Source organism: Camelus bactrianus, chromosome 2, assembly GCF_048773025.1.
Source record: "Camelus bactrianus isolate YW-2024 breed Bactrian camel chromosome 2, ASM4877302v1, whole genome shotgun sequence".
In the NCBI taxonomy this organism is placed as follows: Eukaryota; Metazoa; Chordata; class Mammalia; order Artiodactyla; family Camelidae; genus Camelus; species Camelus bactrianus.
The window spans coordinates 24,806,643-24,878,731 of NC_133540.1; the positions used below are offsets into that span (position 1 = coordinate 24,806,643).

Below are 72,089 nucleotides of genomic sequence, written 5' to 3' on the forward strand. Positions count from 1 at the left end.
GACGATAGTAAGGCTTCAGCAGCAGGAGGTAATTACACTTTTCATTGCTGTGAATCACCGTAGAATTCATTTTTAAGATGAAGAATACGGAAGCAGTCAGATATATTTCTGGTTGAGAAAAACAGACCATATTGGATAATAAAACACCTATTTACCACTTACTATGGTTTTACCTGGACTTTTAATTAGAGAGATTGTAAAAGAATGACAGATATTAATTGAGCACTTACAAGTAAAGCACTGCACATCTATTATCTTCTTTTTTTTTTATCTTTACCATCTTGTATGGGAGGTGGAATTTATCCTATTTTGTAGATCAGGAAATTGAGGCTTAGAGTCTTAACTAAGGGCACAAACCTAGTGAGAGGCAGATCCATGATTTGAAAGAAGTTGTCATCTTTCAAGTTCTTCAAATCACTGTTCCAGCTTTCTGCTACTACACATCCTGTTTGCTTCAGCAGATCACATCTGAAGCACACCGCTCATAACTGACAGCTCTACCATAGCAAGTCCCCTTTGAGGAGCAGGAAGAAGAAAACCTCATGAGATCATACTTGTAATTTCAAATGATAGTACAGACAAATGCACTACCCTCCCTCCTTTTTTTTTTTCTGCAGAAAACAAGGTAATTATGTTTTCAAATTTGCTTCTGTAAAAATTTCAAAACCTTTAAAACCTTTCAAAATCAATGAGTAATTCTTCCATATCCACCTAGATTTCTAAATTAAAAAATTTCTTTAATTTTTTTTGGGGGGGTAATTAGGTTTATTTGTTTGTTTATTTTTTACTTTAGGTACTGGGGATTCAATCCAGGACCTCATGCATGCTAGGCACGCACTCTGCCACTGAGCTCTACCCTCCCTGCTCCAACTAGGTTTCTAAACACAGTGAGGCCTTGAAGACATCGTTAGCCTGATGGTGCTGGAGATGCTGAGCCAGGCCCTTCCTTCTCCATCTCAAATACACAGACGATCCAGGTATTTAAAAAGCACATAGCACTGAAAAACGGCAGTGGGACCCTTCACTGACTTTGTGTTCCAGAAAGATTGGCTTGTCACCCAATCCATATAGATCTATTACACTTTTATGTTATTATTTTCTTTAGCCTTTAGCTCCCTTCTGAAACTAGCCAAAAGCCACAACTCTAAGTCCTCCTAGGCATGGTTTAAAGTGGGCTCTGCTAATGTCACTAAATATGAGAGTGAAGTGTTGTCTGTACACTATTTAACTGTTTTTCTTTGCTTCAGAAGCACTGTCAATGCTTAAAGCTTACAGAACTTACTGAGGCACTAATATTTGGTAGAGCATCTTGTTCTCTATACAGGTTCTCATGTAAAATATCAAATTGCTTATTGCCTGTGAGATGAGAAATTATAGGTAGATACATATTGGTTAACTCTGTGTGTTCTCCAGGCTGGTTTCCAAGAAACAGCTCTAGGGCCAAGGGGAGTATTACTCTGCTCACATTTTCCTCTAGAATTACGTAGTGTGGGGTCCAAAAAGGCCACACTTTTGAGTATATCCAAGTCACTATGCGCATGTTCCCTTTTTGACCAAAATTGCTCCAACACATATCAAACTTAGAAGCTTTCTATAGTTCCAGGTGGTCAGAATCTGAGCACATCTGATTGCCATTTCCCACTGGAATTCATGCCAACTAGGCCTGATCTTCTGCCCAAATGACATCTACTTTCCCCCTAGGAAGTTCTGATTCCTGCACCGTGTCTATTGCCAATTAATAAAATGAAATAAAAATATTTGGCTTGTTTATGGAGTTCCTGTCTTCATTTAATTTGTAGTATTCAAAGGGAGGAGCAGAAAATGTTCTTTTTAAATCACAACACAGTTGATTCATAATACTGTGTTAGTTTTAGGTGTATAGCAAAGTGATTCATTATATATATATATATATTCACATTATTTTTCATTGTAAGTTATTATAGGATATTAAATGTAGTTCCTTGTGTTATACAGTAAACCCTTGCTGCTTGTCTATTTTACGTATAGTAGTTTGTATTTGTTGATCTTGTGCTCCTAATTTATCCCTCCTCTCCCCTCCTTCCCCCTTTGGTAACCATAAGTTTGTTTTCTATGTCTGTGAGTCTGTTTCTGTTTTGTATATAGATTCATTTGTATCATTTTTAAGATGATACACTGACCCCACATATAAGTGATATCATATAATATTTGTCTTTCTCTGTCTGACTTATTTCATTTAGTATGATTTTCTCTAGGTCCATCCATGTTGCTGCAAATGGCAATATTTCATTCTTTTTTTATGGCTGAGTAATATTTTATACTGTGCCTTCTTAAACCAATCACCTGTTGATGGGCACTTTGGTTGTTTCTATGTCTTGGCTATTGTAAATAGAGCTACTAATATCATTGAGGTGTGTGTATCTTTACAGATTATATTTTTCATCTTTTCTGGATATATGCTCAGGAGTGGGCATGCTGGATCATAAGGTAAATCTATTTTTTAGGCTTTTAAGGAAACTATACTGTTTTCCATGGTGGCTGAACCAATATACATTTCCACCAACAGTGTAGGAGAGTTCTATTTTCTCCACAGACTCTTATAATAAATAAGCAATTCATAGACTTTTTGATGATAGGTGTGAGGTGATTCGTTATTGTGGTTTTGAGTTGCATTTCTCTGATAAGTAGCTATGTTGAGCATCTTTTCACATGTCTGTTGGCCATCTGTATGTCTTCATTGGAGAAATGTCTGTTTAGGTGTTCTGACCATTTTTTGATTATTATTATTATTTTTGATATTGAACTGTATGAGCTGTTTGTATATTTTGGATATTAACCTCTTGTTGGTTGCATCATTTGCAGATATTTTCTCCTATTCTGTAGGTTGTCTTATTGTTTTGTTAATGATTTTCTTTGCTGTGAAAAGGCTTTTAAGTTTGATTAGGTCCCACTTATTTTTGTATGTATGTATGTATGTATGTATGTATGTATGTATGTATGTATTTAATGCCTTGGGAGACTGATATAAGAAAATATTGCTATGATTTATGTCTGAGAATGTTTTGTCTATCTCCTCTTCTAGGAGTTTATGATGACATATCTTATATTAAAGCCTTTAAATCATTTTGAGTTTATTTTTGTATATGGAGTGAGGGAGTGTTCTAGTTTTCTTGATTTACTTGTAGCTGTCCAGTTTTCCCAGCCTCACATGCTGAAGATACTGTCTTCTCTCCATTGTATATTCTTGCTTCCTTTGTTGTAAAGATGGTTCAACATACACAAATCAACCAATGTGATACATCACATTAACAAAAGAAAAGGCAAAGACTATATAATCATATTAATAGAAACAGAAGAAACATTTGATAAAATTCAACATCCATTCATGATAAAAGCTCTCACCAAAGCGGATATAGAGAGAATGTATCTCAATATAATAAAAGTCATTTACGACAAACCTACAGCCAACGTAATACTCGTGGTGAAAAGCTGAAAAACTTTCCACTAAATTCAAGACAAGGATGCCCACTCTCACCACTTCTATTCAACACAGTATTGGAAGTCTTAGCCACAGCAATCAGATAAGAAAAAGAAATAAGAGGTATCCAAAATGGAAGGGAAGAAGTAAAATTGTCATTACTTACAGATGAGATGATACTGTATATGGAAAACCCCTAAAGACTCCACACAAAAGCTATTAGAACTAATAAATGAATTCAGCAAGGTAGCAGGATACAAGAGAAATACACTGAAATCTGTTGCATTTATTTACATTAACAATGAAATGTCAGAAGAGAAAGTAAAGATGCAATCCTATTTAAAATTGGGTTAAAAATACAATACATAGGAATAAACTTGTTCAAAAATATGGAAGATATATCTATATTAAGAACTACAAAACATTGATTAAGGAAATGGAAGGTGATTCAAAGAAATGGGAAGATATCCCATGCTCTTGGATTGGAAGAATTAAAATTGTTAAAATGGCCATACTGCCCAAAATAATCTACAGATTTGATGTGATCCTTATCAAAATACATTTTGATATTTTTCACATAACTAGAACAAATAATCCTAAAATTTATATAGAACCACAAAACACCTAGAAGTGGCAAAGCAATCCTGAGGAAACTTTTTAGTTTGATGTAGTCCTATTTGTTTATTTTTGCTTTTGTTGCACTTGTCTGAGGAGACAGATCAAAAAAAAAAAAAATGGCTAAGACCGATGTCAAAAGTGTACTATCTATGTTTTCATTTAGGAGTTTTAATAGTTTCATATATTACAGTTAAGTATTCAATCAATTTTGAATTTGTTTTTGTACATGGTGTGAGAAAGTAGTCCAGTTGGATTCTATCGCGTGCAGCTGCCCAGTCTTCTGAACACCATTACTGAAGAGGATGTCCTTTCCCCATTGTGTATACTTGCTTCCTTTGTTGCAGATTAACTGACCATATAAATGTGGGTTTCTTTTTAGGCTTTCTATTCTATTCTATTGACTTATGTTCCCATTTTTGTTGAATTTTTTTCTAAAATGTTTTCTTTATCTATTGAGATTATCATGTGATTTTTATTTTTTAACTTGTTAATGTGGCGTGTCACATTGATTGATTTGTAAATGTTGAACCATCCTTGCATCCCTGGGATAAATTCCACTTGATCATGGTGTATGATCCTTTAAATATGTTGTTGAATTCAGTTTACTAATATTTTGTTGAGGAATTTTGCATCTTTGTTCAGCAGTAATATTGGCCTGTAGTTTTCTTTTCTTTTTTTTTTTTTTGTGGTGTTTTAGTCTGGTTTTGGTATCAGGGTGATGTTGGCCTCATAGAATGAGTTCAGATGCATTGCATCCTCTTCAATTTTTTGTAACAATTTGAGAAGATAGGTGTCAACTCTGAATGTTGGGAGAATTCACCTCTGAAGCTGTCTTGTCCTGGACTTTGGTTTGTTAGGGGTTTTTAAAATTCATGATTCGATTGTTTTTCTGGTGATTGTTCTGTCCAAATTTTGTATCTTCCTGATTCAGGCACAGGAGAGTATACATTTCTAGATATTTATCTGTTCTAGGTTGTGTATTTTATTGACATATAAATTGTTCCTCTTATTAATAGTAACCTCTTTGTATTTCTGTGGTGTTGGTTGTAACTTCTCTTCTTTCATTTATGATTTTATTTATTTGTGACCACTCTCTTTTTTTTCTTGGTAAATCTAGCTGAAGTTCTACCAATTTTGTTTATCTTTTCAAAGAACCCATTTTTAGTTAATCTTTTCTGTTTACTTCTTTTTAGTCTATATTGCAATTATTTCTGTTCTCATATTTGTTATTTCTTTTCTCATACTAACTTTGGGTTTTGTTTTTTCTTCTTGTTCTAGTTCCTTTAGGTATAAGATTAGATTGTTTATTTGGGATTTTTATTATTTCCTGAGATAGGCTTTTATTGCTATAAATTTCCCTTCCCTGTTTTTGCTGCATTCCATAAATTTTCAATTGTTGTGTTTCCATTTTAATTTTCCTCCAGGTATTTTTTGATTTCTTCAGCGACCCTTTAGTTGTTTCATAGCATATTGTTTGGCCTCCATGTGCTTGTGCTTTTGCAATGTTTTTTTCTTGCAGTTGATTTCTAGTCTCATACCTTATAGTTGGAAAAATTAGTGATATGATTTCAATCTTCTTAAATTTAGTGAGACGTTTTTGTGGCCTAGCATGTGACCTATCTTGGAGAATATTCCATGTGCACTTGAAAAGAACATGTATTCTACTGCTTTTGGCTGGAGTGTTCTGTGAATAGCTATTAAAGTTATCTGGCATAATGTGTTGTTTAAGGCCAGTGCTTCCTTATTAACTTTCTGTGAAAGATCTATATATTTATGTAAGTGAGGTGTCAAGGTTTCCTGCTGTTATTGTGTTACTGTTAATTCCTCCCTTTATGGTTGCTAATATTTGTTTTGTGTATTTAGGTGCTCCTATGCTGGATACGTATATATTTACAATTGCTATTATCTTCTTGTTGGATTGAATCTTTTATCATTATGTAATATCCTTTGTCTTCTGTTAAGCCTTTCTTTTAAAGTCTTTTTGTCTAAGTATTGTTACTCTAGCTTTTTTTAAACTTTCTTTTGCATTTGAATACCCTTTTTCACTCCCTCACTCTCAGTCTGTGGGTCTTTAGATCTGAAGAGAGTTTCTTGTGGGCAGCCTACAGAAAGGTCTTTTTTTTTTTTTTAATCCATCTAACCATTCTATGTCTTTCGAATGAAGAATTAGCCCAATTGCATTTAAATTAATTATTGATAGCACATAGTTATTGTCATTTTATTAATTATTTTTTTTTTTAGTTTTTTTTTCTCTTTTCTTCTCTTTTCTTTCCTTGTGATTTGATGACCATCTTTAGTGTGATGTTAGGCTTCTTTTTACTTTGTTCTGTGTGTATTTATGATAGATTTTAATTTGTGGTTACCTTGAGGTTCATATATAACTATATATATATATATACACACACACATTTATATATATATAAATGTGATCATTTTAAGTTGATAATTTAAGTTCAAACAACCTTGTATTTTTACTCCTTCCCATGTTTAGTGTTTTTTATGCCATGTTTTATATCTTTTTGTTTTGCATAGACTTTAACTTCTTATGGTGGATATAGATGATTTTACTATTTTTGCCCTTTAACCTTCCTATTAGCTTTATAAGTGGTTGGTCTGTTACCTTTACTCTATGATTAGCTTTACCAATGAGATTTTTTTCCTTTTGTAAATTTTATGTTTCTAGTTGTGCTCTTTTCTGTTTGGAGAAGTTCCTTTAATATTTGTTGTAAAGTTGGTTTTGTGGTGCTGAACTCTTTTAGCTTTTGCTTGTCTGTAAATTCTTTATTTCTCCTTCAATTCTGAATGGTAGCCTTGTTGGATAGAGTACTTTTGTTGTAGAAATTTTTTTTCTCTTTCATCACATTGAATATTTTGTGCCACTCCCCCAGCTTGCAAAGTTTCTTCTGAAGTGAGCTGACATTCTTATGGGAGTTCCTTTGCAGGTAATTAGTTGTTTCTTCTTGCTGCTTTTAAGATTCTCCATTATTAATTTTTTCCATTTTAAATATAATGTGTCTTGATGTGTACCTCTTTGGGATTATCTGTTTGGAACTCTCTGTGCTTCCTGGAACTGAATGTACATTTCCTTTCCCAGATTTTAGGGAAGTTTTCAGCTATTATTTCTTCAACTAAATTCTCTGCCCCCTTTTCTCTATCTTTCCTCCTTCTAGGACTCCTATAATGTGAATGCTAGTATGCTCAGTGTTGTTCCATAAGTCTCTTAAGCTATTCTCATTTTAAAATCTTTTTTTGCTTATTCTGTTCAGCTTGTGTGATTTTCACTACTCTATCTTCCAGTTTGCTGATACATTCCTCTGTAACATCTAATCTACTTTTGATTTCTCCCAGTGTTATTTCTTTTATTTCAGTTATTGTATTCTTCAACTCTGTTTGATACTTCATTATATTTTCTAACTCTTTTCTGAAATTTTCTCTATGTTCATTCTTTCTTCTCCCGAGTGCACTGAGCATCTTTGAGAGCATTACCTTTATTTAGTAGATTACTCATCTCCACTTTGTTTAGTTCTTCCTGTAAGGTTTTGTTTCATGCCATCATTTAAACATATTTCTTTGTCTCTCCATTTTGCCTAATCTTCTGTGTCTATTTTGGTAAGTTAGGTAAATTTCCTGATCTTGGAGAGTTGATCTTACGTAGAAGGTGTCCTACAGAGCCCAGCAGCACTCTCCCCTTTTGCCACCAGAGCTATATGCTGGAGGGGCTCCCCTCTGTGGGCTGTGTGGGCCCTGCTGTTGTGGTGGTGCTACTGTGATAATGGTGGTAGTGGGGGTTGGCCTTTGGCTTGGTTGGCCTGGTTGGCTGCTGGTCCCCTGATGGGTGGGGCTGAAACCTGAGGCAGCTAGTTGTTGGGGGTAGGGGAGCCTGGGGCTGGTGCCAGCTTATTGGTATGAAGGGCTGGTTCCCTGGGCTGGTGCTGACCTGCTTGTGCAAGAGGAAGCCTCTGGCACTAAGAAGTCAGAAGAAGGACACTAAATTGGTGCTTGCCAGCACCAGTGACCTCATGGTAGAACAAGCTCTCTAAAATGGCTGCCACCAGTGTCTATGTCAACAGAGAGGAGTCCCAGTTTCCACCTGCTCTTCCTGAAGGCTCTCCAAGATCAGCAAGTGAATCTGACCCAGGTTCCTTCCTAATTACTGCCTCTGCACTGGGACTTGGTGTATGTGAGATTTTGAGTGTGTCTTTTAAGAGCAGAGTCTCTGATTCCTACAGCCCTTGATCTCTCCCATATGCAAGCCCCACAGACCTTCAAAGCCAGATGTTCTGGGGACTTGTCTCTCTGGTGCACAATGCTGGGCTGTGATCCTGATGTGGGGCTTGGATCCGTCACTCCCTAGGAAGAACTTCTGCGGTTGTGATTATCTTCCTGTTCGTGGGTCATGGACCGGGGATGGGAGTCTTGACTAGACTGAGTCTCTGTCTTTCCTACCCATCTAGCTGTGGTTCCTTCCTTATATCTTTTGCTGTGGAAAATCTATTCTACTAATCTCAGGTCATTCTCATTGATACTTGCTCTGTAAATAGTTGGAACTTTGGTGTTCCTGCAGAAGGATGTGAGATCAGGGTCTTCGTACCTTGCCATTTTGGCAACTTCTCCAAAATAGCTATTATTTTTGAAATTACTTTTTCTTTTCTTTTTTCCCTATTCTGAATCAAAGTTGTTGTGAGCACTGATTTTTTATAGGTAATAACTCTCCATGTATTCATGTAGTGTATACCATGTTTATTGAACTCTATTAACTATTATGAGAGAAATAAAATTGACGAGATTCAATTCTACCGTCTAGGAATGTACAGTTTTCTATGGAAGAAGATACGCTCAGTTTATAATACAATACTACCAGTTTGTGTCTCAAGGAATTAATAAATACTTTTAGGGGACAGGTTAAGATAAGTGGTGGAGAAGGATTTTCCTCTGTATCTTGAATGTGCTTTCCTCCTTACATAGTTATAAATAATCCCATTAAATTATTTCAGAAAACTAAAACTAAAACTCCATAACATATGACAAAATTTCGTTTATTTTTATGGCATTTTATAGTCTTTTAAATAAAATACTTAGCAAGGATAAGGATAGAAAATTAACTTTACCTGGGAGCTTCTGGATAGTCTTTGAAAAGACATCACCACCTGAGCTGGTTTTGATGGGTGGAGATGGGAGGAAAATCTCTGCAGACAGAGAGCGACGCACTTATGGGGGAAATTAAGGGCACATTGGGAGGTAGCAGGGGTTGAAGTTTGGCTGAAGAGTAGAGTAAGTGAAAGCAGAGACTGAGAGTCTGACAGGTGGGTAGAGTCTTATCATGGACATCCTTCAAAATCAAGTGAAGGAAGGAATTTAGATTTTATTTTCTGTTTCAGCAGTTCCCGAAGTCAGATCTGCAACGTGCTGGCCTCATAAGATGAACTGAGTGTAAGATTTACATATCTGAAGATTCATTGCAGGCCTTACAGTATTTAATATTGTAATGAGAATTCCTATAGTAAAGACCTTTGCTTTACTTAATTTAAACTGGCATTTCCTAAAGGCTTTTAACTCCATAATCTTTTAAAAATAATAATGTGAAAGGAAGTACTTGGACCTACAGAGAGCTACCGCTGATGTAGCACAACTATGTGTTACTATTTTGTGTGTGTTATGTGTATTTGCCCATTTAACCCTTATGACAATTTGAGGTAAGTACCATTATTATTATCCTCGATCCCATGTGTGAAAGCTGAGGCACAGGGAGGTTAAGAAACATGTCCAGGATCACAAGATAATAAGTAGTAACTCTGGGACTTGAGCCCGTTGGTCTGACTGCAGGGTCCATGTTTTTCATCAGTGTAATTAACACCTTCAATGCCATGAGGTGAGGTGGGGAGCTCCTGAAGGTTTCTGAGCAGGACAGTGACATGCTTGTCACTGATGTAAAGAAGATAATGCTGGTTGCTTTGCAGAGAGGATGAATAGGTTGAATCCATTAGGGAGTTTTTTTTCCCCCCCTTATTTTACTGTAAAAAAATTTCAAACACACAGAAAAGTTGAAAGAACAGTACAATGAAAACTTGTATGCCCAGGCTCTAGATTCAATTGTTGACATTTTGCCACATTTGGTTAATGCATTTCTCCCTCCTGAACCATTTGAAGGAAGGTTGTAGCCATCATGCCTCATCACTGCCAAATACTTCAACATGTGAATCCTAAAAATAAGGACATTCTAGGAGGCTGTGTTAAAGTCCAAGTGAGAGGTAGTAAGCACCCAAACCAGGGCAGTAGCAAGACAAAAAAGAGCTGAAGCAAGAGAGTGTGAATCACCCATTTGAAAATTGGCCAGAAAATAAGAAAATGCTCAAAGGATGATGGAAACATGTCAAAAACAAAACAAAACAAACAAACAAAAAAAAAACAACAACAAAAAAACAAACCTCATGAACTGACTAGAAAGGGATCCAATGAACCAAATTCAGGACAATTTGAGCTTCAATGATAAAGAAGCACAGCCAATATAAAAATTCCTTGATTTCATGATAATACTAGAAAGAAAGAGAGAAAACAATGGATAAAGAGAGAAAATAAAAGCTCTTTTTAAAATCAGAATGCCAGCTAATAAATGCAGAAGAAATGACAGAATTAAAAATTTTCTGTTTTATAAACTTCCCAGTGTAATAATTTAAGCGTGGAACATTTCTGAATGCCAAAACTATTGGATGCCAGGTTATTGAAAGACAGAGTATCAACATGGCTTCAAAGCATTCCACCACATATGACCTGTTAATCCCAATGGGACAAAATACGCCTTTACAGTGGAGTCATCTGGCAGCAAACACTGAACAAAATGGTCGAGTCTGGTACTGCTGCTAGCAATGGCCTAGTCTGACATTAGGTTCTTTCTGATGTGATACAGTGGGGAAGTATAAAGCATTACCTTCGGGGGGTTCTTGCCAGAAATATTTCATCTAAACCTGCTGTAGAAACCTTCAAACAAATTCAGAAGGTAGAACATTTTGTAGAACAATTGGCCTGGATTCATCAAAAGATTCAGTGTCATATAGATCAGTGGGAGATGATAGAAGATTAAAGAGATGTGACATCCAAGTGTAATGTGAATTTGGTTAGATCTTGAATTTAAAAAAAAGCTATTAAGGACATTTTAGGACAAGTGGCACAGTTTGAGTATGGCTTAGAGGTTGAATGTTGTTATTAACTCATTTTTAAGGCCAGGTAATAGTGTTGGGACAATGTCCTTGTTTGTGGGGATGTGTGCTGAAGTATTTAGGGGTGAGGTGTCTTGTTCACAACCTACTTTTGGACGGCTTGGCAGAAGGAAGTATTTGTAGGTCCCTAAATAGAGATAAAGTAGGTGCAACGAGATGATTAACAGTTGGTGTATAGAGAGAAGGGATATAACAATGTACATTGTACTGTTCTTTCATTTTTGTGTGGATTTGAATTTTTTCAAAAGAAAAAAGATACTATCTATGGGAATCATTGGGAGAAAATATTTTTTCCATCCTCTTTTCATGCCTCTTAACTTCCTACCCTTAGTCATTGTTCTAGGAAGTGAAAGTTCTGCTTTGACTTGTTAGTTTTGACCCTTGTATGGAGTTTAGGTCTGAGGATTTAGACTGACTCCATTTCTCAGTAGTGACAAGGATGTTGCAGGGACAGCAGGTTTGGACTTCTAGGATACAGTTTTTTTTCCAGACTCATCTTTGATTAATATGGGAAGTGATAGGAAGGGACTTTGAGAAGACCTTGATTCTTGTTATCTTCTGCAGCTGCAATAGTGGGTTCCAGAAGGCCAGTGATGAAATCTGATAAAATACATAGCATATTCCTTATGGTTCAGGGGAGGGCTGGAAAGATTCCTGGAGTAAGCAGAGGGGAAAGACCTTGAGACTTTTTACATGTACATCTGTTAGAGCCATCATATCAGAGCATTTTATAGCATTTTGTTTGCTTCTTTTCATTAATAGATTTTGGCAATCCTGACAAGGTAGTCATGCCTTTTGAACTACTTGCAAGAGATGTTCTTGAGTGCCTTCTTCACAGGAAAAGATGGTAGAAAGAAAAGGGGGGTTATTTTCTCACAAATTTATTTTCCAAGGGTAAGATAAAACTCAAGTCACAACGCTATAGTTGTCATAGGTCTTTTGAAAAAGCAGCTGGTAAGTAACAAAATTTCATTAAAACAATTGTTGGATGAAGGAGAAGATGTGTCATGATGAGATTCTTTGCTAAGTGGTGTTTTTGTACTAAGACGACAGATGTAAATAATGGGTGACCTCAACTGAATACCTTCTATGTACTTCCTTTTAATACAATACTTTGGCATTACTTTACTATTTTTTCTTCAGAACTCAAGAATACTTTAATGACTCTATCTTAACATTCTTCATGTTTCTATAAAGGGAGAATGTCTGACTTTTATGTTTTTATTGAGTTTAAGAAGTATTTGGGAGATTGCAATTCTGGTAAGGCATTGGCTTTTAGTTTCCTTCTCTCTAAGAGCAATTGAGTTTAAGAAGTATTTGGGAGATTGCAATTCTGGTAAGGCATTGGCTTTTAGTTTCCTTCTCTCTAAGAGCAATGACACAGCAGATTGAAGATTAATGATGGTTTGGAGAGTACTGGTATGTACAGATTTTATTTGATGTCATTGAGTGAATATGCACTGACTGTCCACCATATACCAGGTACTGTGTCAGTGCAGGTAAAAACACAATAAATGGCATTGCACAGGGTCTATTTGGTGACTGTCAGTGACACAAGATCACATTTGGAGGTGCTTGGCTGATTCCTGCTCTGATGGTTTTCTTGGACTGACATTACTATCCTCTTTTTTATAGTATATTAAATCCATAAACAAGAGTACTCTAGCCAGTCCCTTCTTGGACTATTCTAATTTTGTCTCTCACAATTTATTGGGGGAAATGAATTCCATATGTTTAGTAAAGTTGTTCCAGAATGACCTCCTTTCTGACTCATTTTTAGTATTTTGGGATTTGGTGGTTTGTGTTTATGGTCAACAAATGTGTGCTCTTCATGACTTTAATGTCCTTTTTAACACATACACTTTTGCAACCACTTTGTCTTGCAGATGTGAAAATTTTTGCCTTCTTAGCCCATTCTAATTTTTTCTTTACACATGTGTGAGATGACTTGACAGTCTTGAGTACCATTAGCTTTCCATCCCAATCCTGTTTTCTATCAAAAAAGAATGTGTAAATGTCCTTTAGGGAGTAGATGAGAGCAATTTTTCTTTCCTTTGAATAAAAATACATAAATATTTAGAATTACTCTTGCGAAGTTCTAGATCAATCACCCAGGGCTAATGCATCACTTAGGGAGTTTGGCTAGTGGCGTTCTTGTGAATGGTCACCTGTGTTTACAGAGCTCTCACCATCCCAGGATTCTGCTCTCCTTGGGGGATCCAACATCATTGGTCAATTTAACTTCTTTACCTCAGCCATGCTCAGAAAGTCTTGATGGGACAATATTCAAACTGCATTCTCATTAAAATTTTCTCTTTCCCTTATCAATAAGCAAAGATCATTTAAAAATTCTTTATTAGTTCTTTCTCAATAGTATGTACTTTATAGGAATGTAGTTTATCATTTATTTCAGAAAAGGAGCTAGGCTTTATTTTGAGCCGTTCAACCAGCATTGGACTTGGCAGTTGGCGAGACTTCCACTCATCTTTGCCAGCCATGTTTCATATCTGTTTTCCTTCTCACTTCCTTCCTCCAAACCTTTAAGTCAACTCGCTGACAGTAGAGTTGCATGTATGGATTTTAAAAAGTATTTTCCATTTAACATATTTCAATTTTTGATTTTGTTTTCTACTCTCCAGTATCACTTAAAATAGTACTATTCCATTCAATACATATGCCACCATTTAATCTCCTGTATTTGGACATTTTCTCATTGTTCATTACTTTAATAGCATGGAAATAGTTATTCCTGTAGCTAAAATTTTGAAAATATCCATGACAATTTCTTAGGTCAAAATTTTGGATATGGAGTTACTGTGTCAAAAGTAAGCACATCTTAAGGCTTCTTATACATATTTCCAAACATAATTGTGTGAGAATGCACATTTCCTTTCACCCTTGACAAAACTGGGTGTTATAAAAAAAGCCTCTGCTTGAGTAAGATATATTAAAATGAAATCTCATGGGTGTTTATGTTTGTCTTTCTTTTATTATTAGAAGTTTGAAAATTTTCATAGATTTTGGTTCTTATTATTTTACCTTGGGAAAACATCCAATACAATGATGAATTAGGGCCTGAACTATCATAATTGTGAAGAGGCAGTCAGTAATACCAGGAGCCTGAGTAAATGCTCTTACAGAAAGATAAGAATAAAAAAACCCCAGAAAAATTGGCCTCAAAGAAAAGAGAGATAATTAAAGAATGGAACTAAAACTGCGAAAAATAAAACAAAACAAAAAACATACTTTAAGAAGGATGAAAGAATTTACATTCATGATTGTGCACAGAACAATGAATAGATAGTTTGGAAGCAAAACTTAAATCATCTACTTTATATATGTGATACAACTCAGCTGCTGGAAACCATGCAAAATGTTTTGAATTGCCCTTAAAATATTGAAAATGTTTTCTGAATGATTTATATTCTTTCCACTGTAAATTAAAAATGAAGAAAATTTAAAAAGTTTTCCCAGCACCAGATATATATCACATCTTCCTTGTCCATTCATCTGTTGATGGACATTTAGCTTGCTTCCATATCTTGGTTACTGTAAATAAATAAATTCGTGCTTCTATAAACACAGGGGTGCATATATCTGTTTGAATTAGTGTTTTTGTTTGCTTTGGATATATACCCAGCAGTGAAATTGCTGGTTCATATGGTAGTTCTACTTTTAGTTTTTTGAGGACCCTCCATACTGTTTTCCATAGTGGCTACAATGACTTACATTCCCACCAGTGTACTAGGATTGCCTTTTCCCCACATCCTCACCAACATTGGTTATTTGTGGTCTGTTTGATGATAGCCATTCTGACCAGCATGAGATAATATCTCATTGCTGTTTTGACTTGCATTTCCCTGGCGATTAGCAATGTTGAGCATCTTTTTTCTTTGCAAAAATGTCTATTCAGGCCTTCTGCCCATTTTTCAATCAGTTGTTTTTTTCTTTTTCTTTTTCTTTTTCTTTTTTTGGGACTGTGTTGTAAGAGTTGTTTATATACTTTGCATATTAACCCTTATCATTTATATCATTCACAAATATTTTCTTCTCTTCAGCATGCTGTCTTTTTGTTTTGTTGATGTTTTCCTTTGCTATGTGAAAGCTTTTAAGTTTAATTAGGTCCTATTTGTTTATTTTTTATTTTGTTTCCTTTGCCCGAGGAGATAGATCCAAAAAGTATTGCTACAACTTATGTCAAAATGTGTCCTGCCTATGTTTTCTCCTAAGAGTTTCATGGTTTCAGGCCTTAGATTTAGGCCTTTAATCCATTTTGAGTTTATTTATGTGTATGGTGTTACAGATGGATGAGAATTGCTAAATCCTGTTTGACTTCTTTATTGCTCCACTGTTTTTTTCTTTTAGTAGCATGTTGTTTACTCTCCACCCCATAAAAAGACCCGCAGGACCCCTAGGCAGGGCCGCTTCTCTCCTATAGCACCGTCCGGTTCCCTGGCCCAGAGGCTCTATCTCACTTTTTGCCTCTAAAGCGGCTAACTTACACCTAGAATTCTATTGGTTCCCTGAGCTCACTTCTGATTGGTTATTTCCTTCACTCCTGATTGGTTATTACTCTCACTTCTGATTGGTTATTACTCTCACTTCTGATTGGTCCACTTTCCTAACTTCTGATTGGTCCATTTGTAGTACTTCATTTGCATGGAGCTCACTCCTGATTGGTCTATTTCTACATAGCTTGTTCCTGGTTGGTCAACTTCTGTTGTACTTTATTTGCATATGATGTTGCAAAGTGTAAAACTGGCAGCTTATAAAAGGCCTGTGTAAACCTAGAGATGGGGTCCAGAGCTTGAAGTGTTAACATCTCTGGGCCTGCTGGCGTAATAAACCTGAGTTCTCCAACTTTTGGAGTGCTGTTTGGTCTCTCACCTGGATCCAGGTCGCTGTCACAACTGAGCTGTAACACTGAGCTGTAGCACATTTTTACCCAACAGTTAGAAAAGATGCTTTGTGTGATTTCCATCCTTTTATACTTGTTGAGATGTGTTTTGTGGCCTAGCATGTGATCTATCTTGGAGAATGTTCCATGTACACTTGAAAAGAATGTGTATTCTGCTATTTTTGGAAATAATGTTCTGTAGATATCTATTAAATCCAACTAGTTTAATGTGTCCTTTAAGGCCAGTGTTTACTTATTGATTTTCTGTCTGGATAATCTGTCCCTTAATGTAAGTAGGGTGTTAAAGTCCCATACTATTATTGTAGTATTGTCAATTTCTTTCTTTAAGTATGTTAATATTTGCTTTATATATTTAGGTTCTCCTATATTAAGTGCATGTATGTTAACAAATGTTACACCCTCTTTTTGTATGATCCCTTTATCATTATATAATGCCTTTCTTTGTCTTTTAAAAAAGATTTTGCTTTAAATTCTACTTTATATGAGTATTTCTGTCCCAGTTTCTTTTTCATTTCCATTTTTGTAAAATACATTTTTCCATTCTGTCACTTTCAGTTTGTGTTTTCATTAACTCTGAAGTGAATCTCTTCTTGGCAGCATATAGATGTGTTTTGTTTTTTATCTAATTAGCCACCCAATGTCTTTTGATTGAAAGTTTTAGTGTATTGTCATTTAAAGTGATTATTGATAAGTATGTACTTATTGCCATTTTGTTCCTTGTTTTCTGGTTGTTTTTGTAGTTGTTTTTTCCTTCTTCGTTTGGTCTCTTTCCTTGCGATTTAATGATTTTCTTTAGACATGCTTGTTTTCCTTTTTCTCTCATTTTTGTGTATCTATTGTAGATTTTTGATTTGTGGTTACCATGGAGTTCATATATGTTGACCTAAAGTTGTATCTACTTGTTTTTAAACTTTTAGTCATTTAATTTTAAACACATGCTAAACAGTCTACATTTTTACATCAACATAAAGATGTAAAATATGACATCAAAAACAGATATTTTACATCTTTATATCTATCCCTTAACTGTTTATTGTAGTTGTTAATTTTATAATTTTATCTTTTTATTTTTGTACTAGTTTATTTAAGTAGTTGAACCATAACCTTTGTATATATTTGCCTTTTCTAGTGAGTTTTTCCTTTCTTATAAATTCTTTCTTCTTGTTGTAGACTTTTCTTTTCCAGTTAAAGAATACCCTTTATCACTTCTTATAAGGTCAGTTTAGTATTGACAAACTTTTTCAGTTTTTGTCTGAGAAGTTCTTTATGCAGCTTGGGTTGTGTGTTGGGAGGGTCCCAGCAAGCCAGTCAAAGCCTCTGGTAGTTAGTTTTCAATCTGTTTCCTCTGCATTTCCTGGATGTAAGCAAGCATGTATGTACACTCTTCCCAAAATGGAATCTTGGTTTCTTACACCCCTCAGTTAAGACCCACTGGTTTTCAAACCAGCTTGGGGACGCTTCTTCCTGGTGTCAGACCCCCATGGTGGGGATGCCCAATATGTGGCTCAAACCCCTTACTCCTCAGGGAGGGTCACCACCCATATAATCCCCCTCCTCTTCTGATTCCCCTCCCAGCAGCACAGGTCCTGACCTGATCGCCTCTACTCCCTCTTTACCTGATTGAGTGAATGTTTACAACCTTGGTTCTAAAAGACTCTTTCTACAAGTCTCCAGGTTGTTTTTAGTTAGCATTGCTCCGCATGTATTTTTAATGTCTTCATGGGGGGAGGTGAGCTCAGGGTCCTCTTATTCTGCCATCCAGTTGTGTTTTTTTAAAAGAATATCTTAGTATACTGGTTAAGTGGGAAACTGTAGTCAGACTGGCTAGGTTAGCTTCTTATCCTGCCGCATATTAGCTGTGTAGCTTAGGCAAGCAAGATACCTATCTCCTGTGCTTCTGATTCTTCATCTACAGAGTGAAGATATGGATGGCACCTAGCTATAGGACTGCTGTATATTGAATTAATATATGTATAGGTTTAAAGTAGTACCTGGCATGTAGTGCCCTCTCTATAAATACTAATTTTGATTACTAGCAGGCTACTTTTAAATTTAAGTTTAATAGAGATTTCAGTATCTTCATGATGCATAGGCACACATTTAAAGCGGGAGTACTAATCACACACACACACACACACACACACACACACACACACACACACACAGCCCTGGAATGTATCTTTTAGGAACATATTATAGTTTTCTTGGCATAAACAAATCTCTGTTTGGGTAATATGGTTGTCCAAACTTTTCACTTTCACGATCTGATTTTAATAGTGTTTGCAACACAGGCAAGGTTCTTTATGCTTCTTTTCAAATCCTCTTAGTTTTATCTTGAGATCTAATGTTAAAATACATGAAATAGTTCTGGTTATCATTTTGGTTTAAAAATGATCTTTTTGTTGAAATACAAAATGAAGGTGTAAAGATATTAGTTATTGTCAAAGCTTTCTTGTTCTTTCTGGCTGGAAAGCTTGTTTCAAACTTTGGGCTCTGAAAAAGACCCATTAGAGTTATATGTCTTTGCAATCAACAGCATTCATTTGTTACTTGCTGTCTGTAAGAAATTTTGTTACGCACATGCAGAATACAAAGAAGTTTAAGAAAAGTTCTTAACCCTTACTGAGTTGATGGTCAAAGAGAAGAAAGACAAACATATCAAATGATAAACAATTTTAGACATGCCACTGAAAAGAATATGCTGAACTTCCAGTTGTGAAGTTAGACAGTTGAGATAGCCATTTCATTGTGTAGTGCCAATTTATGTCAAAGGGAAATGCACTCAGTGTAAAAGTTCATCTCTTAAGATGGAGAATTTTTTTAAGTTTGGAGTTTTGCTTAACTTTAGAATTGCTGGATTTTGGTTCTAGGTTAACAGTTTTCTAAGAGTCTGGCAATCTTATGTGTGTGAATGGGAGTGAGAGGAGGTCTGGTTGTGACATTTTGATACTTTTGAGAAACTTTGTCATCTAAATTACAAAAGGCTGCCTGTCATACAATGGTTCATCTAATAGGCTCTGTAAAAATTTCCTCAAATTATTATCATAAACTTCATATATGCATTCTAAACTTGTAGATTGTTTTAGTGTGATAAATATTCAGAATGTTCCCAGTTTCTTCTTTCTTTACTATCTCATTATACATAGCACAGGGGAGAACTTGCGGCACATTAGTCATGTCTCTGTAAAAGATATATTGCTTTGACTCAAAACTCTGAGAGCAGAGAAAAGCAACTGGCAATCTCACAAGTTAGAGACAAGCTTAGTAAGAAAATATTATTTGTCAGCAACATTCAGATGTTGTTTGGCCTTTTATTCTTGAGTTGATTATATTTAGTACTCTTAAAACTTAAACAGTTATGTTGAACATGCCATGTCAACTTAATGAGCTGGGTGCAAGTTCAGGCACAGATCTCATGGGGCCACGTGTCAGGTAAAACATGGCAGCCTCCTCTTTCCTGGCTCACAGCCAGCACAACACAATCGTGCTGTCAGGCGAAACAGCCTTACAACTGGCTTTCCTCAATTCCTACAGCTTGTTTAGAGACATAGGTCAAAAACAAGTCTCAGTGGTCCTTGGTAAGTTGTCTATGAACTTGCCTGCAGGACATCTGCAGCAAGAAGCAAACTCAGCAATTAACCAGGGAGCTTTATTAGCTGGCTGACTAACTACTGTTTTTCCTAGAACCGTCTGGCATGCATGTTGTAACAAGGCCCTGATTAAAATTATATCTGATTAAGGTGGAAAACGCTCACAATGTTCTGTTTAAAAAGTGAAATGACTCAAAGATGACTTTTTAGTGTGGATAAAATCAATGACATTGCCCTGGTAATGTGCTGAACCAGTGATGGACTCCCAGCCATGGTTTTATCAAGCAGTTGAGAATTGCAGCCTGGAACCTGTGACAGTAGCATGATCTATGATTAGCTTCAAGATGACGTGTTTTACAAGTTTATGTGCCAAGACAGAGAGACATTATTCATGGGTATGTGTAATAGTGAAATTTGAAGAGCACAGGAAAAATTATCAACGGTTATTTTCCAAGTTCATGCAATGTAAACCCATTTCACATAAAACTAGCATTGGCAAGTGCGTACTGCTCACAGGTAATAAAGTGGCTATGGTTGCTGAAGGGGAAAACTCGATCTTTCCTAATTAGGAGTCATTAAAGGCAGTAAGTGATCCTAAATTTACTGTCAAGACACAGTTATTGACTTTACCTTGCATTCTATTTTATCAGTTAATGTAATTCTTCAGATATTCTTTGCTTGCATCAAAATGCATTTGAAAAATTGATATTGACATTTATTATTTGAAAAATGAAGGAAGAAAACATTGAAAGAACTGGCCTGTATCACTTAATTTGCTTCTCCAGAGTATGTTGTACAGGTCTTAAAGTCAATACAGTGCCGTTTAGTTTGTTTTGTGCCCCTCTACTCTACCTCACTCCTATCTTTTGTATTTAGCATAATGTGTGGTATACAGTAAACATTTTACCTGTTAATTTATTTGACAAGCAATTACTAAGCACCTACTGTGCACAAACATGATGCTAAGTACTCACGATTCACTAGTCAACAGACAGGGGGCCTGACTTAAATGACTTTGGAGGGTCATGCGGACAAAATTAAGAGGAATCACAATGGCGTTCAAGAGTGGCGCTATGAGAAATATGGTGGGATTGGAAGAAATTAGGAAAGGCTCTTTGATGGAAGTGATGTCCAACTTGAGGTCATAGGGTTAAGAGGACGATGAAAGTGAAGAAGATTTTGGGGAAAGGGGCCAGCCATGGAATGCCTAGAGGCCTGAGAGACAATCTTTTGAGCCTGACATTTTGCATGTTGAGGACTGTGTGACAGGAAACGTGAGAGCTTATTTGTTGGATTTCTTTTCACTGACAGCAGAGAAGTTAACATTGATATGACATAAAGGAAAGCATTGTCCAACATGCTCCTCTGATTTGACCACTCTTACCTTTAAAATACTAGAATTTGAATGCCTATTTGAAGTACTCAAAAATCCTTATTCATGTTTGGTAGGATGGACTTTTCGATGATGGTAAAATTAATTTTATCTTGATTACATATTTTTCTACTTAAGCTCTAAATAAGCCATGTGACTGAATCTCAGTATTCTCAGAGGGGTACAGTATGGCTAAGTATAGGGCATATCGATAGAGGAGATTAATCATGAGGAACTGGGCTGGAGAGTTAGACATAGACTGAATAATGGAAGCCATTCCCCTTGTGGAGTTGACTTTATCCAGGAAGATTGTTCCATTGATTTTGTTGTTGTTGTTGTTTTGAAAGGATCACCCTAGTCGCAGCTGGAAAATGGAGAGGAGGAGGAAAGATTGGTGGCAGGCAAAAGGTAAGATATTGTCATATATGAGACATGAGGAAAGCCCAAATAAAGGGCATGGGAGGGTAAATGAGGAGAAGAACATGGGCTACATAAGGGAGATGGACTTGAATATGGCCGGTGAACAAAGGAGAGGGGTCAGAGAAACCCCCGTGATTTTGGCTTGGGAGACAAGGTGAACGACAAAAGCATTAAGGTTGGGCATATGGAAGGTCACGGTCAGGGCACAGATGCGAGTTCCATTTTGGAAAATGTTTGCAGTGCTAGAACAGATCTATCCCAGAAGTGGGTCTGTGATTGTGTCATTAGAAGAGAGGCGGAATTTGAAGGAGTGGATTAAGCATGCAGGAGAAAAAATAGAATTTGGGTGCAGGCTAACACTGAGGACTTTGCCAACCAATGGGTAACGTTCCTCCTCCCCTGCAGCTTGAAACACATGTGGAGCTAGGCACGGGAGCTAGGCAGTTAACGATGGAAACATTACCCTGATTACTGGTAAAGTTGCTCAGAGAACATAGCTCTGTTTCTGAGGTCAAAACACATTGCTGGGGTTTCACCTAGTAGTCAGATGTCTTTTCCTTGCCCCTGGCTTTGGAAAGGAGAGCAAACCAGAACACAGGCAGACTAGAGAGAACAAACATGCCTTCCTGAAGCTCACCAATCAGATAAGCCACCCTTTCTCCCTTGAGGAGGACAGGAAAGACGCTGGGTGAGTTGTTCCAGGTAAAGTTCCTTTACACGAAAACTTGAGGTCAGAATAAATAATCTCCCAATAACCTTCATTTGAGAGGACGGCAGAAGAACAGAATATAAAACAGTAATATGATGATGAGGAGGAGGCGGGGACAGACTAAAATGGCTAATAAATGCTGAACACTTACCATGTGCCTGGAAGCCTTCCAAGTTCTTTATAATCCTTTACTTCTTTTCTTCAAAATGGATTTTTGACACTTTCTTGAGCATCTCAAGTAGTTTTTAATTCAAAGGAGGTAATTTTTAATTCTTCCAGTCTTATTAAAGTGTAACTAATGTAGAGCACTGTAATAAGTTTAAGGGGCATAGCACAATGATTATGATTAATTACTACAATAAATTTAGTGATCCATCATCTCATACAGATACAAAATAACAAAAGAGAAAAATATAAAAACTTTTTCCTTATGATGAGAACTCTGAGATTTACTCTTAGCAATTTTCACATATAATATACAGTAGTGTTAATTATATTAATCATGTTGTAAATTACATCCCTAATACTTACCTGTCTTATAATTAGATGTTTGTACCTGTGGCCACCTTCATCCAGTATACTCTCCTCTCACCCCCTGCCTCTGGTAACCAAAAACTTGATCTCTTTGTCCCTAAGTCTGTTTGTATTTTGGAGTATAATTGACTTACAATACTATGTTAATTCCTGGTGATTTGGTATTTCTATATATTACAAAATGATCACCGCTGTAGGCTGTTACCATCTGTTATCATCAAAGATTTTAGTTATTGCTGATTATATTTCTCACATTGTACATTTCATGCCCATGACATTTATTTTGTAACTGGAAGTTTATACTTCCTAATTTCCTTCATCTATTTCGCCCATCCGCCCCATCCCACTCTCTTCTGGAAATCACCTGTCTGTTCTCTGTATTATGACTGTGTTTTTTATGTTTATTCATTTGTTTTATTTAAAAATTTCCATGTAAAAGTGAAATCATACAGTATTTGTCTTTTTTCTTTTTTTATTTATGTATTTATTTTACAATATCATGTTTTTTAAATGGAAGAATAGTTGATGTACAATGTTACATGTTACAGATATACAATATAGTAATTCACAATTTTTAAAGGTTATACTCCATTTATAGTTATAAAATATTGGCTGTATTCCCCATGTTGTACAGCACATCCTTGTAGCTTATTTTATACCTGACAATTTGTACCTTTTAATCCTCCACTCCATCTTGCCCTTCCCCCTCCCCTCTCCCCCTGGTAACCACTACTTTGTGAGTCTGTTTCTTTTCTGTAATATTCACTAGTTTGTTGTATTTTTTTAGATTCCACATGTAAGTGGTATCTTACAGTATTTGTTCCTCTCTCTCTGACCCACTTCACTTAGCATAATGCTTTCTAAGTCCATCCATGCTGTACACCGTAAAATAATACAACATTTTAAATCAATTGTACTTCAGTTAAAAAGCAAGCAAACAAAAAACCAATCCATTTAAAAAATGGGCAGAACTGAACAGACATTTTTCCAAAAGAAGAAATGCAGATGGCCAACAGGAACATGAAAAGCTGTTCAACATCATTAATAACACCAGGGAAATGCAAATCAAGATCACAATGGCAATCATCAAGAAGAACAAAAATAACAAGTGTTGGCAAGGATGTGGAGAAAGGGGAACCCTTGTACACTGTTGGTGGGAATGTAAATTAGTGCCGTCACTATGGAAAACGATATGGAGGTTTCTCAAAAAACTAAAATAGAACCACCACATGGCCCAGCAACTTCACTCCTGGGCACACATCAGAGAAAAGATACATACACCCTGCTATTAACAGCAACATTATTTATAACTGACAAGATATGGAAGCATCCTAAATGCACATCAGTAGATGAATGGATAAAGAAGATGTAGCATATCTGTGTAATGGAATGCAACTGACCCATTAAAAAGAAGGATATTTTGCCATTTGCAGCCCTTCATTCACTTTTTTTTTTCACTTAAAAAACCAGCATTTAATAACTGGCATAAACATTTCCACTGCATCAAAAACAACAAAATATCTAGAAATAAACTTAACCTAGGAGGTTACCTATACTCGGAAATCTGTAAAATATTGATAAAGGAAATTAAAGATGATACGAAGAAATCGAAAAATATCCTGTGCTCTTGGATTGGAAGAATCAACATTATCAAAATGGCTGTACTACTCAAAGCAATCCACAGACCCACTGCAACCCCTGTTAAAATATGACATTTTTCACAGAACTAGAACAATTCCAAAACTTATATGGAACCATAAAAGACCCTAAATTGCCAAAGCAGTCTTTTATAGGTCTTTTTTTTCCCTCATTCTTTTTGTTCTCTTTTCTTAAGATTTGATGACTAGAGAAGTTCCTTTAATATTTGTTGTAAAGCTGATTTAGTGCTGAATTCTTTTAGCTTTTGTTTGTCTATGAAGCTTTTGATTTCTCCATCAAATCTGAACGAGAGCCTTGCTGGATAGAGTATTCTTGGCTGTAAGTTTTTTGCCATCATTACTTTAAACTCTTTCTCAGATAAATTACCTGTCTCCTCATCACTTATTTCTTCTTCTGATATTTTATCTTGTGCCTTGGCCTAGGAGACATTCCTCTGCCACCTCTTATTGTCTGTCTTTCTATTTATATTTTTAGGTTGGTTAGTTATTTTTCTCCACCTTGGAGAAGTGGCCCTCTGTGGGAGATGTCCTATGTGTCTCAGCGGTACACTCCTCTCTTGTCACCCAAAGGCCAGGGTCCAGCTGGTCCCAGTGTAGAGCCTGGCTTGTGTATCTGCCCCCTGGTGGATGAGGATGGACTAGACGCTTACGTAGATTTCCTGGCAGGAGGAGTCCGTGCCTGCCCACTGCTGGGTTGAAGGCTGGCCCTGGCCCTCTGGTGGGTAAGGCTGTTTGTGACTCAGGAAGTCTGCTGATGGGTGGGGCTGTGTTCTCACCCAGTATGTTGTTTGGCTTGGGGCTTCCCAGCCCTTAAGCCTACAGGCTGTTGGGTGGGGCTGGGTCTTGACGCTAATGATCCAATCAAGATGCCAGCCTCCAAGAAAGCTCATGCAGATGAACACTCTGGGAATGTCTGCCACCAGCTTTTATGTCCCCTGGGTGAGAAGCAGCCGTCCCCCACATCCCCAGGAGACCCTCCAAAACCAGAAGGCAGTTTTCCATGAAATCATTGCCTCTGCCCTTAGACCTGGCACACATGAGATTCTGTTTGCTTTCCAAGAGAATGAAGTCTCTGTTTCTCCCAGTCCTGTGGGGCTTCTGGAGTTAAGTCCCACTGGGCTTCAAAACCAGATGTCCTAGGGTCTCCTCCTCCCACTGCCAGAACCCTGGGCTGGGGAGCCTGACATGGAGCTTAGAGCTCTCACTCCCGTGGGAGGGCCTCTGTGACTTAATTATTCTCCAACTTGTGGGTCACCCACCTGGGGGGTATGGAGCCTGATTATAATTCGAGCATGTCCCGCCTACCATCCTGCTGTGGTTCCCTCTTTATGTTTCCAGCTGAAAAAATATCTTTTCTCTAGGCTCCAGTCTTTTTTTCCAATGGTTGTTTAGCAATCGCTTGTGGTTTTGTTGCAGCTGCGAAGAGAGGCGAGCTTGTGGACCTACTACTCCGCCATCTTTCATACACTATTTGTCTTTGTCTAGCTTATTTCACTTAGCATAATATCCTCTACATCCATCTATGTTATCAAAAAGGCCAAGATTTCATTGTTTTTTATGGCTAATGCCATATATATATATATATATATATGCACACACCACCATGTTTTCCTTGTAGTTGATTTTTAATCTCATACCATGTGGTCAAAAAGATACTTCATATGATTTCAATCTTCTTAAATTTATTGAGAATTTTTTTTTTGTCCTACATGTAATCTACCTGGAGAAAGTTCTATGTGCCCTTGAAACGAATGTGTATTCTGCTACTTTTGGATGGGTGTACTATATATATATCTATTAAGTCCATTTGTTCCAATGTATCATTTAAGCCCATTTCATTGATTTTCTGTTTGAATGATCTTTCCACTGATGTAAATAGAGTGTTAAGGTTCCCTATTATTATTTTGTTGCTGTCAATTTCTCACTTTATGTTTGTTAATGTTTGTTTTATGTATTTAGGTGCTCCTATGTTGGGTGCATATATATTTACAGTTGTTACCCTTCTTGTTGGACTGATTCCTTTATTATCATGTAATGTCCTTCTTTGTCTCTCTTTAGTTTTTTCTTTTTTAAAGTCTACCTTGTCTGATATAGATATTGGTACTCCAGTTTTTTATTTTTTTATTTCTTTTTATTTCCATTTGAATGGAATACTTTTTACATCCTCTCACTCTCAACCTGTGAGTGTCTTTACATATTAAGTGAGTCTCTTGAGACAGCATATGGTCCTTTTTTAAAAAAAAAATTAATTAAACTGCTCTATGTCTTTTTATTGGAGTTTTTATTCTATTTACATTTAAAGTAATTACTTATAGGTGTGTACTTATTGTCATTTGGATGATTGTTTTCTGGTTGTTTTATAGTTCTTTTTTGTTTTTTTCCTCTTTTGCTCTCTTTTGTGACTTGATGACTATCTTTAGCGTTATGTTTGGATTCTTTTCTCTTTTTATGTTTGAATCTATTAATGGCTCCCCTCCCCCTACTTCTTTGGGAGAACCTCTGCAATTTTGACTGTCCTCTCATTTGTGATGCCTACCTGAGGGCGTAGGTCTTGACTATCCTGTGTCTCCACCCTCTTTCCCTTCTTGTTGAGGTTCCTTCTTTATATATTTAGTGGAAATTTTTTTTTTTTTTTGCTAGTCTTCAGGTCATTCTCATTGATAGTTGCTCTGTAAATAATAGTAATTTAGGTGTGCCTGTGTGAGGAGTTAAGTTCAGGGTCTTCTTAGACTGTTATCTTGGCCTCTATGGGACTACAATTATTGGCTTCTTTAATGCTTACTACATGCATGAGGTGTAGGTAAGGACATGGAGACACATGTAAGCTGTTGATCCAGGATCTGAATCCAGGCAGTGTGGTTCACAAATTGGTCTCTTGAGGAGTGTTATTCTTAGGTAGTGGAGGAGGAGAATAACAAATAGCAGAACATGGTGACATGAGGCTGCGACAGGAGGGGGTTCATGTTCAATATAAAGTGCAGCAAGAATTTAACTACCTACAGATCTTCAGCTCCATGCTGTGATTTGTATACTGTGACACTGTGAGCTTCAAAGTATAAAGAAAAAAAAAGCAAAACCAGACAAGACAGTTGTTCATTTCAAGATCTCAACATGAAGAACAAGTTAACCAGAGCATTAAGGTAAACACCTTAAGATCTTGAATCAATCCATTTCCTAATATTAAAGTCTAAGTACAGGGGTTTCTTCTGTGTAGACACAAACTTTTAACATTCAATTTGACATGGGTGGTATTAAATAGATGTTTAAGTAAAACAGAAAACCCAATCTAGTTGTGCCAAATGATCAGACTAATTGTATAATCCTGATATTTTCATTATATTTTGTACAGTCAATGTGAGAAGGTGAACTGGGACTTAGATTTCAAAAGATTGGGGTTTGAGTCCTGCATTTGTCTTAAAAAATCAAATCACATTTCTAACCCTAGTTCTTTTATAATGGGGCAAATAATACATACTTTTCACATGATTCCTGCAGTGATATGAGAAGGATGCTGTGAATCGTGAACCTTTGAACCACATTTAGAAGATCTCTGAGTCTTGTCTTTACTGTCATTGTCAGCTGGCGATGCTAGTAAAAACACCATCTCGTGAACTAGATTCCTTGGATCTTTCTGCTGTGAAAAATTGGGAAATCGATCAGATGTCCCTATTACTTTTTTGAAATATCTGTTTTTAAGTACCTTGCTGCCTAAATTACAGGCTTCAGAGCAAGATCTAGACATCTTCATACTGACCTGTGTGCTAGGGCAGACATGTTGAAATCTTTTGACTTATTGAAAGCACAGTTCCAGAAAGCACAGTTCCACATTATTCTCAGTAAGGTAATAGCTGAGATGCAGTGTGTGCTGCTTTTTAGGGTGCTGTCCTGGGCCATCTGTCTGCAGTTTCTTCTGCTAGTCTCCTCTGGAAATTTCAAGATGGTATGGTTGTCCTTAATTTTTTATTGGCAGATAAGTTAAGAACACAATATAGGCTCTGGTCTCCCAGAACAAGCAAAAGCAGCTTTGTAGGCATTTCTAATTTACGGCATCCTGTGTCTCTGAAGATCTTTGGTACAAATATCTGTAAATTTTGAAATTTCTCTAATTTCTCTTGCCTGCCAGGTTTTAATTCAGACAGTAGGTGCTTCTGACTACATAGAAAACTAGCAGCAGTGTGACATTGAGGTTTTTAAGAATATGCTAGAAAAAGTGATGGCTGTGGTCATGAAATCGGAGTGAAAAACTGCCTACTCGCTTGTTTTATGAGGCCTCTACCAGTCTGTGCTCCCACGCACACACAAGAGTGCTCAGCTTTTATTCTACACCATTTGGTATGTCATTAAACATATATCATCATTAAACATTTATTTATTTGTCCGTATAATCCGAATGTAACAGCTGCCAGACACAAGCAGTCGTGCTCAACCACATATATGTTTACAAAAACAGGTCATTTCTGAATATGAAGACCCCTTAAGACAGAACAATGTCAAGTTTGAAGTGACCCAAGGTAAGGAAGATGCTAATCATCATCGTGATGATTGTGGTCCTGCTTCTGGCTCCCAAGTCCTGGAGGATGTTTATATGTACATATAGATCCCTCACCCCCAACTCCCAGACAGTTCTGGATAGAAAGGCCAGAGGTCACAGAGCTTTGTCCCCCTCCCAAGGTCAGCAGTAAGATAAGCCATGTTTCCTGCTGCGGGGAGGAGAGGGGAGAGGCTGGAGAGAAGCTGAAGTGTCGCCCTCTTTGAAGTTCCCTCATGTGTTAACAGGAGGCCTGAACAAGTGTCCCCTTAAGCAATCAGCACCTGAGGGCAGGGCAGAGGGACCGCAGGCAGCACAGTGATATGATGGCCATGCACTCTGTAGGTGGCTTGTCCAAATCAAGGGGCAATCAAGGTTTTCTTTTTCTTTCTTCCCCCAGTGCCTGCATACTCTTCTTTCTGACCTACCCTAGGCTTAGTGGAGTTGGGCAGGGCAGTCTCCCTTCAAATTTTCTGGCATCAGAGTCACAAACATATCTTGATGTCTCCATTGTCTTTTGGAAACTTTAATCCCGTGTTGGAGGAAGGGAGCAGGCTCAGCCCTGTCTAGCTCTTCTCCAGAATCTTTTCCTGATGTGAGAAGGGCTTCTCCTCCCGGGGGTGGGGGTGGCATGTTATCCAGAACACTTCCACATGCTCTGGTTAACTTTTATGTATGTTCCAGTCCTTTACCTTGGCTCCTTGGGTCACACAAATTCCTTCTTTTTGGAACAAAGCTTTGCTCTCCCAAGTCAAAGCCTTGTCTCCAAATGGGGCTTTTAGAGCTTGTTTTGTTAGCATAAAGATGAACATTTCTTCTTTGGTTCTGGGTTCTGCCTTTGTCAAATGAAGGACACCTCCATCCTGCTGAGGGCAGGTTGTCTATTAGCAGGAAATACCACGTATGAAAACATCAGATGCTCCTTCTCAGTGTACGTCTGAAGCACCACGTCGAAAACAACATTCTCTCCCTCCCACTTCTTACACAGGGAACATTGGCTCTGTTACCTCCTAGATCACATCATTGCCTCATTACATCCTCCCAGTTCTAACTACAGCTCTAACCCCTCTTGAGTTGTGCGTGCTGATATGATAGGTGTATATCTTGAACTGAGCAGCCCCGGGGAGAAAAGAGGTCCTTGAGCTACACGTAAACTAAAGGACGCTCCGTAGCCTCATGTCCTGCAGTAATTTCTGTTCTGGCTCCCCTGTCTCAGCCACGCCACGTGTCTAAGGCTCTTGACATATCTTCAGAAGAATAAAGAAACATGCCTTCATCATTTAGGCCCATCTCCTTCAGCGCCTAGAGGCGAACACAATGGCCCCAAGATCAGGACACTTGGCACAACTCACATGCTCACTTGTAAAACTATTGAAGATGAAATGCTCTGATTCAGGGACAGCTTCAGATGACTTTCGGACACTTCTGAGATCACATCCTGGCTCTGTGACCAGCACTTATAAGTATAATTAATTTTTCTGGCAAGGAGTTAGTGGAAGTGGTGATTTTACAGCTGAAATCTGCCTTAGGGAAAGCGTTTTAGGAGTGAAACATGTAAGATGTCATGCAGAACAGGCTTTCCTTTTGCCCTTCTGGACACACACCTGTCAGCTGTAAGCCTGGGCTCTGTGCCAGTTTAAAAATGCGGATTATAGATCTGCTGGGTCCAGACAAGGACATTCCAAACCCTAAGGCCTCTCCCCCCTTCTCGTGCTCACTCTTCTCTGAAGAGGTGGGGAGGCAAAAGTTATTCTTGTTTCCTTGTGGGTGAAGCTTTGTCTTTATAGACTGCATTTCTGTTCCCGATGTATCTGTTTGTCTTTCGGCTACCCGTTCCCTTGTAATCACCTCCAGGAGCCCCGAATGGGTGTCCTCGCTGTGTACTCTCGTATCATCACGTGTGTTTATCAGTGCTTGTCTCACGCTTGTCCTCCCCCTCGGCTCACAAACACTGTGCGGAGTCACCTGAACGTCGTCGGTCCTTAGCCCGGTGCCTGCCTGGTACCCTGTGCCGCTGCGGCTGGGGAGACAGCGGGCTTTCCCTCCACTTAACACTCTTGGAAAAGGCCCCTTATCACGACTCACAGGAGTTGGATATTACACTTTATTTCTCTATCTAGCTAGATATGACCTTGCACTGCCATTTAACTTTTGTTTCTTAACCCATGACAGCGTTTAAGGTATCTTTTTGCTTTAAAAGCCTGGTAGTCTAAACATCTAACATGTCCTTCCATATATTCCAATATTAGCCGTGGAACTTGCCCTCCAGTGAGAACATTAACAGGACAAAAACACATTTGTCTTTATATCCCTTTAGGAGGAAATTAATGAACACTCTCTGTAGTACTTACGCCCTTAGGACACAAAAGAAGTGACAGTTTTACTCCGTGGACTCAGCAGTTTATAATTATCATCAATGTTGATGACTACAGCAAGAATACTCTCAAAAGTTCTTTTTAAAAAAATTTTTTTGGAGGGGAGAGTTAATTAGGTTTATTTATTTATTTATTAACGGAGGCACTGGGGGTTGAACCCAGGACCTCGTGCATGCTAAGCACACGCTATACAGTCTCTCCTCAAAAGTTCTTTAGTAGAGGATTTTTTCCTAGCATTCTCTCATTTGGCATCTCAGGGAATTATCCACTCAGTGATAGAGTGTGGATTTTTCTTTGCTGAATCTCTTCCTGGATAGTTATTCTTGCCTCTTGTCTTCATCTTCATCTCCGTCTCCTTTCTCTTTTCTCTTCTACTTCTCTTTTCTTGTTTTCATTAAGTCTGAAGGCCCTTTTCCCCCTTGGCTCATTGCAGAGTCACACTTTACTTTTTGCCACACCTGTATACCACATTCTGGGCTGCTTGCCGCCTTGCTAATGTTTCTGCATTTTCCTTTGTAAGCATATGATCCCTTGTCCTGTGCAGAGGTTTCATTGCCTGCAGAACCCTCATCCTTGTAATTCTAGGAGCCTTGTACTTCCCTGGGTATTTCTGACTTGAAGTTCGGCCAATTGTGTCTTACAAAGTCAGCAGGTTTCCTCCAAATATTATCACTAAGTGTTTCCTATGTGAAATCCTGTCCTTTCCAGCATACTTGGAAGAAGGAAATCAAAAAAAGCAACATGGGTATTTATATAGGACTTTTATCCTTACAGCCAACTGCTTGTGGATCCCTAGATAACTTTAGTGGGAGTAGACTCCTGATGGGGGCTGGGCAAATAAAGGTAAGATGGTGAAAGTTATTTGTTTGTTTGGTTTATTTTGTTTTTAGCTTCTGTTTCTCATGTGTTTAATATTTCAAGAACAAATTTGAACTTTGGCTCCATTTGTGATGTTTACATTTTTAGTCACATCTTTATATCAAAGGTGATATGCTGATAGCATAGTTTCCTTATAAAAATATTTGCAGCTTTTAATTGCAGTTACTTAGATGTATTTAAAAAATTTGTTTTAGTTGAAGTATATAGTTGATTTACAATGTTGTGTTAGTTTCAGGTGTACAGCCAAGTGATTCAGTGATATCTGTGTATCTATATCTATTCTTTTTCAGATTCTTTCCATTATAGGTTATTACAAGATACTGAATATAGTTTCCTGTACTATACAGTAGAAATATTTTTAAAATCTATTATATATATAGTAGTGTGTATATGTTAATCCCAAACTCCTAATTTATCCCCCACTTCCTCTTTGGTAACCATAGTTTGTTTCTATGTCCGTAAGTCTATTTCTGGTTTGTAAATAAGTTCATTTGTGTCATTTTTCTTTTAGGATTCCACATATAAGTGATATCATATGATATTCGTTTTTGTCTGACTTACTTCACGTAATATGATAATCTCTTGGTCCAGCCATGTTTCTGCAAATGACATTATTTCATTCTTGTTATCCATTCATCGATGGACATTTAGATTGCTTTCATGTCTTGGCTATTTTAAATAGTGTTTCTATGGACATTAAGGTGCATGTATCTTTTTGAGTTCAAGATTTCTCTGGATGTATGTCCAGGAGTGGAATTGCTGGATCATATGGTAAGGCTATTTTTAGTTTTTTAAGGAACCACTGTACTGTTCTCCATGATGGCTGCACCAATTTACATTCCTACCATCAGTGTAGGAAGGTTTCCTTGGTTAAAGTCTTTTTAAATGTCCCATAGGGAGTAATCAGGCTTGTGTGACCTCAGCAGAGTTGTTTTGAGTTAGCTCCCTCAGTGTTAGGGAATCTGAGTAAGTTTCTAGAGTTCAAGGCATTTCTATGCCCTCTGCAGAGCGGAGAAGTACAGAGCATGCAGACTACCCCTAGGTCTTTAAGCAAGTTTCTAGTAAGTTCTGTAGAGCGGCTTAGTCCTGGGAAGGATGCAAACTGACAATTGATAACCTACTTTTCAGTCTTAGGTGTCTGAAATGGGAGGGTGGGGCAGTTCTTGGAGATTGAACAGTAATTTTTAACGGGCATGACCGGTAAGGAAACGGCCAGGAAATTTTTGAATAGAAACTTTGAATTCAAGTTATGAATTCAAGAACAGAAATGTTGAATATGGAACATAAAAGTAATGTTGAGTCTTTTGAAACTTAACTCTTAGAAGACTTAAGAAAAAATATATTTCAGTTCATGTATTTCCATGAAAATATTATGTATTTTTTTGTTCCTTAAAACTTTTATATTAGTCAAGAGGATATGAGAAACAAGAGACAATGAGCACTACAAAAGGGCCTATTAAAATTATTAGGTTGGACTAAGTTTAAACTATATTGGATCTTTCCTTCCTCCCTCCCTCCCTTCCTCCTTCCTTCCTTCCTTCCTTCCTTCCTTCCTTCCTTTCTCCAATCAGCCACTGGTAGGGGCTTTGGAGGAGGGTTGGATTTATGTTTTGCATTCCTGAGTTCACTTTTCTGGGCCAACACTTCCACCTTCTTTCAACCTAATGTAGACTCGATATCTTCTGTTCTACGAAAACATCTGATAACCTCGTCAGCAGTAAAGTGATACTAACAATATTTTGCTTCTTTCAGAAAGACTTACATTTCAGTGAAGCCCAAGAAAGGTCCAATGCTACAAGCAAAGAAAGGACGACACTAGCAAACTCTCAGGTTTCTTGGGTTGACTGAGCAAAGAATGCAGGCAGTAATTTTTCTCTCAAAGCTCAACACATATACATCTACTGAGATAGGGAATGAAGTACCTACCAGATGACTGTTCTCTGTTCCAGACCACAGGAATCCCCATTATTTCAAAAGTTTTCTTTTCCCATAAAGTGGAAGGTATTTGTCTGGGCAATTGTACTAGGGAGTAGCTCAACGTTAGCCAACTATCCCGGAACAGGTGCCAAGTGTGAAGCAGGGAAGGGAGAGATTTGCTTAGAAGACAGAACTGGCTCTGGTCTTCACCACGGGGGTCTGCAGTGCATCTCAGACGAGGTGTCGGCAAGACTATTACTGCCACCTCCCTGCAGAGAAGCAGGACTCAATCTGGAAGTGAGTGAAGGAAAGTGAGGGGGTTAGAACATTTTGGGGACACATCTTTAGATATCTTTAGCTATTTTCCAAATAAAGTCTGGAGAAATATATGATGGTGTGAGTCACAGTTCATTTTCATAAGGTGCAAATCTACGTCTGTTGTTTGACCTTGGTTGACTGTGAAAAATGAATCTCAGTTTCAATTATGACAATTATGAGTAGTGAGACAGTAGAAAGAATAAAACAGATTGTTACACTGAATAAATAGTGTTGTACTGAAGGTGTGCACAGGTGTTCTGTCTACAGTGAATGGAATTTCCAGGTCATAATTAAAAAGAATCACATATTACAGTAAAAGGACAAAGAAATCATAGCGTGTATTAAAGCATTCATAGGCAAAATAACAATTAAGCAACTAGTATATTGCAAACGAAAGTACTTTTTCATGGGAGTTCTATATGCTTTGGGACAGTGTGGTTTAGAAAAGTGATTTTGAGTGTGACCTTTGGGAACAGAAAGTCATGGGTTTAGATTCTGGCTGAATGACCTCAGGCAGTCACTTAAAGTCTCTATGAGGCATTCTCATCTGCAGAAATAGGGGTAACAATTATTATGGTAAAGAATGGCTTAGACTCTCAGATTTTAATTTATGCCATTGACCAGGGAATCATGAGAGACCCACAAAACATTTCATTCTGTTCTACTTGCATTCAGATTAGAGGTCTTTTTCCTTATTACATACACACCACATGCACACATACATGCAAAGACTAAAGGAGTTGAAGAAATCCCAGAGACATTAATCCATAGATAACTAAAGGTGATGAGAGCAATGGAGGCAAATACTGCAGAAAAAAGGAGTAGTACGTATTGTGGGGGAAGAGACGCTATCATTTTATTTTTTAAGGCTTTTTTTTCACTAGTATTTTTTTTTCCCCAAATCGAGGTACTGGGGATCAATCCCAGGACTTTGTGCATGCTAAGCCTGCACTCTACCACTAAGCTATACCTGCCCCTGAGAGGTTATCATTTTAAATAATGGCATTTAAAAAAATTCCTGAAAGAGATAAAAGAGATGAGTCACATGGATCTTCGGGGAAGAGGAACTGAAAGTACAGGGGTTCTGTGTGGAGCCTGCCTGGCTTTTCCAGGAACAATGAGGAAGCCTGTGTGTTGAAGTGAGGTGAACAATGCAGACTGAAGACATCGGAAGACACAGGATCAGAGCAGTGGAAAAAGCCAGGTCATTTAATGCCCTGTAGGCTGTTGTAAGGATTGTAGGTTTCCGTGTCACTGAAATGGGATGCTATAAGAGTTCTGATGGGATCATTTACGTTTTAACAGGGTCACTTTGGCCGCTGCAATGAGAAAAGACTGTAAAGAGGCAAAGATAAGGGCCGGGAGACTGGTCCGGAGATTATTGCCGCAATCAGCACAAAAGATGGGAGTGGTTCCCAGAGAAACAGGAGCCTAGTACTTTGCACTCAGATGGTGTCAGCACAGGGTGCTGACAGACTGGGTATGTGGCGTAAGAGAAAGGAAGGCTTCAGCCTAGGCTCCTGGAGGAATGGAGTGGCTATGTACTGAAATGGGGAAAGCTTTAGGAGGTGAAGGTTTGAGAGGAAAGACCAAGAGCTCAGATTTGGACACGGTAAGTTTTAAATGCCTTTGAGGCAGCTAAGTCCAGTGTCGGATGGGTGTTTGGGTGTGTGAATCTGGAGTTCAGCGGAGTAGTCCTGCCTGGGGTTATACATTTGGGAATCGTTAGCATATACGTGATATATAAAGCCATGAAGCTGGATGAGATCATCAAAGGAGCGAGTGTGGAATGAGAAGAGAGCTTGTCTGAGGACTCGACTCCAGAGTACATCGCTATTAATAAACTGGGGAGAAGAGGAGGAGCCAGCAGTGGAGACTGAGACAGCATGGCCAGTGAGAGGAGAGGGAAAGCAGGTGAGTATGGTTCGCCAGGCATTGGAATTAATCAAGTGTTAACAAGGTGGGTAGAGTAAAGAACTGACTCAAGTACTGCTGAAAGTCATGTAAAAGACAGCTTGAAAAAAATAGAGCATCGTGTTTTAACAACTTGGAGGTAATTCATGAGCTAGGCAAGAACAGTTTTGGTAGAATGAACAGAATGGTAGTTGTGAAATAATAGAACCATGTGTACTGGTCTCTGCCTCCAGTTCCCGGCACAGAGCTCCTAAAACCTGCGTAATTTCCTAAGTGATTAGAGCACTAGGAGCATCCTTTGTCCTAATATTTGGTCCTTCATTCTGTTTCCTGACACGGAGCCCCCGAGTCTCTTGGAATTTCCTGGGTGATAGGAGTGTCTTTTGTTCCAGTTAGGTTACTTTGGGTGGGTTCCTGGGCAGCTCCTGGATGGGGCACGCTCACCAGAAAGACCTAGCCATAAGTCAAAGTTTGGAACTTTCAGCACGGCCACCGTCCTCCTCCTATAGGAAGGGAAGAGCTAGAAGTGGAGTTAATAATCCATCAAGCCTACATGATGAAGCTGCTGTAAAACCCCCAAAAGGACATGGTTCAAAGAGCTTCTGGGTTGGGAAAGCATCTAAATGCTGGGAAGGTGGTACACCCCAACTCCACGGGCACGAAAGCTTCTGCACTTGGGACCTTTTTAGGTCTCCCCCTATGTATTTCTTTACCTGGCTGTTCATCTATGTCTTTATCATATCCTCTAATGAACTGGTAAACGTAAGTAGGTCTTTCCTTGAGTTCTGTGAGCTCTTCTAACAAATGAGCAAACGCAGGGAGGGGGTTATGGGAATGCTGATTTATAGCTGGTTGGCAGATGCACAGGTGACAACTGATTGCCATCTGAAAAGGGGGGGTCACTCTTGTGGGACTGAGTCCTGTGGGATCTGATGCTCTCTCCAGGTACATGTGTCAGAACTGAGTTACATTGGAGGACACCCAGCTGGTGTCAGAGAATTGCTTGGTTGGAGAAAAACCTACACATCTGGTGTCAGAAGTGTTGTGAGTGTGGTAACAGGGTGAGAGTGAAGGAGACACCCAGGAGGAGTGTGTTTTCCCAGTGCAGTTGTTGAAAAGGTTGATTAGAGTGGGCTCAAAGGAAGAAAAGAGGGGTACTGAAGACAGGGAACTCCTTTGAGGTATTCAATGTAAATGAAGAAGAGAAACAGAGCAGTAGTTAGAGGAGTATGTGAGATAAAGCAAATTTTTTTTTTGTTTAAGATGGGAGATATAATAATGTTTATGTGTTTTTGGAAAAGATTCAGTACAGAAGGAAAATATGATGGTACTGGAAAGAAGTAGGAGAGTCACGAAGCAATATTTTCAAGTAGATGAGAGGAAGTGGGAGCTTATGCATAATGGAGTGTTTGGGCTTTGCTAGGATAGCAAACAGTTTCTCCAAAGTTACAAGAGCAGGAAGAACATATGGGCATAGATGCAGGTATCTTGGTGGATATAATGGGGGAAGCTTATGAAGATGTTTTTTGCATTGCTTCTATTTTCTCTGAGAAACAGGAAGCATGGTTTTTATTTGAGAGATTGGAGGCAGTAAGAATGAGAATGTGACAGAGAAACATGGAAGGGTTGCCAAGCAGCCCCAAAGGTCTCCCTGATGCTAAGTGAATCATCAGTTTGGGCATGTGCTTGCTCTTGGCCCCATTCATTTGGGCGGATGCAGACACGGTATAGCGCTGAGTTAGATTTAACCAAGAGTAGAAGTTTGCCAAGTATGAAGCAGTAAGAGAGAAGGAAGGAATTTTAAAGTATATGCCAAAAACTGACTATAATTATTGATCATAGATTTCAAACTGTCCAAAGAAGTGGATGAGAAGATGATGGAGGTGAAGGACTGTGGAAGAGTTTAGACCATTGTGGGACAAAAATTTGCAGGGCTTGGGAATAGAAGGAATCAGCAGGAATTAGAGAGTGGTGGTTAGTGACAAATGCTTGCTATGAAGATCAGGATAAGGAGTTCGAATTTTATTAATTAGAAAGAAGAGAAATGACGAGATCTGATTCCTCCTCCTCCTTTTCCTTCTTCTTCTAACTCACTCTAGCTGTTTTGTAGAGAATGAATTATAGCTGGGGAAGGGGAATACGAGCAACAGTAGGAGGTGATGAGAACTGGACAGACTTGGGATGTATTTTAGAATGAAGTTCCCAGAACTTGCTAATGAATTGGGTATGGGAGTGAGCAAAAAGACAGAATCAAATATTATCCTTAATTTTTTTCCAAGAGCTACTGAGGGACAACTGGCCCTCTGACACGGGGGCTGAAAAGGAGCATAACCTCTAGGAGGTGAGCAAGAGCATTTTTTTTGAAAATATTAATTTTGAGATGTTTATTAGATACCTAAGAAGAAATATCATATAATGTGTGTATAATTCTAAGGCTCAATAGAGAGATAAGGGCTGCAGTCTTAGGGTGAGCGAGAACACCTGGTTGGAGATCATCATTCTAAGTGAAGTGAGCCAGAAAGAGAAAGAAAAATATCACATATCACTTATATGTGGCTTCCAAAAAAAAAAAAAAAAAAAAAGAAAGAAAAAGAAAAGACAAATGAAACTTATTTACAAAACAGAAGCAGGACTCACAGACATAGAAAACAAACTTATGGTTACCACGGGATAGGGGGTGGGAAGGGATAAATTGGAATTTTGAGATTTTCAGATACTAACTACTATATATAAAATATAAACAACAAGTTTCTACTGTAGAGCACAGGGAATTATATTCAATATCTTATAGTAACCTATAATGAAAAAAAGTATGAAAACGAATATATGTATGTATATGTATGACTGAAACATTATACTCTACACCAGAAATTGGCACAACATTGTAAACTGACCATACTTTAATTTAAAAAAAAAGTAAATTAGTGGGTCTGCATGAGCTCACTCAGAGTGAAATGGAAGAGGAAATATGCGATGTGTTCATCAGTGAGCACAGGGACAAACATAAAGAAGGAAAACGAATATCTTTGAATAAAAAAATCATGGTTAATAAGCGATGGATTTGATTTTCAAGGAAGGCATATGATCCTTTCTTTAATTCCTCGAGGAACAGAAAACAAAACCACCTTACAGAATGTTGGGCAGTAGGAAGAAAATACATTTTTTCCTTCAAACTCCTCCGATCCTCTGTGCAACATCTGCTTTAACCAGGTCAGACATTTACCAGAGTCAGTAAGGAACCGATTCCCCATCCCCTCCCCATAGTTTTGGTAATAGAACAGTTACTGAATACTCCCAGCATATTCTAGTATTTTATGAGTCAACTGACATTTCTTTTCTTTTTTTAAAATATATTTTTTATTGAAGTATAGTCAGTTTACAATGTTGTATCAATTCCTAGTGTACAGCACAATACTTCAGTCATACTGGAAGAGAAACATTCCCTGTGCTATACAGTATAAACTTGTTGTTTATCTGTTTTGCATATAGTAGTTAGTATCTGCAAATCTTGAACTCCCAATTTATCCCTTCCCATCCCCTTTCACCCCCAGTGACCATAAGTTTGTTTGATATGTCTGTGAGTCTGTTTCTGTTTTCTAAGTAAGTTTGTTTGTCTTTTTTTTTTTTTTAAGATTCCACATATAAGTGCTATCATATGGTATTTTTCTTTATCTTTCTGGCTTCACTTAGAATGACATTACCCAGGTCCACCATTGTTGCTGCAAATGACATTATTTTATTCTTTTTTATGACAGAGTAGTATTCCATTGTATAAATATACCACAACTTCTTTATCCAGTCATCTGTTGATGGACATTAGGTTGCTTCCATGTCTTGACTATTGTATATAGTGCTGCTATGAACATTGAGGTGCATGTATCTTTTTGAATTAATGTTCCCTCTGGATATATACCCAGGAGTGGGATTGCTGGATCATATGGTAAGTCTATTTTTAGTTTTTTGAGGAATCTCCATATTGATTTTCATAATGGCTGCACCAAACTACATTCCCGTCAACAGTATACAAGGGTTCCCTTTTCTCCAGTTTATTGTTTGTGGACTTTTGAATGATGGTCATTCTGACTGGTGTGAGGTGATATCTCATTATAGTTTCAATTTGCATTTCTCTGATAATTATTGATATTGAACATTTTTTTCATGTGCCTATTGGCCATTTGCATGTCTTCACTGGAGAATTGCTTATTTAGGTCTTCTGCCCATTTTTGGATTGAGTTGTTTGTTTGTTTTTTCTTCTTAAGTTGTATGAGCTGTTCATATATTCTAGAAATTAAACCTTTGTCAGTGTCATCTTTTGCAAATATATCCTCCCATTCCATAGGTTGTCTTTCTGTTTTGCTTATGGTTTCCTTTGTAGTGCAAATGCTTATAAGTTTAATTAGGTCCCATTTGTTTATTTTTGCTTTTATTTCTATTGCCTGGGTAGACTGCCCTAGGAGAACTTCCATACCCCCAATTTTTCATTTGTGCTGTGTTTCTCCTTTCCATAACTTGATCACAAACGACATCCTTCTTCTTACCAGCTCCTAGAGATTTCCCAACAAAAAAATCACTAAATTTAAGGGACTGTAGGTTCATCTTCTCTTTGATCCTTCATACTGCTTGTTTTATCATCATTCTTCAGTAAAATTCAAAACAAGGTCCTAGACATGGCCCAGGGTTTGCAGGACCTGCCTGCTGCTCCTGCTGCGCCCCTCCCGTTTCAGTCCCCCCTCCCTTTAGGTGCTCTGTGTTTGGCCTTCTTTCAGTTCTCACCTGTGTCACATTTCTTGCTAACAGAAGGCTTTCACACCTGCTGTTCCTTTTTGCCTAGAACTCCATTTCTGCTCTGCCTACCTCAGTAAATTAGTACAAATTCTTCAGAGGTCAGCTTGAGGGTTCTTTCCATGACCCTACAGACTAGCTCAGGGTTTCCCAACAGTGGTATTATGACATTGTAGAGAAGATGATTGTTGGTTGGGAGAGAAATGCCCTATGAACTCCAGGATGCTTAGCAGCATCTGCCAGTTGTACCCCTAAGTTGTGACAGTAAAAAATGTCTTCAGGCATCGCCGCATGTCTCCTGGGAGGCAGAATTGCTTCCAGTTGAGAATACTGCCCTGGGTTAAGTGCCCTTGTTATATACTGTCATATGCTCTACTCTCCAAGTCGTGCTAGTATCTAAATGACCATGTTTAAGTGCTATTTTTCCTACTGAAATGTAAGTGCTATGTGAAAAGGGACCATTCTTGTTAAAATTTCCATCCCGAGTGCCTCGCACAGTGCCAGTTGCTAAGCATAATGGGTTAAATTGTGTCCCCTTAGAATGCATATGTTGAAGTCCTAGCCTCTAGTATCTTAGAATGAGACTGTATTTGGAGAAAGGATCTTTAAAGGGACAATTAAGGAAAAATGCAGTCATATGGGTGGGCTCTAATCCAGTGATGTTCTGGTAAGAAGAGGAAATCTGAGCATAGACATCTGTGCACCCAGAGGGAGGACCATGTGGAGACACTAAAAGAAGGTGGCATCTGTAAGCCAAGGAGAGAGACCTCAAAAGAAAGCAGCCCTGTCAACACCTTATTCTTGTAATTCTAGCCTCCAGAACTGAGAAACAATAAATTTCTGTTTTTAAACCGCCCAGTGTGTGGTATTCTGTTGTAGTAGCCCGGGAGGGGACTCTTTTATATGTCACACTTTTTAATATACTATACAGTTAGTATCCCTTGTAAATCAATTAGGATGTCTTTAGCTGCAAATCGAAAGACAGATAAATCCAATAACCAAATATTGGGAGGTAGGTGTTTCCAGGCTTGGTTAATTCATTGGTTCAACATGTCATCAAGCATTCACATTTTTCTAGTTTTTCATTCTGTCACTTCCAGTTAGTTGGGTTTCTAGGCTACCCCTCTCAAGATCTTAAAATACCCTTGTTCCAGGCATTGCATCCTGACAGAACAAAGTTGAACAGAAGAGTAAGTAGTGTTACTTTCTTTAGTTGAAGAATAAAAAGGATAATTAAAAATAAAAACCTTTATGAGGTTTTTCTCCCCTTCCCGAGATTCCACTTATGTCTGTCTCATTATCCCAAATTGGGTTTCATGTCTATCCCTAAGCCCACCATTGGCAAGATAACCACAATTGGTTTGGACTCACCAGGATTTACCTGTGGTTTGGGGATAAGATTACCTTCCCTGGGAGGTGGAAATATAAATAAAATTTGTGTTTTGTTTGTAAGGTAGGAAGGGAGAACACACATTGGTTGAGCAGGCAATCAAAAGTGTCTGCTGTCCCACAGAATAGACATGAGTAAACTCATGTAGATTAAGTTTTTAGTTTCTAGCTTCTGAATTCCCACTTGTCTTCAGTTCCCTCTCAGTGACGTAAAAATGTCTTTGGATATTAAGTCCATTTTGTATTTACAATCTATGCTGGTTTTAGAGGAAAATGTGACTCTCTTAATTCTTGCTATTAAATCCTCCACTCTACCCTTGATCATAACAGATTTTGCCTATTGCTCAATTTGGATATTTCATTTTCTTACTTCTTGTCTCTAACCCAGATTCAAGCTGTAAGTAACAGTTCTTTTCCTGCAATCAAATTCAAATATTGCTGTGCAATTCTTCCCCTAAATACATCTTTCTACTGATATTCTTCCACCAAACCATTTCCTCTGTGCCCATTGGAGTCCATGCTTCTTGGCACCTTCAGTTCTTTTCACAACATTCTTGTCTTAAGTGATGCCTACCTTTGATTTCCCCCAAGAAGTCATCTCAGTGGAGGATTCTCCTGTCTTTCTTTCCAATGGATCATGAGTCAGGAAGTCGGGGCAGCCATTTTCTCAGTTGCCTAGTGCTGTTTCTAAGACTTTACACTTGATTTTTTGTTCTAAACTACTCCTTTTTAAAACTTGAGTATTCCAAGCAGATAAGCTTCCACTTTCCTTTCCAATAAACTGGACAATGAAATATTTATCAAGAACATTAAGTACCCATATCATATTCTTCCTGCCCATTCCTCATTCTTGCCATTAATGATTGTTCTAGCCTCATGGCTTCTTTCTTCCTTCTCTCTCCCTCCCTCCCGGCATATCTCTCTCCTTCCCTTTATCTCTCCCTCTCTACCTCCCTCTCCCTCATTTTCTCCTATCTCTTTCTTTTCCTCCCTCTTCCTTCCCTTCTTTTCTTTCTCTTTTTTCTTTCTTTTCAGCTTTACTGAGGCTTAATTGATGTGCAATAAGCTCCACACATGTTTAAAAGGTACAATCTGATAAGTTTGTGAGTTATCTATTACTTCATAACAAATTACCTCAAAACATAGTGGTTTTAAACAACAAACATTCATTACCTCACTGTTTTTGTGGATTGGGAATCTGGAAATGGCTGAGCTGAGTACTCTGGCTGAAATCAAAACGTTGGCCAGAGTTACAATCATCTCAGTGTGTAACAGAGGGTGGATCCGCTTTGAAACTCACTCCCATGGCTGTTGGCAGACTTCAGAGATCCCTTTCCAAGTTCACTCATATGGGATGTTGGCTGAAGATATCAGTCGCTTGCCATGTGAACCTCTTCATGGCAGCTTGCTTTCCCCAGAGCAAGGTTTGAGAGAGAGAGAGAGAAGAGAGAGGAAATGTTTCAGGCTGAAACCATAGTTGTTTTTTGTAACCTAATCTTCGAAGTGACAACCCATCATTTCTACCACATTTTATTCACTAAAAGTGAGTTACTATACACCTGAAACTCTAGTATGTTTTATGTCAACTATGCCTCAATTAAAAAAAATGAGTCACTAAATGCCGCTCACACTTAAGCAAAGAGGATTCCACAAGGGCATGAATACGGGGACATCTTAGGTGCTGTTTACCACAATGAACCGTGACATATGTACACCATGAATCACCCCAACCAAGATAATTGGCATTTCCATCACCCCCCACCCCAATTTTTCTCATGTCCCTTTAGAATTCATTCATCCTTCCACCTTCTTTCCCTGGCAAGTACTACTCTACCATTTTCTGTCACTATAGATTGAATTTTTTGGAATTTCATTAAATGGAATCATACACTGTGTACTCTTTTTTGGTTTGGCTTTTTATTCAGCATAATGATTTTGAGAGTCATTTATGTTGTTTACATCAATAGTTTGTCCTTGTTATTATTGAGCAACATTTCATTGAATGGATATACACAATTTGTTTATCTCTTTACCTACTTATGGGCATTTGAGTTGCTTCCAGTTTGGAATTATTGTGAATAAAGCTGATACGAATATTTGCGTTCAAGGTCTTTGTGCAGAGGTGATGGTTAATTTTATGTGTGGACTTGGCTGGGCTATTGTGTCCAGTTGTTTGGTCAAGCACAGTCTAGAAGTTGCTGTGGAAGTATTTTTTAGATGTGATTAACATTCAAATCAGTAGACTTTAATTAAAGCAGATTATATTCCCTAGTTGATAAACCTCATCCATTCAGTTGAAGGCCTCAAGAGCAAAGACTGTAGTCTCTAGAAGAAATTTCTCTTAAGACTGCAACATAGAAACCTTGCCTGAGCTTCCAGTCCTTTGCTCTGTGGAATTCAGACTCAAACTGCAACATCAACTCTTGCCTGAATTTCTAGCCTGACATCCTGCCACACAAATTTCCAACTTGCTAGCTCCTAAAGTTGTTTAAGACGGTTCCTTAAAATCTCTCTCTCTCCCCTCTATTTTGGTACTGAGGGTGGTTCTAGAGAAGTAGAATCTTAAGGATGAGTTTTCTGAATTGGTTCTCAGCTTTCTGAACTTGGTTCTATAACCTTATTAGATTTAAAGGCACTAATGACTGTATTTCTAGTAGTAAAGAGAGTACTGACAGGCCATGGCATGATCTTGCAATAGAAATATGCAAAGATCACCTGATGCTGCTAAGCAAATAGTTATAACAGGTAAGGTTCTGGGTGACCATGTATTTGATGCTTATCTTAGTCACTTAAGGCTGCCATAACAAAATACCATAGATTGGATGGTTTAAACGACAGGAATTTATTTCTCACAGTTCTGGAGACTGGAAGTCCAAGTTCAAACTTCTAGCAGGGTTGGTGTCCTGTGAGAGTTCTTTCCTTGGGCTGCAGGTGGCTGCCTTCTTGCTGTGTCCTTACGTGGCCTCTCCTTGTTGTGTGTAGGGAGAGAAAGAGAGAGAGAGCAAGCCCTCTGCTGTGCTTCTCATAAGAGCACCAATCCCATCAGACCAGGACTCTTCCTCGTGGCCTCACCCAACTCAAATTATTTCCCAAAGGCCCCATCTCCAAACACCACTACATTGACAGCTGGGGCTTCAACATATGAATTTGGGGGGGTAGGACACAAACATTTAGTCCTTAACAATATGTTAGAACACTTTTGTCAAACTAATGAGTATAATGAGTTTGGATAGTTACTCCTAATCATGCTGGGCAAAGTTACAAGGGTCCTAAAAATGCATTAGGAATCTTTCCTTTTCATTATCTTCTTTTCTTTTTGTTGGGTCTTTATTCCTCTTGGTTGACTTCAGTATTGAACAAGCTCTTCTCTTGTGCTGCAAAGGGAAGCCCTTGGTTCAAGGCTTGCTTGGTTCTGGCCTGAGGCATTTTAAAAAGAGAAAGTGGCTCTTTCTTAATCCTTAATCTTTAAATAATATTCTGTGAAGAATTTTGGTTGGCTTAGATTGGGTCACATGCCTATCCCCAAATTAATTACTGGAGGATGTGTTATTCTGATTGGCTGGCCCAGGACTGTATGCCTATCGTACAGCTGAAGATCTTGGTCAATCTTATCAAACCATGTGGACTTGGCGGAGCGGGGTGATTCTGCAGAAGTATTATAAGAGCTCATTTAATTGCAAAAAGTGAAAATGGATGCACAGAACCTTCTAAAACTTCCCTAGGTGCTCTTTGCTTCCACCTCTGCTCTTACTACAATTGGTACCTGCCTTAATTAAAGTCATTATTGCATCATAATTTTCTGTTGGTCCTATCTGAGTCTCCCTGTGATTATAAATTCTGTGGGGGCAGAAACTGTTAATTTTCATCTTCATATCTCCATTGCTTGGCATAGTTTTCAGTTTATAGTGGTGCTTAGCAAATATTCATTGCTGGATTGTATCTATTCAGTTTAATCTAGTTAATTACTCTCTTGCTGGAGGTGTCATGGTCCCTGAATACTTGATATTCTCTCATTAAGTAAATCCTTCTCAGGTACCTTTTTGAAAGACAAAGTCTTTTAAAAATTCATTACTTAATGGATAAGAATCTGAAAAAGAATATACACATACACATATAGGTAGTATAATTGAATCACTTTGCTGTGCACTTGAAATTAACACAACATTGTAAATCAACTAGACTTCAATAAAAAGTGGTTAGTTTTGGGAAAAGAATCATTATTTACCTCTTACCAAAGTCTCTCTTTTTAAATTTCACTTTCAATTTTCTTAAGATAGGAGTTGGGACTCTGCCCCTTGTTTTCTGCCACCCACTGATTAAACCCTTATTTTATTCTCTATGTTGTCACCAGTTACATTCTTTTTGTAAGATCCCCTGGTCATTTACCAGTTCTTAACTATGCCATAGCACCTGGCATTGACTTTTCTTTGGTTTTCACTGTTCGGTGCATATTGCTGATTTGCATCCCAGATCTTTGCTTATTAGCCAAACATTTGTGCCTGTATATAACGTGTAATGTGCCATAGGTACCCTGGATATAAAGAGTAATGATCTTGCCATCAGCAGCTTTTAAGCTAATTGTTCACTTCTCATTTCCAATAGAATGTATACCTAGATGGTTAGAATATGCTACTAACTGAGTTTTGTATCTGCAGATGTCCTTGCCAGTCAATTCAAAATACTGTTAAAATTTTTCCAACTAAATGTGCTCTTTTGCTCAGGAGCCTTCCCTGGCTCTTCATTGCCTTCTCTATGGGATTCAGACTCCCTTGGAGGGGGCGTGGCTTCCTTTGTTAGGACCACCCACTTTGACAGTGTAATCTCTTCTGCCTTCCCCACAGTACAGTGCCTGCTTCATCGTTTGTTCTCTAAACATTGTACTTTTGATTTTCACATTCATCCTACATGTAACATGCAGGAATTAGTTTCCCTAACATCTCTGCCTTTTGAGGCACTTCCAACCAATTCCAATTCTAGTTCTTCCACGATGCCCTCCTGGACTTCCCACTTAGATGTGATTATTCCTACCTCTAAATGTCAGCAGGATTTAGGTTATGCTAATCTTTAGTTTTTGGAACCTAGAGGAGATGCATTTAGAATTTAACCCAGATCTCAGGTGGGCAAGAAAAACTGCTCAGTATCTGCCAGCTCATAGGTTTTTAACTCAATAAATATGAGATGAATGAATGAATAAATAGCTGCTGTGAAACCAGCCCTGCAGGACTGTAAAATATTTGCCCAAGAATGCTTCCATTGGCTACATAGAGCCCAGTATGGAACTTTTCCACGTGGCTCTGAGTGTCATGCCAGAAATAATACACAGGCTGTCAGCTGCCCCTGAGCAATTCTTGACAGTCTCAAACAGAGATGAGGGAGATGTGGAGCAGGGTGAGACAGGAATGAGCAGATCAGCTCCACCTCTCTGAGTGCTTAAGAGTTCATTACCTTCTACAGAAGGGAGGTCATCAAGTGGAAAAAATACTGTCAGGCAACCATCCATTCCGGGGTACTGGTCATGCCTCCGTCTGTTCTTTTATCTCTAATAATTAGATAAGGGTGTAAGCAGAATTAATTGAAGTAGCGTGGTTACCTGCCTGCATCATTTTCATCCACAGAGTCCACTGGAGGACTCCTTCAGATGCTACACTGCTTAGGAATTATATGTGTTACTTTAATTAAAAGGGATAATTTGATAATAATCAAATTGACTAAGAATTTTATTTAAATATAAGAGTAAATTAGAGCCAGATTATAGCAGTGTCAGTTTAGTTTTAAATCACCAGTCCCTTCTCATCAGGGAATTTATAGTCATTCTCTACCTCCTATTATTAGTGGAATAAACCCCGTTGGCTGTGCCAATGCCTCAAAGTTGCTTTTGTGACCTGTGTATCTTTATCTATTGTTGCTTCTGTGTCAGAGGGTGCTTTCAGACTCCTTTTGAGGTTCATTTAATTTCTATTCAACCCCAGTTCCTTTAACAAGACTTCACTGTCTCTGCTGTGACTCCTCATACATCCATGACCCCTTTGTCCCATGGTTTTTATTTGTGGTTGACATTTTTTCTTTAGAACTCTCCCTTTCTTACAGTCATGCTCTGTGTCCTGTGCAACAATAAAATCTCTGCCCATTTCTTTTCTGCACAGACTCCCTCTCCATGCTTTGCACTACACAGTGTTGTCTTTTTATTTTCTCAGCCTGGAAATAACTCTGTCTTTCTGGTGCTACTGCTATTTCTCTATTACTAACTACACTTAACTTATGCTGACAGCATTCATATTGAAGCTTATACTCCACACATCTCTAGCATCCTTCAGTTTATTCCTGACTCTTTGCTGGTGAAAGGATTTCATTCTTTTCTCCAAGGAAGCCCTGTTTTTTAGAAGCAAGATTGGTATTTGACAGAAGACCCAAGTATCTTGTGTTCCTGGGAGGCAAGAAGTAAAAAAAAAAAAAAAAAAGGAAAAAGAAACAGCAAAAAACACAGACATATATAAACTTTTTTCTAGGAGATGCTTTAAGTTTTTTCTTTTCCTTTATTTACAGCATTTCAGGTTTTCAGCAAATATACAGCAGAAAGATGTGGACTTCCTGCCTCTGGGGATTGCAAACTTCCCATTGAGCTCTGCCTGTCAAGCTCCCTTTAAGTTTTATGATCACATACTTAAAAATGACATAATATTCAACTAAAATGTGGCATAAGGTGGCAAGATCTTGTTTATTCTCCGTTTTGTTGTGTGCAGTACGGGTAATGCTTGTTCCACAGTTATGGTTTTAAATGCACATAATTTCTTTTGTCTTCAACAAACCATTCAGCTATGAAGTTTTATATTTACACGCATCAATTTAGAGTTATTGTGAATTGGGAAATGGCTTTAAGACATCTATGTAGGAAAAAATGATCCCTTTTTATCAGGAGCCTGAACTATTCAGACAGATTTCCCCTGGTCAAAGACCATATGACAGCATTCTCAGGTATGGTGAATAAATGAATAAACGAGTAATGCTAATAGACATGGAGTGAAGCTGCCAATGCATTTCATCCCGATCTTTGGAGTAATTTAGAACTTGCTCTGTTTTTTTTTTTTCTTTTTAAGAAAAACTGTCCATCAAGTTCAAACATACAATGGATAGTGTGGATAAAAGACCATCAGGCATTTATATGAAACCACAAGACATCTTTTCACTAGCTATCTCAATTTGGGATTTGAATTCAAACTCATCAAAGGAAAAAAAAAAGATCTATTAACACATTACACAGTCTTTAAAGAAAAGAATCAGTATTTTACTTTTTTGACAGTTGAATAAAAGGATTTAGACACATTTCAAATGGAGAAAAAAGGGCTTTAATCCCTTGATGGAACAGGAAGACAATCATACTATACTGGAAAGACTGCACAGACCGTTGGAGAGAAACCGCAGAATATGCGGCCTCAGCCCCATCAGATCCGAGCACAGCAGCATCTTGTCTGTTGGCTTGTTTCCTCTCAGCCTGGTTCACCTCCCACAGGCTTTACAGTAAAAGGAAGTGTAAACCCTCATCTGAGCAGGTGCTACTCTATTAGAGACGACTTAGACGGTATAACGAGGAGGGAGGGAGTGGTGTATTACTTTAACCAGATTGCAAACCTGAAGAAGAATAATGAACGTCCCAATAGCTAAATAAACGGGGGGGGGGGGGGCAGGAAGAAGACAGGGGCATGGTGCTTACAGAAGAGTCACTTTTTGTTGTGTATGGTGTTCATGATACTAAACAAATACATGTTTTTGTAAATGTCCTTTTCTGTGCACATGAAATATAGTAGACATTCAACTATTTGTGGAATGAAAATAAGAATACATTATGTATATAGAAAATTTTGGTCTAAGATGTTCAGAAACAGCTTGTCAATCAGCACCTTTGACCTTTGGGACCAGATGGATCTTTGGGTGGAGGGCTGTCTCATGTATCGTAGGGTGTTTAGCAGCCTCCTTGGCTATGAGACCCATCAGATTCCAGGAGCAACTCCCCCTGTTGGGACGACCAAAATGTTTCCAAATGTTGCCAAATGTCCCCTGGATGTCATAGCTCCTCTGATGGACAACCACTGATGAGAAAGGAAGTTACAATGAGCACACTTGGATTTTACCTACATAGCTTTCTATTCTTTCTATTTGGAAGGCTAGTTTGTGATTGGGTAGGAAGGATGGGTTCACTTGCTTTTTACCTGTTATCAAATTTATGTGAATATATTAGTTTTGTAGGGCTGCTGTAACCAAGGACCACAAATTGGGTGGCTTAAAGAGCAAGAATTTGTTGTCTCCCAGTTCTGGGAGCTAGAAGACTGAATCGAGGTGCCGGCAGAGTTGGCTCCTTCTGAGGGCTGTGGGGGAGAAGGTCTTCCAGGTCTCGCTCTCAGCTTCTGCTGCCTCAGGCGTCTCTTGGCTTGAAGACAGTTCTCTCCCGGTGTCTATAGACGATCTTGTCTTTAGGGTGTCAGTCAAACCAGTGTCCAAATTTCCCCTTTTTATAAGGATGCGAGTCATACAGGATTAGGGCCAGCCCTAACGACCTCGTTTTAACTTGATTACTCTGTAAAGACCCTGTCTCCACGCTCTGAGGTACCGGGGGTTAGAAAGCCAGCATATACTCGGGGGAGGGGGCACAATTCAACTCACAGCAGTGTACTCCAACTACTGGGCCTTTAATGCCGCAAATGAGACTCTGGCATTTAACCACTAACTGCTTTAACTTTTACTTTTTGTTCACCTCTCTGTCACATCTCTGCTGCCTGGGGGACAAAAAACGGTGTGATGTATTTTGTAAGAATCTTTACAGGACTCAGGAGAGTGCTTGACAAGGTTTTATCTGAATGAAGAAGAAATGCTCCTTTATACAGAGGTGGCTTGTCACTTTAGCTCTAATTGACATAGAATCACACCAATGAACTTGTCTATTTTCCTCTTAAGTCAAACCAGCACTGGGCTCCTTTTGAGTAACCATTATTCTTTAAGCTTATTTTAACTTTTAATTGAAAGAATTAAATATGTAAATAAAAATGAGTGAACAGAACACATTCAAATAGAATGAGAATATGCATAATAAATAATCTCTTCAATTCCTGGTCTTCTTGTCGAAAGGCAACTGTTGTTGACAGTTTCCTGTATGTCCTTCCAGAATATTCTCATGTACATAAAATTTGCTTATATTATTTTCTACATCCTCTGACTTACTCCTCTGAAGCTCTAAACACGAACTGCTCGCTCTAATTCCCCCAACTCACACACACACTAAAAAAAGCCAAGAAATTGTATGTGGCTCACATATTCTCCAAGACAGAGTTTCAGAGTCCATGATTTGTTTAGCTATGAAATAAAAGACATATGCTCGGGTTGAGTATAGAACCAAACTTAGGAAGAGCAATCTGAAGGCATTTTTTGGGATCTGCCACCACCCCAAAAGCCATAGACATTAAAGGGTGCTGACTATAGAACCAGAGCAGTCAGCCCAGCTGTGTAAGCCATCAGGAGCCTGGGTTTTCTTGGACGCTCCTAGAGGAGGCTGGGGACTGAGGAGAAAGAGGTTCCTGAAAAGCCGAGAACAATGCCAGAAAGCCAGGCTCTTCTTGAAGCCAGCATCCTCTCTGGCTCATGCGTTCCCACAGACCTGGACAGGAATGAGATGCTTGACAGGGGTGCAATCCCTGGTACCGACATTATATACAAGGCATTACTCTCGGGGCCGAGGATACTGTGGTACTAAGATACAGTCCCTGCTTTCTTGGAGCTTATATCCTGTGCTGCATCAAATAATCAACAAATCAACAAATACACCTATAGTGTAATATAGGTAGCAGTAAATATTGTGAAGAGAAATAAAGATGGATAAGAGGATAAGGCCTTGTTAAGAAGCTGACGTTACAGCAGAGACTTGAATGTATTTAGGGAGCAAGTTATGCAAAGGCCAGAGGAAGGTCGTTGCCATCACGCACTGGAAGGGCAAGTAAAAAGTCTTAATTTGGGAAGAAGTTGGCTTCCTTGTGATTTAGTGGGCTCTCTGTCCTGGAACTGTTCAGTCTGCACTACCTGCCAGGGACTCTAAAAGGATAATCCCTGCATTAGTTATGAGGTTGAGACTAGTCAACTTTGAGATCTTCCGGCTTTAAGATTCTGTATATTTTGCTTGGCATAACCATATGGCTTAGAACTTAAATAAGAGACACTTAAGTGGAGAAAAGATGCAGAAGTCTCTTTGGGGAAACAAACAATAAAGCTATAGGTTTGGAGACTGTTTATTCATGACCTTGCTCCCTGCTGACACTGAAATTTGGGGGAAATATAAAAATAGAATGAGGGCATGATGAATCAGGAGTTAAAGAAAGTTCATTTAGCTACACACAGATACGTAACTACTCTCCAAATGATTCAGAATCTGTGGGAAATGACTTATAAGAGCAGATACTAAACTTTGTATGGGAAGTAATTTTACAGGAAATAATTGTTTGTAAGTTTTGCATGATACATCATTTTAAATTAGAAAACCAGAGATAGCTGAAGGGTATTTATAGAGTTCTTTGAGCTCTTCTGAAGAAGAGCATGCATGCCACAGATTTTCACTTTCATTTTCGTTTTTTTAAACATTTTTTTTTAAACATCAGGCAGGCAGCACATAAAGGTCATTAGAATCAAAAGTTATTTACTGTTGGAACTGGAAAAAAAGGACTGATACATGTTTTTGTGTCTTTGGAGTCTTAGCAAAGAAAATATGTTGAAAATTAAATCGAAGGGTGTTGATATTTACTAGCAAAACTTCTAGAACTGTAACATGGTATTTTATCTTTTGGAGTGAAAACTAAATGCCTCAAGTGATAGGTAAAAATGTGGGCATGTTTCAGCATCAAAGTTTGGCATTCAAAGTAGACTTACATGGACAATACTCATACCTTATATTCTGACTTTCATCAAGTAGGTTTGCAAACCAGAAGGAGCCGTATCGTTTTTTTCTTCTTCCATACGCATCTCCTTTTTCCCTCTAAGCAGAACACTTACTGAAACCAGTGAAAACTATACACAGAAATTAGGAAGCAAAGCAGTGAAAGAATGGAGACCAGAAGGCTTGACTGCTTCTTAACAGAAGAGGAAAACTGAGTGACAAAAGGGTGAGATATTTGTGACACATCACGTTGTGAATCAGAAGAAAGTGCCAGGAATTGAACACACACGTTTCTAGTCTCTGGGCCAACTCCAAGCTAATTCTCCTCCTTAACTGACATTTATGGAGAACAGATGTGGTGCCACTGTGGTTTATGTGAAATTAGTTCTGCCTCCTTCTTTCCTGAACACATATGTGTATCACACATGTATACATCGCTAAAGAAGGACCATATTTTCCCACGTTCTCATTTGCTATATTTCTCTAGTAGCCTGCGGGATGTCCAGAAGAACTCGGGAATGAGGCCAAGGGATCAGTCTGAGATGGAGGTGGGGAGATGACACGCTTTCAGCACACGTGGTTACTAACATCGTTCCTGCTTTGCTTTTATTTAGTTTTTCTAATGAGGATATTGTCAGGGAGATCCATGAACCCAAATTGTACAAAATATAAAAGATTACAGAAGAGAAACAGCTGCTCAAAGCCAGGTTTACTTTTAGGACTTGTCTTATGGAGACCGCATGCCTTCAACCTGATGAAGACTGAGAACAATTTAACAGTGGGTGAAATACAATTAACAGAGCACATGGGGACGGGCATTATAGCTGAAGGAAGAATACTGTACTTCGGGGATGGCAGTTTACAAAATGATATGTATATCATTCCACTCTTAATTTTCGTGAGCTTGATTCTTATTTTCCTGTAATTGGTATGGACATAGTAAACTTGTGGAACTTAGGAGAACCTAGGTGCGGAAAAACTCATAATGAGAACTCATCTCAAATTTATCCACAGTAATTAGCTCTTAGACACCATGAACAAATTGAAATGATGGATAAGCCATGGAATGGAATGTCTGTTCGGAATATCTGACCTCCAAGCATTTGCACAGGCTTCTCTTTGTGCCAAATACTTGTCCACACCACCTCGATTGCCTGACCTTTAGTTACATCTCAGCGTTACTCCAGACATCTGCCCTGGGAGTCCTTCAACGCCCCTAAGGCTGGGTTGGGTGTCCTGTGGGCGCATGTATGTAGCTCTGGTTGTACTTCTTATAATTCTTGTTGATTTCCTTGAAGACACAGCACTTCCTAACCTGAAATTATTTCAGATTTACTGGAACTTGGAGTCAAGGGGAAGCGTCTGGGAAGAACTTAAGCTGTAAGAAGGGGTCAAATAAAGAAGGATCTTAAAAACACATTTAGAAGTTTGGTTATGGTCCAAACATCTACTCAGTGTAAGTTAGAGCTCATAAACATCCTAAAACATAGTAGTAATTTACCTTGCTAATAAATCGTAGGGGAAAAAAAGAAAATCGATTGATTAAAATACATATTTTATACCAGATATCAGGAACCCATGGGATGCTATTTAATTTCTGCTGGTACATTATCTTTCCAGGCATATATCTGACATTTAATGGAACGGGGACCAGCTGTTGTTCCTACTCATAAAATAAATACTCAGATGCTTGAGAGATGGGCAGTGTGGTGCTGAGGTGTGTGCTTGTTCTGCACAGCATCCTGTCCTCTCATCTTTGCTCTCCATCTGCTGGGAGCCTAAGCCAGGGGCAGTTTTTACTTTGAAGGTTCCCTTGGCTTTGCCCTGTCCACATTCATTTGGATTCAACTATTCGCACCCAAAAGATCAGTAATATAACACCCAGCTCCTTGAAGCAATGACAACTCTCCTTGCCCTCTTATAATGGAAGAAATTTGGACTGAGAAATTGTCTTTTTTTCTTGTTTTAGATTCTTTATAAGAGTAACAATATGATTACCTTCTGAAGATTTTGACATGGTTTTGTTTTAAAGAACAAAGACATTTCTCTGGCTTAGAGTATTTTAAGCCATGTAAATCTCTTTTGTTTATATCAATCTCAAAATGTTTGTAAGCAGTGTCACTTCGGTTTTAATTTTCACAGGACTTGTAATCTGGTCTGGTAGGTTTTGTGGGCAGCAAATAATGACCAGCTGCATAGTTTCCTTAAAAGGACATGAGAGTCTCTTAATGGGTTCCTGCTACTGGGGCTTAGGACCATTGAATTAGTGAATCTTACTTACCCTTTCGATGCCAACCTGTAACAACAGTATAGTTCGTGGACCATGAAGGGTGAGTGATACTGGAACCCTGCTGGGCTTAACATTCTGATGTTACAGGAGATCCTGAGGGAGCTCAGATGGTCCTTGGGCAGGAAAAGAGTGCTGAAATGGCAACATCTGAATGGGTCTTGTACGGGCACAACAGGAAATATTAGGAAGAAATAAAACCCCTCTTGGGTGCAGCCTGAAAAGTGATGCTTGAGGTCACCTTGTTTATGGCAAGCATAGGGTTGAATTTGCTTTTTATGCTTTGATGGTTTTCAAGAGAAGGTGAAATATCATTTATGTAAATTTTTAAAAAGCAATTTAATTATCACATCTTATAAAATGTGGAAGCTTCATTAATAGTAGCAAACATCGTCTTTTGAAAAAAAGTTATACAGTCTGCAGTTGCAACAAATTAGCTTTGAATATTACCTTTAAGGTAACTTTAAAAATATTTAAAAGGGAGAACATATGAAGAAATAGAGGTCTGAGTCATCAAACTAACTTTTCCCTAAATGAAGGAACTTAGGAGAAAAATTAAATATTTAGGATCATTTTAATACATTATTTACAACTGATTCAGTAATGTGTTAAATTGAGATCCAGTAGGAAAGGAAATAAACTTATCTGTCTCCAGGTTAACCTCACATCAGTGAAGCGCTGGGGTGGATCATGCCCACTGCATTTGTTTCTCGTGGCTGCCAAAACAAGTTGTCAAAACCTAACAGAGACTGATCTTCTCACGGTTCTGGAGGCCGGAAGTCTGAAATCAAGGTACTGGCAGAGCCACACATGCTCTGAAGGGCCTGGAGGGGAATCGTGCCAGCCTCTTCCAGCTCTTGGAGGCTCCTTGGCTCGTGGCTGCATCGCTCCAGTATCTGCCTCTGTCTGTCTTCAAGTGGCCTGCCTCCCTCTGCGTGTCCAGGTCCTTTTCTGACTCCGGTGAGGACACTCTCACTGAATTTAGGGCTCACCCTAAACCGGGGTGATTTCATCTTGATCCTTAACTAATTACATCTGCGAAGATCCCATTTCCAAATAAGGTCACAGTCTGAAGTTCTCGGATGGACAAGAATTCGGGGGGGCGGAGGGAGGCTCTACTCAAGCCACTACAGTGATTATAAATTAAATACTGTTGAAAGATAAATTAGAATCTTTTGGAGCGCTCCAGTCTTTCAGGGTTTTAGGTCGCTGCTTAAGAAACATCATAAATATATCATACATAAGGAATTCTCGAGATCAGGAAAAAAAATCAATTTTGAAGTGTAAATACTAAAATCATTAGAAACAAGCGTTTCCTAAAGTAATAGATGCCCCGAATTTCTAAAATTAGATCAGAATTTACTCCTAAATGAATCACACAAACGTATTTGCTTTTCTGATGACGTTTCGCTAGATCTTCATGTAAAATTTTTAATTCAGGGAGAATTTGCAGTAGATGTTTGTAGCCTTTTCCTATATTCAAGTGATACAATCAAAAGTGTGACCCAATGCAAGTTTTAGCTTCTTAGACCTACATCCGACTATCTGACTGTTTCTCAGGTTGTCAGAGAATTTCTCAGACATCAGAGTTGAATACACTAATTATTCCTAAGTGTTGAATTCCTTAAGTCTTTACCGAAAATAAATCTTTTTATTTCGTAGACTTTCAGACTGCCTTGCTCCCTATTCTTGTACCCGTGAACGGAAGGAGATGGTCGGCGCTGCGTGCTTTGCGTATTCCGGTGCTTGGCGCAATCAGAGCTTTATGACAAATGTGCATTCTTTTCGTATTTGATAAATGAATAATTTCAGGGCTGCTGTTTAGAAGCGTCATTTTAGACAGATAGTGTGAGCACACAGACCACGATGGATAGTGATGACTTCAAAGTCTCTGAGAAAGAAAGCCTCTCATTCCGTTTCCCAAATTTAGGATAAAGCCCACCATCTGGTCAGGGCCTGTTTGGGGACCGTGGTTCTTAGAACCTAAGTTGAGCTTGAGGACCACCTTCCAGACTCCCAGGAAAAGCATCAGTACTCCGGGGTGGGTGACGCCTGTCCACGGATGAACTTTCTTTTGCCATTTTCTCTGGGAAGAAAGACCACTGGAGAGACTGGAAGCCCACCCTGCTGCTGAGTCTTGTCAGGGACCGTCTCACACTGACTGGGCGTGAGCACCACACACCCTGGTGTTGCTGCATTGTGGCAAGGCACGTCCTCCCTGGTGCCACTGAGACCTCTGACACTCTGTCCAAAAAGCTACGGTAAATCTCAGATGCTACCAGTGTTCCCTACGAATGGACGACTTTTGCGTTTTAAGGGTTGAGGCCTTGATTGTCAGGGCACGTCTGGAGGTTAGGGGTGTCTGTGTGGCTGTGGTGTTTTGGGACCGGTACCCCGGCAACCTGTCTCGCAGCCATCCCCAGGGAGGCTGAAGGAGGACTGCTGAGATGAGGGGACGTGTGTCGTAAAGCCCTGGGCAGAGGCTCACTCAGAAGCCCTACGGCAGCTGTGGCCCTGATTCTCTGTCTAGTAGCTGTGACTTTTCACAAACTGTACATAAATTTTCTGGGTTTCAGGTTTTGGCTCTGAAAGTAAACCTGGGAGTCATTAGCCATTTCTTTTAGTGCTAAAGAGTTGGATTCTGTATTTCTGAGATTCTGCATTTAGAATATTAAATATATTGCCGCACAAGAGATGGATGGCCCACCCAGCAAGGGATAGGTAACTCTTTTTTCATGATAAGCTTTCTTGTGTAACAGAAATAGAACAAGCCTGGTTCAAACTGCATTCTCTACACGATAGGTTTGCTTGCCTAATCTCACTCCAGAGTCCAGATCCTAGTTATCAAGGATGGTCAGGCACCAGGAGGGGATTGCATCAGTGCTCCTTTGCAGCCTTTGGCCCCCTCCGTCTCTGGAGCCTTTGGCTGCTGGCTTTGTTCCAGCTGCCATGGTGGCAACCAGGTCTGCACACACCCAATGGACGTGCAGAACCCAGTGAATACTGTGCTCTTGCTGCCTTCTAATGGTCCGCTCTTTCAAACCCAGAGTTATATGGGAGGAGTCCACTGGAGCACACAATTATTCCCTGTTTATTATCAGCATATCAGATCATCGTACATAGTAATGACCACTGAACAAAGCTAAATTCTCTAGACAACATAGTGTTAAGCCTTGAAGAAACAGATGCTAACCTCACCAGCTCTAATGACACAGTAGCGTGGCTTCACTGAGTAACATGTTGTATCATATTTGGCTACCGGTGGGGGTATAACTTGGTACAGCATTTTAAAAGTAACATTTCATCACGTTTATTGAATGTTAATGCTTTTCATTCTAGAATTCCTGTTTCAGGAAGATACGCTTGCCAGTAATCTGAGAAGGCAGTGCAGTGAAATGGCTATCAGCATAAACTTGGTAGTCAGAGTAGTCAAGTTCAAACCCTGCCTCCTCCATTTACCAGTTGATATTAGGCAAGTTACTTAACCTCTCTAAGTTGTACTTCACTCATGTATAGAATGGTGCTAACTATAGTGAGAGTTCAATGTGGTAATGCATGGACTTAGCATAGCTCCCAGCAAATGGTAAGCAGTACATAAATGCTGGCCATTATGACTGTTAAACCTGCCCAAAGATGTTAAATTCAGTGTTATTTATAATTATGAAAAATTGGAAACAAACTAAATGTCCAGTAATAGGGAATACAGTAAATTTTTTAAAAAATCATTCATGCAGTGGAATACTATAGAGCAGTTAAAAGTAATATTTTGAAGAATATTTAAGACCAAAATGTTCAATGTGAAAAAAAAAGCTACCATATGCTCCATGTTTACTGTATGACAGCTAGTTTGAATATTTTAAAAATCTGTGCAATAAATCTATAACACAGATACAGTTTTTTCTATTTTATAATTGAAGAAATTGAGCCTAGTGAGAGTAAGTTACTTGCCCAAGATCATATCACTGGTAAGTGGTAGAATCTGATATTGTACTATACTTATATAGAAAACAGATCAGAATCATATATATGTATAAATATAATAAAATATAAATATATATGTGAGCAAAGTTCTAGATGCTAAGATTTCAGGCAAGTTTATTTTTAAATGTTTTTATACTTTTCAAAATTTTATGTATATTAGTTTTAGTAAAAGAAAAATATTAGTAGATCAAAATACTAGAAAATAAAGGAGGTGGTGTGGAGATCAGGGGCTGACAGGAGTGAGCAAAGACAATGCAGGAAAGGAGGCCAATTGCCGATGTGTCTGGTTAATGAGAGGGGTCCTGTGCTACTCAGTCAGAAGGGAAATAGAGGACAAGTGAGTGTCTTGATCAAGTGTATGGACAAATACTTCAGTTAGCAAATATTTCAGGGGGGAGAAAAATGTGCTTTGAGGTTAATCTGATATAGATTAAAGAGAGATGGTTTTGTCTATATTGGGTTTGAGATTTCAGGATGAGATATATAGAGGTTTTAAGGAATTTGGGAATATGGGGACAGTAGCTTTTGATAAAGAGGAACACAAATTATCTTTGAAACAGAGAGTGAGTTGCAATCTCTGAGTGAGAGAAATGCAGGCTTGGGGAAAACACTGGCATGTGGAGGAAATGAAGGAGAGAATGAAGCAGAGAAGAGCATCCAGAAGTATCGTTCGTGGGAATGAGGAAGGCACTGTATTCCGGGAAACAAGGAAAACAACTTGTTGCTGAGATGTAAAGGAAGATGAGCGGTGAGAAATCGTAGTTAGATTTGGTGCTTAGGATTCACCCATGATTTCAATAAGTTAGTGGCAGCAGAAGCCGTGTTGTAAACTATTAACACTGTGAGGATATGAATCAAGGTTAAGAAGAGACGACTATTTCGAGAAGTTTGATGATCAAGAAAGGTCATTTCTAAGGTGAAGGGAGAAGGGCGTCAGCATAAGGAGATAAATTATAGTGAAGAAGATGCTGAAATTGTATGAGACAAAGGGGGAAAGAGCTGAAAAAAAGTCCCAAGGGATGTCGTAGAGCATGAGATTAAAATGAGTGGATGAACTTTGGCAAAGAAAAGACGCCTTTCCCCGCACCCTTAGGCATCAAAAAGAACAAGGAGAGGACTGCAGATGTCCAGTGAGAGTTTACAGATACAGCGAGAGATACACAAGTTGAGGGAGCTTGTTTCAGATGGTTGCAATTTTCTTGGCCAAATAGGAAACACAGTATTCTGCCTAGAATAAAAAGAATAAAAGATATTGGATGGGATTGGGTGTATAAAGACAGCGGGAAAGACTTGTAAAAACCATTGTGGGAAAATGATGTAGAGCATTGCACCACAACGGATGGACTGATTCCTGGGTAGCAGTGCTGTTCCTCTGACCTTGGAGATCATGGTTTTGTAGTTCCGGTCGGTTAGCTTCTCCAGCAGCGCTTAGGAGCCTGGAACCGTGATTGAGAAATGGTATTAACAGGTAGCATCTACATAGCGGTCTAAAGCTTATAAAGTGCTTGTACACGTGATCTCTCATTTGGAATAAACTGGTAGCTGCAATTAATCAAGACTGGCAATGGGCAGGATAGGAATTACCCTGCATTGTTAGAGTGGGCGCTCTTGAAACTGTTGCCCTCAAATGCACAGGGAGGCCAATGAAACCATGTCAGTGTGTAGACTGCGGAGACTAGGGGTTGTAAAGAGGTTAAAGGGCACATTTTATAGCAGGAGTGGGAAGTGTGGAAAGTTAAGATTTTGTGGTCAGAGAGGAATTGCATTTTGCTTTATGCCATATGTTATAGAAAAAAAATCCCCCAAACTTCTATCTGGTTATCTCAAAAAAAATTTCTATTGATTTTTGCAGATATTTTATCATATATTAAATCATTATATTTAGATTTTTTTAGGCTTGAAATATTGTTAAAATATCTTTTAATTTTATAAATATTATAAATATAATAACCTGATGTTACTGGCTTTTCTTTGAACAACTAAATTATATCATGGTTATATCTTTATCTGAATATATCTATGTCCATAGTTATGTCCATGTCTGTATATTTATCTATTTATGTATCTATTTTTGATTGATTGGTCTTGCATTAAGCCTACACAGTAACTTAGGATAACTGATATTTTATTACATATAGTATTTGTATCCAGAAATATAGTATGCATTCTTTTATTTCTCTAAGTAAAAATAAAAACTCCCTTCATATTTTGGGTCCTATTAATCATGTTTGATGTGTGTGTGTTTATTTTTACCTGGACACATTATTAAATTCTTAAAATAATTTGAATAATTTGCTTTAGTTGATTGTTTTTGGATTTTACAGATAAAAATCATAATAGAAAATGGTTGTCTTCTCTTCACATTTCCAATGTTTTATTTCCTTTGTTTTAAAACCAGAATTTTCGTTTTTTCACTTACTATAGAAGCAGAATTTTTAAAAATAACCTTTTTGTTGAAGTATAACAGAGGCTAGTACATAAATGTAAGTGTAAAACTCAGCTAATTTTCATGAAGTGGACATACCAGGTAACCAACACCTGAAGCTACAAGATCATCAGCACAAATCCCTTCATGCCCCTATCGGTCACTCTTCCCAACAAGGAAACTGACTTCTAACGCATTAGATTACGGAAGGGCATCATATAGCACATTCTCTTTTGTGTTTGTCTTCTTTTACTCAACACCAAGTTTTGAGATTCTTCTGACATATGTAGCAGTGATTTATTTATTTTCAGTGCTGGGTAACATTCAGATGTATTATTTTTATCCATTCCATCTTATACGATTATTTGGATTGTTCGCATTTTTCGACTTTTACGGTGTTGCTACAAACATTCTTGTATGTCATTTTTTCGGGTATTCACTCTGGAATGAAATCACTGGGTCTTCAAGGTATACAATAAAACGTCGTGTAAAGTAGATACTGTCAAGTTCTTTTACAAAGTGATTTTACCAATTTATTCCAATTTATTACCACTGGTGTAAAATAGTTCAAATTGCTCCACATGCTCACCGACACTTGATACTGTCACGTCGAAAAACCTTAGCCAATGTTATGTGTCTGCTGGATTATGGTCATTTTTTTCATTTAATTCTTAGTTTTAATGAGGTACAATTTGGATGGAATAAATTGCACTTGTTTACAGTTATATCAAGCTTGATAAATTTATACATCTGTAAAATTGCCATATCAATCAAAATGGTGAAAATTTCCATCACTCCCAGAAGGTTCCCTTGTGCCTCCTTTCAGTCAATTCCCTCACCACTAGCCCCAAGCAAACATGACCTGATGTCTGTCAGTACAGGGGAGCATTGCTTGATGTTGGACTTCGTATGAATGCAATCATACAGTAAGAACTGTTTTGTGTCAGCTTCTTTTATTAAAAATAATGTTTTTAGTCAATGTATGTTTTTATTTGTATCAGCAATTCATTTCTTTTTATTGCTGAGTACTATCGCGTTATATAGGTATATACCACAATTTCTCCATTCACTTTCTGATGAGCATTTAAGTTCTTTCAGGTTTTAGTGTGCTAAGAATAAGACTGCTATGAACGCTCATGTCTAACTCATTGTATCATAAGCATATCATATGACAAGTGTACATTTAATTTTATAAGAAGATTCTAATGTCTTTTCCAAAGTGATTGTACCATTTTAGACACCCATCAGCAATATGAGTCCAAACAGTCCACAGAATTTTAAAAACAATATTAATCAATTTGAGTTTATAATTTTACTTAAAGGAAATGCCTTTAAAATGCTGTTTCAGGATTTAAAATAGGTATTTTTTAATCGTGTTAACAAGTATTGGGAATGACGTATTGAAATTTAATAGATAACTCTTGTGGTGTAGTTCAGTAATTTTAGGAAACCACTCCTAGCCAAGTCAAGCCCACAAGACCACATGGAAGGAAAACCCTGGGCGACCTAGGCCTGTGTTTGTGGAGCTGGTTCCTAGCTATCAGTCTGCCCACCCTTACTTTGTTTCCATTCTGTCCACCTCATAAATAGTAACCCCTATTTTCTGGTTCCTCTTGGTACCAAGTCCCTTTAGCACAATCTGCTGTTGGCCACCATCCCAGCTCTAATCAGCTGCCTTTATTCACAGACTCCACCAGTGTTTCTTCTTGGTTCCCTGCTTTCAGAAATACACACATGTCAGCAACTTCTTTCTAATGGCCTTAGGAACTTTCCATCAGTTTACTGCTCTCCAGGGCTTCTCAGTGGGGCACAGCTGAGTTTCGCAGTCTGTTCCTGAATCTTTTCAGCACCTACTAAATTTATTATATCTTTTTCTTATTTAATTAAAATGCTATTTAAAATGACTTCTTTTATATTGAAAAATTCTTGTGTTTCTGAGAGAATTATGCTTAGTTTTAGTGGGATATTTTATATAGTATAACTAAATTCTATATGTCAGCACATGATTTTAAAAATGGATTGTTCACACCTATGTTCATAAGTGAGATAGACTGGTGTTAACTGAATTTGAGCATAGAAAACACATTTATCTTACAAAATACATTGAATAATTTCAGAGTTTTTCTTCTAAGTTTTTTCATATGAATTACAAGGAAATCATCAATTTGAAAGCTTGAAAGATTTCTCGAAAGGGCTTGTCAAATTTAACTGACTTCCTTCCCCAGCTGTGGTCGAGACTAGCTCTTGAATGGCTTTTTCAATTTGTTACTGAAATAGTTCTCTGTAAGATCTTCCAGTTTTAATTCTGTAGATTTGGTATTAAAACTTACTAGAAACTTAATGCCATTCTCATTTTCATTTTCAAATTTAATACATTTATGTGCATATCCTTTAAATGTTGAACCATAAACTTCTTTCATAACTCTGGTTATTTTTGTCTATTAAATAATAAAATAATATAAATTACAATTTTTCTTTTCTGATAAAAATATTTTAGCTGTATTTATTATATTTATATTCATCTTTTAAAAAATTTTAAAAACTGAATTTTTCTTCAATTCAGTTATTTTACTAGGAAATATTTCCATTTACAAGTGTTTTAATTTATAAACTATCATGGTCAATGAATTAAAAGTAGTAATTAATACGTCCATATATTATTTTAAATTAAGTTTTTTTGTGTGTGGCTTATTAAATGGTCATATCATGAGTACTAGTGTACACTGGAAAATAAGATGCATTTCTTTTTTCAAGTTGACATTTACTATGTCAACTTATTTTATTAATTAATTTTATTAATGATAGTTCTTCTTGTTCTTTTTTTTTAAATATCAATTATAGACAAACCTTGAGCAGAAATTGTATCTCTGTATATTTTCCTTGTATTTTATTGAATTTTAATTAATACAGTTTTTATTCTGTTTACTGTATATTATTTTCATGTATTTTTATTCATTATTTACCATGCCTTCTACAGTTATGCAGATTTCTATCTTTTATAACATTTTTGATAGTTATATTGCCATGTTTTCTTTCCTCTTATTCAAGACTAATTTAGCCTTACATCAACTCTTCTATGTAGTTTTTATTTGTCTCATTGTCAGAATTTTGTTGCAACTTTTTAGTCTCTCTGATATCCTTGGCCTTTTTGTGTGAGAATTTAGCAATCTATATTTGTGATCACCATATGTGGTCAAATGTGTGACATTCTGCAATTAAGGGATCTCCAAGTGTATGAAAAAAAGTGTGTAATCTATGAATCCAGAAGTCTGTGGAAGGGTCTTTGAAACCTGAGACATGAGAATTGTGAGTGGAAGAATAAGTTCTCATTGACATCTAGTAAAAATTAAAGTTTTCTTCTAACAGGACTACATAATATAACAGGAATGTAAAGTATAATAAAGTATTTTGCATATATGTTATAATATAAATGCAAAGCATGCTGTTCTTCTGTAACTATATACAGCATACATTTAATAAAGTATAAAATAAAGTAGTATTCATTAAAAAAACAAACATTTTCGCCTTCTTCAATGGGAATTGTTTAAAAGTTGTGTAAAATAAAATCAGACTTCTTGTGTTGGGGAGCGGAAGCTGTAGATAGTCTATGAATAATGAATATGTCAATGTGGCAGGCTCATATTTTATGCATCCTAATACTAATAAAATAATATTCATCAACCATGCTGGAGGAAAGACTGAATATCTTTCTCTTCTCTCTATGGAAAATGATGGTAAAAAACACAGCTATACCAGAAAAGTTCTATATCTATCAAAGAAATTGAATTCATAGACACCCCAAAGAAGAAAATTTTAGGCCTAAATGGCTTCAATGGCAAATTTTACCTAGTATAAAAAAGAAACAATATAAATCATACATAATGTTATTTAGAAAATAAAAGAGAATGAACTCATTTTATAACCTCAGCATTATCCTTATTCTAAAACCAAAGACATTGCAAAAAAAGAAAAAATGAAGACTAATGTCTTTCATAATCATATATGCAAACATCTTTAGCAAAACATTAGCAAATCAAGTTCAACAATATAAAATGTAATAATACAGCATGACCAATAGGTTTATCTCAAGAATGCAGGACTGGCTGAACATTGAAAAAAATCAGTCAATACAATTCATATCATCAAATGAAGGAAGAAAAATCATATAATCATTTCAAAAAATGCAGAAAAGCATTTGATAAAATCTAACACCTATTCATGAAAAAAATGTCTTAGCAAACTGAGAACTAATTTGGAAACTAGTAAGGAACTTCCTTGACTTGATAAAGGACCTTGTTATAGGACGGGGAAATTTGGACACAGAGACACTGGGAATGTGGGCACACAGAAAAGGCCATGAGAGGTCACAGTGAGAAGGCAGCCATCTGCAAGCCAAGGACAAAGGCCTCAGAAGAAATCAGACCGGCTGGCATCCTGATCTTGGACTTCTGCCCTTCGGACCTGAGAGGAATTCCTGTAGTTTAAGCCATCTAGTCTGGGGTACGTTGTTACAGGAGCCCTAGCAAACTAATCCACAAAAATCCAACAGCTAACGTCACACTTCATGGTGAAAGATTGAATTCTTAGCTATGAAGACTGAGATCAAGGCAAGGATATCCTCTTTCATAAACACTATTCACATTCATAGTGAAATTCCTAAGCAATGCAATAACATAAGAAAAATAAATAACCAGTACTGGATTGGAAAGGGAGAAATGACACGGTATCTATACTCTGTAATTTGTACACAATCCTAATGAATCTATAAAAAAACTCCTCTAACAAGTGAATTTAAGAAGGTCACAAGATACATAGCCAATATAAAAAAGTTCTATTTCTCTATATTAGCAATGATCAATTGAAATGAAAATGAAACTGGTACAGTTAACAATAACACCAAAAAATAAAATACTTAGGTGTAAATCTATAAAATTATGTGCAGAATCTATATGCTGAAAACTACATAGATTGATGAAAAATAACAAATAAGATCTAAATAAGTAGAAAGATACTCTGTGTTCATGGATTGAAGACTAATTATTGTCAATATGTTAATTTTCTTTGTGATCTATAGATTCAATGCACTCTCAATCAAAATCTAAAAAAAAAATATTTTTGTAGGTAGTGATAAACTGATTCTAAAATTTATATGGAAAAAGGCTAGAATAGCCTTTAAACAAAACACCTTTAAATGTGAAGAAAATACTGGAAGAACTCACCCAATTTCAAGACTTACTATAAAGTTACAGAAATCTGCGTGATGTTGGTGAAATTATAGATGAATAGAGCACATAGACCAGAATAGAGAGTCCAGAAACAGACCCACAATAATGTGGTCAAATGCTTTTATTAACAAATGTGCTAAGGCAGTTCAGTGAAGAAAAGAGAGTCTTTTCAACAAAAGGTGCTGAAACAATTGAACAGCCATAGGCCTCCCCCCACCCAAAAAGTACCTTGACTCATACCTTGTACTTTATACAAAAAATGACTCCAAATGGATCATAGACTTAAGTACAAAACCTATAAGTATAAAAATTCTAGAAAATATTTGTGACCTTGAAAGATGTAAAGAGTTTTTAGAATTAGCTCTTTGGTGACTTTGTGATGGAAAAGCACAATTAAAATTTGATAAATTGGACTTCATCAAAATTAAAAACTTCTTTGCAAAAGTCACTTTTAAGAAAATGAAAAAAAAAAAACCATGGGCATGGCAAAAAACACTTCAAATCACACATTTGGTAAAGATATGATACATCTTTCATATATATGAAAACTCTTAAGTAATAAAAAGAAAGTACACACTCAAATAAAAATGGCAAAAAGATTAGATCAGACACTTCATCAAACAACACACATAGATGGCAAATAAGTACATAAATGGTGAATCATTAGAAAAATGCAGATTAAAATTATATCACTATACACATATTAGGGTAGCAAAAAACAATCAGATGAACAACAGAAAAAAAAAAAAAACCCAACACTAACAGTGGCTGGAGAGACTATACACAAGTGGAGCTTCCATATATTGCTAGTGGAAATGCAAAATGAGAGCCAGACACTTAGAAAACAGTTCAGAAGTTCCAAGTAAGGGTCAGTATACACCTACTACATTACCTAAAACTTCATTCCACAGTGTTACACTCAAAAGACATGATAACGTATGTTCCCACAAAACATTTTACAGGTGTTTTATTCACAATTTTCTCAACTGGAAATAACTCAAGTGCCCTTCAAGGGGGAATCTTATAAACATTTATGGAAATTCCATATAATGGAATTCTATGGGGCAATAAGAAGGAAGAAATTGCTACTAAATGCAGCAACATAGATGAACATCAAGTGCACTACGCTGAATGAAATTAGCCAGACTCACAAGACAGCATAGATGATACCAATCTTTGGAAAAGGGAAATTCACAGGAAGAGAAAATGGGTCAGTGATTTTGAGGGGCTGGTCATAGAGGGCATTTTGGGGAGTGATGCAGCTGTCCCATATCTGGATTATTGTATGTCAAATTCATAGAACTATACATCAAAAAGAGTACACTTAAATGTATGTAAATTAAAAATTGTATAAAGCAAAACAAAAAATCATTGTTCTATGAAGAGGTGATCACAAATATCAGATAAAAATAGGAAAAAATATTGTAGACATGTGTTAGGTAATTAATAGAATTTTTTTTTGTATTTTTGATGTTTTTGGTGTTAACTTAAAAATTTTATGTTATAGTTTCCTTTTTTTCCCCCACAAAAGGAAACTTGGATCAGCCTCTTGGCGTTTAATAAATGCTTGTTTAAAGAAATGAGTAATGATCTACAGATTTAACAAAATACTAACCTGTATTAGTAAGAATATACTTAATACTTATACTATTATTAACACCGATACTTATACTATTATTAATACTAATACTACTTAAAGAAACCATTCTTTAAATTTTTTGAATTCTATGCATATATCTCAATTTAATTTTTAAATTGAGGAAAGTCTTGCCACTTGCAAGGTTTCCATAAAAGGGAATAGAGAAAGTAAGAAATCATGTACTTAATTTTGCCTTTCTTTTTTTGTTGTTATTGTTCATCCCAAATCTTTTTACATATGTGAATCTAATTTAACATTCTGCAGCTGTGCTCATTTATGACTTCATTTTAACACAAAATATTTGATAATTATATTTATTACAATGATATTTCTCGTCTTGATGTCTATCTTCTCATCTCCACAGAAGTTCACCATCAATTCAGTGATCATGAGACATCTCTGCAATAATACTGCCTTCACATGTGTGCTCTTTCTTAAATTCAATCATTAATTCTCTTGAATATGCAATCAAGATTTTTATAGAAAAGCTACTTGAGTAGTCATTTTCCCAAGGCTTTGTTAAATTTGAAAATATCTTCCTGTTGTGCAGAGATGAATAGTAACTTGTCTATATTTAGTCAATATGGATAATAGTTTATCCACAGAAGTTTCTGAAACTGTCTCATTGTTTTCTATTGTTACTTATTTCTGCACAAATGTAATATAATTTTGCTGTTTGAAACATATAGAATTTTACTTTTTAGTTAAATTCTGTATTTCCTTATGTGACCCTTGTCTTTGGGGTTCCTTGGATCCCCAGTTCCTCACCCTCACCCACTTCTATGGCTCTGTTGGCCCCAATTCCCTAGCCTACTGGCTCTCCTCCCCCCCCACTCCCCTTCCTTTCCTACATCCCGCTTGTTCCCCATCTCATGAAGATTTACCTGCCCGAGACATCTGCTGGGGACTTGGTGACAAATCCATGCAAATCAACTTACTCTGAAACCCTCTGTTCTCTCCTTGCCCCTGATGTAACCAAAACACGATCAATCAGGTACCTTCTAGAGACAGCGCCTCCCATCGGCACTTCCCTCAAATAAGCACTGAGGACCCACAGGTTTCGAAAGCCTCCAGGTTGCCTTGCAGTGCACCTGCTGCTCAGTACCTCCAAAGACCATCTGGATCAGGTTTACGCCCCTTCAATTGCTTTTTAGTGTTCTTCTTCGGCACAGCACAGGAAACTCTCAATCTGTGAAACGAGTCTACCACAGAACAAGACCATCTCAATCTGGCAGTTAACTGCACATGGGAGTATTAGACCCAAATAAATATGTTTACAGAGAAGGTCCCTCTCATGGCCTTTCCTAAGGCACATTAGGCACCAAAGCTCTGAGATGGCCCAAAGTACGAAGGCTCGATTAATGTTTGCTTTCATCTTGTGTTTCCCAACTTATCCGGCTAGTTAAACAATCATTCTACAGAGACTGATTAATTTAAATAGAGAAAGAAAATAAATTCCGTATTTCTTAGAACGTGCTTGATTTCAGTGCTCTTATTGCTGAATTATCTTATTATTCCTTCAGGTGTTGATTTTATCGCATTTTATCCAATTCATTTTTTTTATCCCATTCATTTTGATTTCTTTGGGAATTTCTACTATTGATAATGTGACGATGGTGCAGTTGAGTCTTGTATTTTTTTTTTTTAAATCCATCCAGTCACCCTGTGTCTTTTGACTGGAGAATTTGATCCGTTTACTTTTAGAGTAATTATTGATCAGTAAGCACTTAGTAATGCTATCTTACTGGTTTTTTTTTTTGCCCGTTTTGTAGTTCTCTTGTTCCCTTCTTCCTCTCTTGCTGCCTTCCTTTGTGAATCAATTATTTTCTGTAGTGGTATACATTGATTCCTTTTTATTTATTGTTTGTGAATCTATAAGTTATTGTTTTGTGGTTACCATGAGGCATACATAAAACAGCTTATAGATATAACAGTCTTTTTTTTTTACATTGATAACAATTTAACTTTAATTTAACATACAAAATCTTTACCTTTCTCCTACCCTCCTTTCATATTTTTTATTTCACAGTTCAGATCTTTTTATATGGTGTATCCATTAAAAATTATTGTTGCTATACAGCTATTTTTAATACTTTTGTCCTTTAACCTTTATACTAGAATCAATTGTTAACACCCCAGCATTTTACAGTATTAGAGAACTCTGCATCTGAGTCTATGCTTGTGTTGTATATTTTCACATGTTTTTATATTATTAGGTAGTGTACTTTCATTCCAGCTTGAGTAACTTCTTTTAAAATTCTCTGTGAGGCAGGTCTAGTGGTGATGAAATCCTTTAGTTTTGCTTTTTAGGGAAAGTATTTATCACGCTTTCATTTATGAAGGACAACTTTGTTGGTTCAAGTATTCTTGGTTGGCAGTTTCTCTCTTTCCACACTTCAAAAATGTCATTCCTTTCTCTCCTGACCACTTCTGAGAAGTTGGCTGATGGCCTCATGGGGTTTTCCTTGCATGAGAGCTTTTTTTTTTTCTCTTGATGCTTTTAAAATTTTCTCTTTGTCTTTGATTTTAGATAGTTTTATTATAATGTGTCTTTGAGAAGATTGTAGATTGTGGATTGAAATTTGGGATGTCTATTAGCTTTATGAATCTGGGTGTCCAAATCTATCCCCAGGTTTGGGAAATTCTCAGCCATGATTCTTTAAATAAGATTCCTGTCCTTCCTTCCTCTCTTCTCCTTCTGGGCCTCCAATGATACAAAAATTGTTTCTTCTAATGGAGCCCTATAAATCATGTAAGATTTCTTCATTCCTTTTTTTCTTTTTTGTTCCTCTTGTTGGCAGGGAATAGGTTCTTGCCTTGTACCAGAAAGAATTCAAGAGCAAGGCATAGTAAAGTGAAAGCAAGTTCATTTAGAGAGATACACATCGGAAGACATAGTGGGGTCTGTCTCACTCAGAAGGGAGAGCAGCTTAGGAGATGCACACTCCATAGGAAGAATGAGGGTCATCTCAAAAGGCAAGAAGGAGTGAGATTGAGAGGTGTGGGGTATTTAGTTTAAAGTATAGGTAGA

At 37.7% G+C, this 72,089-nt stretch overlaps 1 long non-coding RNA gene across 2 annotated transcripts; it reads left to right on the top strand.

The window, feature by feature from the left end:
• Positions 1-35,474: 35,474 nt before the first annotated feature.
• Positions 35,475-57,457, top strand: LOC141579620 (uncharacterized). Of its 2 annotated transcripts, none has more exons than XR_012511359.1 (2): positions 35,475-36,421; positions 56,444-57,457. It is a non-coding gene; the product is annotated as an uncharacterized LOC141579620 (long non-coding RNA). The 2 variants fall into 2 exon arrangements; XR_012511360.1 differs by having other exon boundaries at positions 35,475-36,119.
• Positions 57,458-72,089: the final 14,632 nt, after the last annotated feature.